Genomic DNA, 72089 nt, shown 5'->3' with positions numbered 1-72089 from the left:
GGCAACGCTAACTTGGCCATCGCTACCGAGCGCCGTAAGGCAGCGCTCCTTCGTATGGATCCTCAGCTGGCCGAATTAGGCTCTAAGGATTTAGGGGCTGCCGCTAATGGTCTCCTGTTCAGGGACGCTTTTGTCAAGGAACTGAACAGACATGTTGCACTTATGACCTCCTGGAACAAGGCAAAGTTGTCCATGCGCAAGGTCTTTCAGACAGGCCCTTGTTTTTCTGGCAGGGCTGACTGACCGCGGGGCCGGGTCTCCAGCCGTTCGTCCTTCCAAGGCTCCCGTGGCTTCCCTCAGGCCCAGATGTCCTTCAGGACCCCCTTCCAGCAATTCGCAGGCTGCTATGCTTCGCCTTCCCAGGTCCAAAATTGTCGCCATTCGGAAGGAGATTCGGGCCCTTCTCCGCCCGAATTCTTGCTCGCTCCATCTCCTGGCCCGGGTTGTGGGTCTCCTTTCGTCGTCCATCCAGGCGATCTTCCCGGGTCCGCTTCACTACCGTGCTCTGCAGCGCCTCAAGGCGCAGCATCTTCGCAGGGTCCTGTCGTACGACCAGCTCGTCCACCTCACCCCCGAGGTTCGCCAGGAACTGGGGTGGTGGCTCCAGCATATGGAGGCGTGGAACGGCCGGGCGATTTTCGGTTCCCAGCCGGACTTCGTTCTCGAATCCGACGCCAGCATGCTGGGCTGGGGTGCAGCCTCAGAGTCGGAGGCGACCGGGGGCCTCTGGTCCCTGGAGGAACGGTCCCTCCACGTCAATTGTCTGGAGTTGATCGCGGGGTCGTTTGCAATCAAGAGCCTGCTGGCCAAAGACCGTACGAATTGCTGTCTCCTTCTCCGGATGGACAATGTGTCAGCGATGCGCTATATCAACCGTTTAGGTGGTGCGCGCTCCAAGCGTCTCACGGAGGTGACCAAGGACATCTTCGAGTTTTGCCTGGCCCGCAATATCTCCCTGCAGGCAGAATATCTCCCGGGCTCAGAGAACCTCTTGGCGGATTGGTTCTCGAGACACTGGCGGGACGCCAGCGACTGGAGGCTCCATCCTCAGGTTTTTCTGACCCTCCGTCATTTTTAAATACTCTAGATCTAGATACTCTAGATGTTTCTGCTGTTTCGAAAGATTAGGATTTAATCTACATTCCCTCGTTATGGGATGTCATTTGTTTAGATGGGTTTCCCAAATGTTAGCATTGTGGTCAGACCAGACAATATCTTTAATTAAAACTTTTTTTAATATCTTCAAGCAAATACTTATTTCCTAATATAAGGTCTATTCGCACATATGAAGCATGTGGGGCAGAGAAATTAGTAAATTCCTTGGCAGAGGGATTAAAAATTCTCCAAATATCGAATAATTGATTTTTTTTAATGAAGTTTATCAGTGATTTAGCTTTTCTAGCTACTTTCTTATCTACCGATTTCCCTCTAACCAACTTTTTATCCATCGTTACATCAGGGATGCAGTTAAAATCTCCTGCCATTATAATTGCACCTTTTGCATATTTTTTCTATTTTAAGAAATAATTTGTGTAAAAATACCACTGGATTGCTATTCAGTGCATACAAGTTAACTAACGTAAAACATTCATTTTGTATTTTACAAATAATTATTATATACCTGGCCTCTGAATCCATCTCCTGGAATATAATGTCTACCATTATATTAGCTGTAACTCCTCTTTTTTTTATTTGCTAATGACGCAGAAAGAACTTAGTTATATATCTTCCTTTTATATAATCCCCTTTGTTTTTAAGCCACTGGGTTTCTTGGATAAAGCAAATGTCAATTTTTTCCCTTTTTATTAGTTTAAGTAATTATATATCTTATAAGGACTGTTTAAACCTTGTATATTTATTTATTTTTTGATTTAAAAGTTTTTATTCGTCGGAATCATGGTACAGAAAGAGAGTCACAGATCACAAATGACAGATAACAGCCGTCACGCAGGACGGGGTTGTATTCATGTGAGCAGCATAGTGAAAAGAAAGAAAAAAAAAAAAGAAAACCAAAAAAACAGGAAACAGAAAAGAACAAATCAGTGATGTATCATGTGGCAAGGCATCTAACATGGTGAGAATATGAGACATCCTGCGAACAGGAAATACAATAAAGCTCCTCTACGGTGCGGAGCATAGATCAACATAAGAGAAATATCGAAATACTGGTCGGGTGTGGTCGAGGTCCAGTGTAAGGTGTGTAGAAAAAAAAAGAAAAAAGAGAAGAATACCCCCTACAAAAAGAAAAAGGGCAATGCTCAGGGTCAACAATAATCAGAGAGAACCTGACTAGGGGTCCAGATTTTCGTGTATAAGTGTGTGGTGCTTGTAGAGTCGTGAGACATTTTCTCAAAAACCATGTGGAGAGGCGCCTTCCATCGTTTGGCAATACACAATTTAGTGGCTAAGAGGATGTGTATGAGGAGTTCACGTGTCGAGGGAGGTATGGGGTCGAGAAATACGTGGAGTAAGACAAATTCCGGGAGAAAATCAAAGGGACAGTGAAAAATGCTGCGTAACAAGGCGATAAACCTTGTATATTTAAAGCTAAAAAGCGTACCATTTCATTTTAAATTTCGGCAGCACTTGAACCCGGCTTTGGGATAAAAAAAAAATCATATAGCTCCACAAACAATTAAAAAAAAGAAATTACATAACAAATACATACATACTGGATATAGATATATAACCTATATCCTTCATCATGTTCCTCCCTAACATTGAGTCTGAGTGAAACACTAGGGTCCATCCCCTCTTCCTGGACCTTCCTACACTGAGCCACATAGAGAGAAATAACTATATGTGGTATACCATGAACTAAGGGTACACTGTTTACGAGCAACTACAAAAAAAAAAAGTATAATATGTATATATGTATATATCTGTCTTATATATTCCCCATCCTCCTTCTTCCACTACCTCAGAATAGAGAATTAGGAATTTATTAATCTATCGATAATATCCAAAGTAAATCATAAATCATATTTTATATTACTGACCTCGTACAGCCTACATGAAAATATCTAGCTCTGTACTTCATTTAGCATAGATATAAATAGAATATAGCTATAACGTAATGATGTGAGACGCTAAGTGGGCAGAGCGTCCGGAGTTTTGCGGGCAAACTAATGCAGCGGTAGTTTGGCCGATATGATTGCCACGGTAAATGGAGCACCCGGAAAACTACGAACAGCAGCTGTAGGATTAATTTAGGGGTTGCGATTTGTGTGGGACTCCTACTTTCTCTATATACTATACTATATACTATATACCAAGGTTAATTTGACTTCTTTTTGATTCACTACTTAGCTACACACTCTCTTCACTTTAACACATTTACTGCTATTTAATATTATATTCCACATATTCCCAGTGATTTCACATCTATACACAGCAGTGGCGTCGCTACAGGGGGGCAAGGGGGGGCAATTGCCCCCCCAGGATATTCCTTGCCCCCCCTGTTGCCCCCCCCGCCGAATTTGGAGCCACCCAGGACAGTCCCCTTGACTGCTAACGACGGCATGGTGCCGGCGCTAGCAGTCCCAGTCAGGTGCTAACGACTGCACCATGCCGTCGCTAGCACTATCTTACCTTGATGGAGGTCTGTGGACCCCCATCACCACCTACCCCGGCGATCTGCCCCTCACACTGAAGGGCATCACCGGGGCCACCCGATCCGGCCGGTGACGGCACGCGCAATGACGCGATGACGTCACCGCGCAACTTTATTAATAACTGACAATTGTCAGTTAAAGCGGTATGGGGGCATGCTGCTTAGATGCCTGTATCTCAGGCATCTAAGCAGCTACAGACCCCCAACATATACCGTTGGAAAGGTAATTATCTCACCTGTCCAACGGTATATAGCTTGTAAAAAAAGAATTAAAAAACTTACGTTAAAAAAAAATGTAAAAAAAATGATTTCAACATAAAGTAGTTAAACTTTAAAAAAAAAAAAAAGTTTAAGTATTCTAGCTAAATGATCACCGTGGTAGCCAATGTTACCACAGCGATCATATAGCTGTAAAAAGTCACATTCCCTTTTTAAAAATGGCCGATACTAATTTTTAATCCCATGATCCCTTTGATCATGGGGTTAAATTTAGCCAACGGTAGAGGGAGGCAATTTTTGAAATCCTGATGAACTGCAAATATTAATAAAATCAGCCATTTAGCCTGTGCGGTACGTGAGTAACCATCTCATCCCTGGAGCTCCTTGCATTTTTACTGCAAAACTTATTTTTGCTGTAAAAGTGATTTTTTTTTTTCTCCCTTTACCATCATTTCTTTGGGATTGTAACGGGAAAGAATGGTGTGTGCTTCTGTGAGTGAATGTATGGAAAGTATGGTGTGTGCTTCTGCGAGTGAATGGAGATATGAAAGGCGTGTGAATGGTCAGTAATTAGTGTTGAAGCCTTGACGTGGCATTACTGCTCATGTAGGAAGTTAAATTATGGCACAAAAAGTACATATTTGCAAGAACTACACCCCTTGGCGCATCAAATGAGGGACTGTATGTGTTTCTAGTACAAACCTGGAGTGCACTAGACACAAATGAACATGTCGCTATGGATAGAAAAAACATTTTCTAGCCAAAGCGACATATTCCATCATTATTTGTGCACTCAACTTTTGTCCTCGAAATACATGTAGCCCCTCATTTGAAGCTCCAACGGGCGTAGTTTCTTAAAATGGATGAATTGTCTGAGTGAGGGAGAGCATGAGTTAATGTGTTTGTGTGTATCATAGATGTATAATTGTGGAAGGGCAAAGATGGCACTAGCAGGATGTTTGAGCCTTGGGGACCAAGATGGCACAGGCCGGGTGTATATGGGACAAAGATGGCAAATCTTATGTGTGTTATCTGGGTACTGGCCAGGTTCTATGTGGGCAGTGTGGACGCCAGGGCTTGCTTTGGGGTGTGCAACCTGTGATCTATGCCTGTAATTTAGGGGGTTTTAAATATACTTTTAATGCCGTGTTTTTATGTGAATTCCAATTGATCTGTACCTGCAAAGCTGGGTTTCTGTGTTATTCTGTAGATCCATATCTGCTATGCTATGTTTCCATACATTATTTATGTATACCTGCAAATACAGTATGTATGTCTGATTCTGTTGATTTGATATATACCTTCAGTGCTGAGATCACAAGTGAATTTCAATTGATCTATACATGCAAAGCTGGGTTTGTGTGTTAATGTGTTGATCTATACCTGCTACCGGCAGCAGGGTCTAATATTTATATATATATATTTTTATACAAAACACTTTCAAAAAGATGGTCAGCACTCCAGGTCTTTAAATTGACAATTTAAATTTCATTTTATTCAAAGTCAAGTCGACGTCGACTTGACTTTGAATAAAATGAAATTGTCAATTTAAAGACCTGGAGTGCTGACCATCTTTTTGAAAGTGTTTTGTATGGAAACTGCTGGTTACTAGCATCGGGCTTGGAATATTTGGAATGGTGTGCAATGGACTCTGTGAGTAAATATATATTTTTATATATATATCGGTAGCAGGGACTAATATTAATATATATCGGCAACTGGGGCTAATATTAATATATATGGGCAGCAGGATCTAATATTAGGCCCTGAAATCATTTAGTGCAAAAGTTAAGGTATTGTGTTGTTTAAAGGATTGTGGCTTCAGGCTTCCCATGTTGAATGATCAAGTATTGTATTGTCCAATAACAAAAGTATCATTCCATAGCACATTACTTTTGGCTATATATATATATATATATATATATATATATATATATATATATATATATATACCGGTGTGTATATATATATATATATATATGTTTTTTCAGTGGTATGATTTAATGGTGGGAATTATTAATGCCCCCCCAGTTTGACTGTGGTATCTTGTGTGCCCCCCCTATATACTGTTTCTAGAGTCGCCACTGTCAGACAAACATACTCACTTTGGCGACACTGATATACAATTATTTTAGGTCATTATTTATTTATTTTTTCATTATTTACCCCATATTGGGTGACTAAATAACTAAGAATTTATACAATTCTATGGAGATATAAGTGTGGTTTAAATAGAATGTCTCTGCCTTTTTATGTAATAATAGATATTTACATGAAGTATGAAGAAAATATAAAAGTGGCAAGATTCTGATTAGGCTGCTTTTTTTTTCCCCCTCTTTTTTTCTTCTTCACAAATATGAGAAGGATGACCGAGACCCTAGACTTCACTTTAATACCGGTTATGAAATTTGGGGGTGGGTCTTGTAGTTTTAATATAGATTCTATAACATAAATGGATGTAAATAGTGAAATTACTAATACAATTACAGTATAATTGTGGGAATCCCTGAAATATGTTAGTATATTCCACTTATAAAACTCTATATGGGGAATTGGTGTAAATAGGGAATACAGAAAATGTACTAGCCATATTTGTATTATTTTTGTAGGGTGTGCTTTCCCCATTCTAGATATGCACAAAATGAAGTATGATTATGAATCTATGGGTTATTATTGATGTATGTGTTGGATATGACCTTGGAAGAAATGGTTTTCCTGACTGCTAGTGGTCACTTAGCATATCAAAATAATCCGCTATCTATGAGGGTATACAGGCAGATGGTAGATGTGAGGCACGGAGGCTACCTCCTACCTCGTCCCGGAGACCGACTCGCCCCTCCCGACCGCCGGTCTCTCCGCGGCACGGCCGCACTACCGCACTGCGGCTATCTGAACTTTCTGCGTTCGTTTCTACGCTCCATAACCCGGCCTGACAGTGGACATAGCAAGCAGACATAGAGGCACCTCCGCTGTAAGATTTCACACTTTGCAGAGGGCCCTGGTTGGAGTCCCAGCTTCAAAAGACAAATTTATCTTATAAGACCTTTTGGCACCACATAGCTATACAATTCAATTAACCCCTCTCATGCTGAAATTGGCCATACCATGTCTACCAGGTAGCAAGTCCATGTATGCACTACAGAAGTTGGCGTGACAACACTGATACCAAAACACATATCTATATAATTGAATTAACCCCTCTCATGCTAAAATTGGCCATACCATGTCTACCAGATAGCAAGTCCATATATGCACTACATAAGCTGGCGTGACAACACTGATACCCAAACACACACACCAGGACAGGATCTGCCACACCAACATCCAAACACACACACCAGGATGGGTTCAGTCACACTGACACCCCAACACACACACACCAGGACAGGCTCTGCCACACTAACACCCCAACACACATTCAAGACCCAGAAATCAGTGATCAGTGATCTGGAAAAGTAAAGGTTTTGTGTGGGTGTCAGTGTGGCATCCCTCCGTCGCCATGGAGGTAGGGGATAAGAAGGGGGCGTGGCGAGCACACGCGTCTCTTGCCCACCTCCTGGCGACAGAAGAGGGCCAGCACCAGAGGAGGGATCATCACGAGCACCCGCTACACAAGGACGTTCAGAGATGCCGGTAGCAGCTGGATCACATGAGTGCCGAGTACCAGCTAGACGCGGGTACTCGGTGAAGCGCTCCGATGTGGGGCATGACAGGGGCAGTGCTCATAAGTGCTTATTTTGAACTTTGTGTCCCAAAAACAATCCCCTTTAGGTCCCTATTTCGGAAGGTAACAGTTCTGACTGAAAGTTGGCTTTGCAGGGTAGTGGGGTTGTATGGTGACCGCCATAGCACATATGCTATGTGCTCTGGTGTGCAGTTTTGTGTATTTTAGTGCTTTTCGATGATCACCTCGTAAGCTTTTAAATCAGGCGTGTGTCGTCGTCAATTGTAGTGAAGGGATTCAATCTCTCTGGCATGTTTATCTTGGATTCTATGGCTGCGTCTAATTTTTCTTTATATTTAAAAAGTGCATCACTAGGTATGTTGTCTAGTTAGTTCCAGTTCCAGTTAAAAATCCTGAGACATCATCTTTGAAGAGTCTACTCCAAATGGGCAACATGAAAATGGAAGGCATTTTCCTTGATCATTTCCCCCTCCACTGATGCTGAAAGGCTCACAAAAGATACAGAGTCTGCTATAAGGTATTAGGAAGATGATGATTGTTTGTTATGGCATACAATAGTAGATCATTAGTTTACGTTTTTATATCATAAACTTGTCTCCTTTTACATTAAGTTAGTGAGAGCCACAAGGGGAAAAGGAGACATTTTGAATTGGCACAAATCCGATCCATACTTTTCTACCCTGCAAATTCACGATTTGGCTGGATTTCTTTGCCATAACACATAACTTGTGCAAAAAATGCTAAGCAGCACAAATGTGTTGGTAAACAAAGTGCAGGAAACTATTGCTATGGCTAAGTTTGACAGTAATTGGTGGCCAAACAGCTGCATGACAAGTGTCCAGAAGCTCCTAGTATCATACCTTGGGTTGTCTGCTTTATAACTGTATTGGGATATTTTGAATTAGGGGGTGCCAAACAGTCCCAAATGTGACAGAACAAAGCAACAATTCAGCGCATACCAAGCAATTGCTATTCAAACAACACATAAATATTGGGGACTGGCAATATATGGCAATATACTGCTTAGCCTGCCACTATGTCAAAGTCACAGAAGGCATTACATTGCTTGAGAGTCTCATCTGAGTTAAAATGCAAGTGCAGTCCCATTGATTCAGTTCTTTGGTAAGCACTATGGTCATGAAATACTAGATGTGACTCCCCAAACTTGGGGTACCTTGCAGTGGTGGCAAGCTAAGCAATGTACGGCAGGGTCACCAGATGTCCCAGGTTTCCAGGTACAGTCCCCAGATTGAGGACACTGTCCCCAGACAAATTATGTCCCCGGACACGTCCCCGGATGCAGGGCTTGACTGGCCCACAGGGAAACCCCGAAATTTCCCGGTAGGCTAACATTCAAAGCGGCCGTGGTACGGCTGCGAGGTTGAAAGCGGCCGTCGTGCGGCCGGGAGGTTCAAAGCAGCGGCCAGTGGCAGTGCCTCAGTGAAGCTCTTCATCCCGCCCTTTTCAAGACGTGAAACTCAAGAGGTCGGGCTCATAGAAGAGTTCCTTATGACAGAGAGAGGATTGTTACGTGGGAGGAGAGCAGTAAAATAGAGAAGCAAAGATGTAAGTATTTCCAAAAAAAAATAGTTAGGGGTTAGAGGAAAGGGAATCCATATTCAAGGGAGGGGGAAAGAGGAATTGCCTTGGGACATCATTAAAAATTGAATTATACAAAAGGGGTGTGTGACTGGGTTTTGACAAAATCAATATAAACAGTGGGGTGGGTGGTTGGGCATCACATATAGTATCTCATAAAAGTGAGTACACCCCTCACATTTTTGTAAATATTTTATTATATCTTTTCATGTGACACCACTGCAGAAATGACACTCTGCTACAATAGTTACATAGGCTGAAAAAAGACATGCGTCCATCAATTTCACCCTTTCCCATATCTTGCTTGTTGATTTCTTGAACCAAAAGAAGGCAAAAAACCCTTTCTTTTGCGATAGACTAAATCTCCTTTCTTCCAGTGTAAATGCGTGACCACGTGTCCTATGCATAGTCCTGTTTATGAATAGATTTCCACACAATGGTTTATATTGGCCCTGTGAGTGTACAGCCTGTATAACAGTGTAAATTTGCTGACCCCTCAAAATAACTCAACACATAGCCATTAATGTCTACTATTAATAGCAACAAAAGTGAGTACACCTCTAAGTGGAAATGTCCAAATTGGGCCCAATTAGCCATTTTCCCTCCCCGGTGTCATGTGACTCATTAGTGTTACAAGGTCTCAGGAGTGAACGGGGAGCAGGTGTGTTAAATTTGGTGTTATCGCTCTCACACTCTCTCATACTGGTCACTGGAAGTTCAACATAGCACCTCATGGCAAAGAACTCTCTGAGGAGTTGAAAAAAAGAATTGTTGCTCCACAAAAAGATGAACTAGGCTATAAGAAGATTGCCAAGACCCTGAAACTGAGCTACAGCATGTTGGGCAAGACCATACAGCGATTTCACAGGACAGGTCCCACTGAGAACAGTCCTCGCCAATGTCGACCAAAGAAGTTGAGTGCACGTGCTCAGCAACATATCCAGAGGTTGTCTTTGGGAAATAGATGTGCTGCCAGCATTGCTGCAGAGGTTGAAGGGGTGGGGGGTCAGCCTGTCAGTGCTCAGGCTATATGCCGCACACTAATCAAATTGGTCATCCCAGAAGGAAGCCTCTTCTAAAGATGATGCACAAGAAAGCCCGCAAACAGTTTGCAGAAGACAAGCAGACCAATGACACGGATTACTGGAACCATGTCCTGTGGTCCGATGAGACCAAGATAAACTTATTTGGTTCTAGGAGTAGTCCAAAACTCTTTCACACCTTAGCAGAGGCGTTGGCTTGGCTCCTGCTGAATTCTTCCTGTTGCCCCGTAGTTATTCATTACTTGGATGATTTCTTAACGGTTGAGGTGCCCAACGTATCCCCTTGATGTCTTCTGAAGTTGTTGGAATTATTTAAGGAGCTTTGTATCCCGGTAGCCCAACCTAGGTCCAGTTACCGTCGTAGAATTCTTGGGGATAGTTCTGGATTCGAATAAAATGGAAGCTAGCCTGCCTAGTGTTAAACTCCAGAGAATCCAGGATATCATCCAGATTTTCATGAGATCTGATACATTTTCAAAACTTCAATTGCAATCCCTTATAGGTCATCTTAATTTTGTGATGTGGATAATTCCTCAAGGCAGGTCGTTTATCTTCCATCTCCTGTCTCTGCTGTCGGCGTCCCATAGGTCTGAGGATCTAGTGATCATAGATCAGACAGCTAGGTCTGACCTCCGTATGTGGGCTAGGTTTCTTAGGACGTGGAATGGACGCTCCTTGTTTATTCCCCAACCCAGTCCTTCTTCCCCTAGAATTTTTACTGATGCCGCTCCCACCCTGGGGTTTTCGGCTATTTGCCAGGATCAGTGGATAGCCGAGAGTTGGCCTTCTCAAATGCTCAAGATTCCCTACTTTCATAACACCTCGGCCTTGTTCGCAAGTGGACAGGTGAAACAGTCACCTTCTTCACAGATAACATGGCCACAGCAGAGATTGTCAATAGAGGGAGGTCGTCCTCAGTTCACATTATGGGGTTTATGTATAAGCTTACTTGGTTGTCATTATATTACAAATTCTCTATTAGATGTTTGCACGTGCCGGGTACGCAGAACATAGTGGCTGATGTGTTATGTCGTTTCAATTTCCAGAAGTTTTTCGAAGTCCAAGGCAGCAGCACCGACAACTATGCCGGTCTTCGACGAGCTCAGTCTAGCATAGAACAGCATCTGCACACAGCTCGCCATACTATTACGAGCAGCATGCAAGGTACCAAGCAGAGCAAAATTAGCAGCAAGATTCAGAGGGGTTTTCCCAAACCAAAGCGATCTCATTCCTTCGTAGGGAAAACCACCACCACCTCTACCACCACTAGTGCTGCGCCTATTGTTCCCACCGGTACCGCCACGCCATGTCCTCCTAGCACCTCTAGCAAGCCACAAAGTCCTTACAATATTTTTGTAAAGACAGTTAGAGAGAAGGCTACACATAGTGGAACTCCACCTAGCGAGGTACCAGACAAGCCTGAGACTGAGAGACCAAGTTCTTCCTGCTCACACTACTAGTCATGATATCATGGAGGTCACAGGAGATAGTGGTTGCGCATAGTGGAGAAAAAAGTCACAGTAATATAATATGTGGCTGGCACCGTGTGGAAAAGAGTTAAGGAATGGGTACTCACATTTTTTGGGGACTTAAGCAATTATTCCCACAAAACTTGCATGGGCGATACAATCCTCGCCTGGGGATATCTTTAGCAGCAGTCCTGTGTATTTTTTTTTTTTTATTTTTTTTTTTGGGGTGCACATAAAAAGTTAAACAGAAATAGGCATAGTGCTTTCTGTATATATAAAATGAATAAAACAAATAAAAACAGTTCACTATATACTCACAATATAGTGAGCAATAAATGGATTGCTCACACCTTCTGGCGTAGGTGGAATGATCCCCACCAAGGATATAAACTTGCGTGTTTAAAACATTAAAAGGCTACCGGGAGCAGAAAAGAATGGTTTTAAAAAAAACTTATTTATTTTCAGCTTTCTGGTTAAAAACCTTTAAAAGGTCAATAAAAATAGCACATACTCGTTTCACCTACTAAATAGGCTTCCTCAGAGTGTCATGATATCAGTCTTAGCTCCAGCTTAGCAGGAATTCCATTTGATCTGGCTAATGAAGAACTTGACTATGAGCCAGAGGAAGTAGAGGAGACGAGTGGTCAGGAATCAGATTCCTCAGGGAGCAGTGTACAAAAGACTAGTGCACAGTTTTCCCCTGAGCCTCCACCTTCTCAGCTACGATCATCACCAGCAGCAAAACCTACCAAATCTGCTAGACTTAAAGCAATTAGCAGTCCCACTATGTCCAGTAATGGTACCACCAGTGCCACCACCACTAGTTCTGCCGCTGTTCATCCACCCCGAGCAGTAGAAGCAGCACCCAAGCCACAGTCTAAGGCTCTCCGCGCCCCAATTTGGGAGCACTATGAAAATGTCGAATATGGACGCTATGGAAAGTGCAAACATTGTGAGAAGCTAATAAGCAGAGGGAAAGTGTCTGGGCATTTTACCAGTGCTAGCATGAAGCATCACCTCAGCACTCAACACATTGCTGTGCTATTGGGGAAAGATGCACAAGAAAAACATAGTGCAGGCAGCATAGCTGGTGGCTGTGGTACTACAACAACTAGTACCATCTGCAGGGAGAGTGGAAAAACCCCAACAGCTGCTTCTGAGGCAATAGCAGCAACACCTAGTGCTGGCAGCCAAAGACCAAGGCAGGTTGTAGCACTGCATGTCCAGCCCACCCAGGAAGAATTTGGGGCATTCCACTCCAAGAGGTCAATGCCCAAACAGCAGGCCAATAAAGTAACCCGACTTATTGGTCAGTTCATTGCTGTTGGAGGGGCATCCTTCTCCATGATTGAAGGGGAGCCTTTCAAACAATTGATGGCGGCTGTGGCTCCACAATACACAGTTCCGTCACGTTCCACTTTCAGTAGGGACAGTATCCCCTCATTGTATCGGTCCTTTGTTTCAGCAGTGAAAGCGGAGCTTTCCAAGGCTGCTGGTCAGTGTGTTCATTTCACAACAGATTTGTGGAGTGCACCTAGCGGGCAGCATGCCTTTCTTTCTTTGACAGCACACTGGTGGCAGCCCGGTGTGTTAAGGAAGCTGCTGCTGCAGCAGGCTAGCGATCATTCCTTCTCCATGCAGAAGTGATGGATGAAAAGCACACTTCCGAAAATATTCTGCATGCAATGAGGAAAATGTTTAGCCTTTGGGTGGGAGCAGAGGCGGGCACCAATGTTGAAGAAATATCGCTGGGCACTTTCACCATAGAGTAAAGGCTAACCAACTTTTGAGGGAAGAGCAAGAGAGGGCACTGCCCGTACACTGCCTAAGACAGGATGTCAGTACGCAGTGGAACTCCACTTTAGAGATGCTAGAGAGGATTTTGGAGCAGCAGAGGGCAATCCATAATCTTGCCTCAGAGCATAATATTGGGATTACATCTCCATTGAATAGGGAGGATTGGACAGTGACCGCCCAGCTAGTGGCAGTCCTTAAACCATTCAGGGATGCCACAGATAATTTAAGCTCAAACACTGCCAGTCTGGCCCAGGTAATCCCAGCGTTCTCCCATCTAGGCAGCAAGATGGATGTGTTCCTTGAAAACCGTGAGGCTGTTCAAGGTGGCACTCTACATTCTGACGTAGCAGCCATATTCAGGAAGCTGAAGGATCTGCTAAAAGTACGCCTTCGCAAACGCATGGAAGAAAGTCCCGGAATGATGCTAGCGTGCCTTTCCGATCCAAGAATTAAGGGAAAGCTAGCATTGAAATTCAATGTTCTCAGTAGCTACCGGGAGCAATTGGTGCGTGACTGGTAGGGTAATGCTGTCCGAGGAGGGAGAGGTGCAGGAGGAGGAAGAGATGGTGTTGTCTGCTACTCCTAGCAGCAGCATCAGCAGCAGTACCACAAGCAGCACAACACAGCTGAGTGGAGCAGTTTTTTTCCCCCAGTTTTGGGAAGACGCACTTGGGAGTATAGTTGGACCATCTGACAGAGCCAGCAGCAGAACGGAGAGTAGTGCTGCTGAAATGGTCAAACTTTACCTCTGTGAAGTTCCTTCTGCGCCTAATGTTGATCCTAGTGTCTGAGTTCTGAAAGTCCGCTCCCAAACGTCTAGGACTGACAGTCTTTGGATGCTTTGCTCTGGGGTGAAACAGAAGAGCGGGTCGTCAATTGCCCACTCATTCGCCTTTCCCAATGCTGCTGCTGCTGCTGGTGGTGGTAGTGGTGCCAGCATCTTTTGCCAGTTCGCTTCCTGGCTGAAATCATGCCTCAAATGTTCAAAATGTTAAGGTGTTTGGATGCTTTGCCCTGGGGTGAAACAGGTGAGTGGGTCGCCAATTGCCCACTCATTCGCCTTTTCCATTTTTCAATGCTGCTGCTGGTGGTGGTGCCAGCGTCTCTTCTCTGCCAGTTCGCTTCCTGGCTAGAGTCATGCCCAAAATGTCCCTGATGGTAAGGATAGTTTCTCCCCCCCTTGCTGCGTCTGTTTGCGGTGTGGCAACGCCTGCTACCTTCGCCGGAGTAGCCTGCTTACGCTAGGGCCTAGTGTCTGAGCTCTGGAAGTCCGCTGCCAAATGTCAAGGACTGATAGTGTTTGGATGCTTTGCCCTGGGGTGAAACAGGTGAGTGGGTCGCCAATTGCCCACTCATTCGCCTTTTCCATTTTTCAATGCTGCTGGAGGTGGTGCCAGCGTCTCTTCTCTGCCACTTCGCTTCCTGGCTAGAGTCATGCCCAAAATGTCCCTAATGGTAATGGTTTCTCCCCAGTGGTGGGATTCAATTTTTTTAGTAACCACTTCCGCGATTTTGTACTAAAAAATGAAAACCTCACACACACACACACTAAGGCAGTCTCTCTCACACACAGACTCAGGCAGTCACACACACACAGAGACTCAGGCAGTCTCTCACACGTGCACACAGACTCAGGCAGTCTCTCTCTCGCACACATTCACACAGACTCAGGAAGTCTCTATCTCTCTCACACACAGACTCAGGCAGTCTCTCTCACACACAAAGAGACTCAGGCAGTCTCTCGTACACTCACACAGACAGTGTCTCTCTCACATACACACAGACTCAGGCAATCTCACACACACACACAGATTCAGGCAGTCTCTCTCTCACACACACGCACACAGTCTCTCTCTCACACACACATACAGAGACTCAGGCAGTCTCTCACACACGCACACAGATTCAGGCAGTCTCCCTCTCTCACACACGCACACAGAGACTCAGGCAGTCTCTCTCTCACACGCACACAGAGACTCAGGCAGTCTCTCTCTCACACACATACAGAGACTCAGGCAGTCTCTCTCTCTCACATGCACACAGAGACTCAGGCATTCTCTCTCTCTCTCACACACGCACACAGAGACTCAGGCAGTCTCTCTCGCACACAGAGACTCAGGCAGTCTCTCTTACACACACACATACAGAGACTCAGGCAGTCTCTCTCGCACACAGAGACTCAGGCAGTCTCTCTCACACACAGAGACTCAGGCAGTTCCTCTCACACACAGAGACTCAGGCAGTCTCTCTCTCTCACACACGCACACAGAGACTCAGGCAGTCTCTCTCTCTCACACGCACACAGAGACTCAGGCAGTCTCTCTGACACACACACATACAGAGACTCAGGCAGTCTCTCTCGCACACAGAGACTCAGGCAGTCTCTCTCACACACAGAGACTCAGGCAGTCTCTCTCACACACAGAGACTCAGACAGTCACTGTAAAAATCTACTGTAAAAAATGCACTTTGAACAATTTCAAGTTGTTTAGCAAATATATATATATATATATATATATATATATATATATATATATATATATATGAAAAGCAGTTAATCAAAGTGTTCAATAGAAGTCTGGAAAAAGTATGCACTGGTGCTTTTTAGATAATTGATAAGAGTCACTAAACATTTTTATAAATCTACTTCTTGAAAACAAGGTGAAAACTGCAAGAAACAATTTGACTCAAATTGGTATATGCCGTTTTCACCTTTTTTTCAAAAAGTATTTTTTTTTACAAATCCATGATGCCTCCTTTGATGTTTTATCAATTGCATTTGTCACATTAAAAAAATCTCAAGCAATCATCTAAAAAGCACCAGTGCATACTTTTAATTACCATTTATTAATCCCATTAATTAACTCTGTCCCCAGTTTCTCATAGGCATCTTTGTCACTAAATAGCTTCCCATAGTCCCATGTTTAGTGACAAAGATGCCTACGGGAAACTGGGGACAGAATTTGCCTTTGCCCCCAGTTTCCCATAGGCATCTTTGTTACTAAACATGGGACTATGGGAAGCTTTTTAGTGACAAAGATGCCTATAGGAAATTGGGGACAGAGTTTGCCTTTGCCCCCAGTCTCCCATAGGCATCTTTGTCACTAAAAATGGGACTATGGGAAGCTATTTAGTGACAACGATGCCTATAGGAAATTGGGGACAGAGTTTGCCTTTGCCCCCAGTCTCCCATAGGCATCTTTGTCCCAGCCTCCCACTGCCAAGCATGCCCCCAGTTACTTAAACTTACCTGACTGAAGACCCCGATGTGCACTCCGTTGGATTCCCGCTGTCAAACACCTGTGTGATGCAGACAACCACGCTGCTGCTGCCGGCGGCTCCACCCATCCTCCTCACTGAACGGGGCTGGCACCACCCACAAAGTTCATTCAGCAGCGCTGGTGCCGCCCACGAAAGTTATTGAGTGGCGCCAGCTGACTCACTTCTATTTCGAATCAACAGGGATGGCAATTTAAGAAGCCGTCCCCGTTGATCCGAAATAGAATTGAGTCAGCTGGCCAGCACGACTCAGTGACCTTCGTGGGCGGTGACAGCCCCGTTCAGTGAGGAGGGTGGGCGGAGCCGCCTTCAGCAGCGGGGTTGTCTGCATCGCACAGACATCCGCTGCTGCCAGAAAGGAGGATCCAAGTCCCCTGCAGCGCCGCGGGGGATCTGGATCCTAAACCCAGTTATAGGCTGCACAACCACTTTAAGTGGGGGGAAAGTGCGGCCTATAATAGGATAATTAAGAAACGGTTCGCGCGAACCGATCATTTTTTTAAGAAACGGTTCGCGCGAACCGGTGCGAACCGGCTGAATCCCACCACTGTTTCTCCCCCCTGGCTGCTGTTTGCGGTGTGGCAACGCCTGCTACCTTCGCCAGAGTAGCCAGCTTACACTAGGGCCTAGTGTCTGAGCTCTGGAAGTCCGCTGCCAAACGTCAAGGACTGACAGTGTTTGGATGCTTTGCCCTGGGGTGAAACAGGTGAGTGGGCCGCCAATTGCCCACTCATTCGCCTTTTCCATTTCCTTTTCCATTTCCATTTCATTTTTTTCCGTCTGAGACACAACCTACCAAACATAACACATAACACATATAACACAGTGACATAACACACACATGTACAATTCACAAATCACAAGGACCTTTACTCCTGTTATTTGCCCTGGCCTTCTACACTCACTAGCATTAACGCTATAACTCACACTTCACCCTATAACATTTTTCCATCCGCATACCTGCCAACAGACCCAACTTTTTCAGGGACAGTCCTGCTTTTTTCCAATCCTGTCCCATCAAATTTAGCTAAACTAGGTATGCAAATGCAGGTAGGTAGGTATAGCTAGGTAGGTAGCACTATAAAAATTACATAAATATAATAAAGTAAATAATAAATATAACTAATATAATAAACTTAATGACAAGCGCACCTGTACAGAAGCTCATGATGGGTGTTGATTCTTCTGTACATTTTATGTTTAATGTTTTTTTGGTGTTGTGTGCGCCGCAATGTATATTATGGGATTTGCTCCAGGGGATCCTCTATTTTTCCGTCTCTAATCTTTTATGGTTAGATGGATGACAGTAAATGCGCAGGGATTGAATACTATATATAAAAGAAATGCTCTGTCAAATATGTTGAAAAAAGAATGGATAGATGTTTGCCTAATCCAAGAGACCCATTGGACAGTAGTTGTTAAAAAAACAAAAATCCAATACTACAACTTAGTTCTAGAATCCTCTCTTCTAAAACAGAAGAAAAGAAGAGTTGCAATACTGATTTCTGAAAATTTAAGGTATGAACATATTCACAGTGAGACCGATCAGGAGGCAAGACTAATAATCCTTATATGTAAAATAAATGGACATCTCTATACGGTTATGAATTTATATGCTCCTAACAAATTTCCCCCAACTTTTGTCAGAAAATCAATTGAGAGGGCTGAACGTATTAAGCAAGTCTTATTTATCATTGGAGGAGATTTTAACATGGTGATGGTGATCCCAAAAGAGAATCAAAAATATCTAGAAAATATAACACAGTTATTCTTTGAAGAAAATAGGTCAACTGGTCAACTGGTATGCCTACAAAGGAGAGGAGATCACTAAATAAATCACTCCCAGAACTATATATGACCAACTAACTAAAAGCAATAAACATAATCCCACTCTGGGAGTATCCAAAAAAAATGTTGAAATAAAAGGCAAGATTAATATTTTACATATGTCAGAGGTTAAAGAAAACCTTACCAAATTAAGACAAACTTGGTGTTATAAAGGCAATAGAGCTGATAGGCTACTAACCAATAAATTAAAAAAGAAAACTGCCCAGCAGCGAATATTTAAAATAGTAGATAAAGGTGTCATGTACTATAGCCCTAAAGAAATTGGTTCCGCCTTTGGCAAATACTATGAAGATCTATACAACATTCCTAACTACCCTGGTGAAAATTCAATAAAGAGGTACTTAGGTAATATTAAACTTCCAACTCTAACAAATCATCAATTAGAAACGCTGAATTCTCCCTTTTCACTAGAAGAGATTTGGGCAGTTATTAAAAACCTAAGAAATAATGTTGCTCCGGGCCCAGACGGATTCACTAACATATTTTATAAAATCCTGATGTCAAAAATAGAGAACCATCTAGTAGAGCTCTTCAATTCAATAGACTCCAACCTAGACTTCCCAGAAGAGATGCTACAGGCTAATATTGTAACTATATTAAAAAAGGACAAAGACACGACAGCAATTAACAACTACAGACCTATTTCTCTTCTTAACCCCTTAAGGACAATGGGCGGTCCCAAAACCCATTGAAAACAATGCATTTTGAGCCTGTACATGTACGGGCTTTGTCATTAGGGGGTTAACGTTGACACCAAATGACCAGTCCAGCAGTTTATAAATGGTAGATAACCCAGCAACAATATCAGAAGACTTATACAAATATCAGATATATCTAAGAGACAGAAAATTCCCCTGTTGACCCGGTTTCTTGATGCCGAAAAGGCTTTCGACAGGGTCAACGGAGTGCAGAGTGGCAGCATATCTCGGGGGTGGGGGGGACAGAGTGGCAGCATATCTATTACAAAAATTTTTCTTTAAAGAAGCACCAAACTTTTAGGGTGCGGCCTATATTCGGGTGCGGCCTATATCGGAGCCAATACGGTATTTGGTTAGAGAAAAAACCTAGAATCAGTACTAGAATACTACATAAGAAGATAGGAGGAATTGGGCTCCCAGACATACGTAAATACCATGATGCCTATATGCTAAAACATCTAATCAAATGGTGTAATGATAAGTTTATTAACGAAAAATGGTATTGGATAAAGACCCTTATCTTTTTCTAGACTTTTGTGGAAGGAAAAAAATAATCTCTTATTCTAACTTAGTAATAGAGAGCGTTTTGGGCTTCTGGGCCTCTTTTAAGAGAATCAAAAAAATTGGTTTTATTCCTCTACCAAATGTTTCTTTAAAATGTCTGGAATCTAGCATTGATAACCTTTCACTAAAAAAATAGTCAGAAAAATGTCTGTTAAAATATAAACAATTAGCAAATGGCGACTCTCTCCTGATGAAATATTTACCTGTTTAAGAGTCGGGAGCTACATTATGGGAACCATAGGTGAGCCAAATTATACTCATAATGAAGTATTGATTAAGATGTTCACTGAGGACCCAAAAATTTGTCAGATATATCATAGTCATCTCTTCTAACTTAAAGATTTCTCCAAGTACAAATCAATTGTGAGAGAGAATTAAGCATAGAGTTTGATTTAGAGACCTGGAATAAAGTAAGAGTTAATTTAAAAAAAATATACACTGCCAAAATCTTATCGAACTTCAATATAAACTTTTATATAGATGGTATTTAGTTCCAGATAAATTAAACAAATGGTGTCCAAGTTTTTTCTGCAGTGGGCCACTTCATCAGAATTGTATACGTGCGAGGCCCGCACTCATTTTTCACTGTGAGAAAATATGGCCTTTAATAAAATATGCAGATTAAAATAAAGTAAATGACACAAAACCTTTACTTTTCCTCTCACTGATTTCTGGGCCTAGAAAGTTTTGTGACTGCAAATTCAGGATAATTAAAAATGAAATACTTCTATTTATTCTAGGGATGCACCAAAATGAAAATTCTGGGCCAAAACATTCACGGTTCACTTAGCCAAAACCGAAAATGACCCCCCACCTTTAAAAATAATAATAAAAACTCACATTTTTAATAAAAGTAGGTAGCACACCACAATTGGACAAAAAAATTAGCAATATGACTTGGCATGATGGGAGTGTGATTGCTAACAGGAATCACACTCCTATCATACCCAGGCAACCAGTAAATGCTGGAACCTAGGCATGATGGGACTGTGCTTACCTCCCCCGGGTCAGCCCCCCATATTAAGAATTTTTACAAAAGATCATTGCATTTGTTAGATCTTTGTTAGATCAGGTTTGATCAACTGTTTTTTTCGTTAGATCTACTCTAAAATAGGCAATATTAACAATCTTTTTCAGGGGGGGCTAACCCGTAGCCAGCCCCTCAACAAAAATTTCAACAAAATGTTACTGATTATGATAGCTCTGCGTTAGAACAGGTTTGATCAGACAAAATTTTTGTTAGATCTAGTCTAATTACTGAGATATTGCATATTTAATGAGGGGGGCTGGCCCCCCCTCAACTGAAATTTGGAATTTTTTTAATGGATTTTGGTAGATATTCGTTAGATCCGGTTAGATCAACAGTTTTTTTCATTAGATCTATCACGCAGGAGGCGGTATTCACAATCCTATTTTGTGTGCGGGGGATGGGTATACATACGAGTTGGCCCTCCCTCAACTGAAATTTGGATTTTTTTTTAATGGATTTTGGTAGATATCCGTTAGATCCGGTTAGATCAACTGTTTTTTTCATTAGATCTATCACGCAGGAGGCGGTATTCACAATCCTATTTTGTGTGCCATGGGTGGGTATACATATGGGCTGGCCCCCCCTCAACTGAAATTTGGACATTTTTTTATGGATTTTGGTAGATATTCGTTAGATCCGGTTAGATCAACTGTTTTTTTTCGTTAGATCTATCACGCAGGAGGCGGTATTCACAATCTTATTTTGTGTGCTGTGGGTGGGTATACATATGGGCTGGCGCCCCCTCAACTGAAATTTGGGAAAAAAAAATTGGAATTTGGTAGATATTCGGTAGATCCGGTTAGATCAACAGTTTTTTTCGTTAGATCTATCACGCAGGAGGCGGTATTCACAATCCTATTTTGTGTGCGGGGATGGGTATACATACGAGTTGGCCCCCCCTCAACTGAAATTTGGATTTTTTTTATGGATTTTGGTAGATATTCGTTAGATCCGGTTAGATCAACAGTTTTTTTCGTTAGATCTATCACGCAGGAGGCGGTATTCACAATCCTATTTTGTGTGCGGGGGATGGGTATACATACGAGTTGTCCCCCCCTCAACTGAAATTTGGATTTTTTTTATGGATTTTGGTAGATATTCGTTAGATCCGGTTAGATCAACAGTTTTTTTCGTTAGATCTATCATGCAGAAGGCGGTGGGTATACATATGGGCTTGCCCCCCCTCAACTGAAATTTGGAAAAAAAAATTGGATTTTGGTAGATATTCGTTAGATCCGGTTAGATCAACTGTTTTTTTCGTTAGATCTATCACGCAGGAGGCGGTATTCACAATCCTATTTTTTGTGCGGGGGATGGGTATACATACGAGTTGGCCCCCCCTCAACTGAAATTTGGAATTTTTTTATGGATTTTGGTAGATATTCGTTAGATCCGGTTAGATCAACTGTTTTTTTCGTTAGATCTATCACGCAGGAGGCGGTATTCACAATCCTATTTTGTGTGCGGGGGATGGGTATACATACGAGTTGTCCCCCCCTCAACTGAAATTTGGATTTTTTTTATGGATTTTGGTAGATATTCGTTAGATCCGGTTAGATCAACAGTTTTTTTCGTTAGATCTATCATGCAGAAGGCGGTATTCACAATCCTATTTTGTGTGCTGTGGGTGGGTATACATATGGGCTGGCCCCCCCTCAACTGAAATTTGGATTTTTTTTTATGGATTTTGGTAGATATTCGTTAGATCCGGTTAGATCAACAGTTTTTTTCGTTAGATCTATCATGCAGAAGGCGGTATTCACAATCCTATTTTGTGTGTGGGGGATAGGTATACATACGAGTTGGCCCTCCCTCAACTGAAATTTGGATTTTTTTTTAATGGATTTTGGTAGATATTCGTTAGATCCGGTTAAATCAACTGTTTTTTTCGTTAGATCTATCACGCAGGAGGCGGTATTCACAATCCTATTTTGTGTGCTGTGGGTGGGTATACATATTGGCTAGCCCCCCTCAACTGAAATTTGGAAAAAAATTTATGGATTTTGGTAGATATTCGTTAGATCCGGTTAAATCAACTGTTTTTTTCGTTAGATCTATCACGCAGGAGGCGGTATTCACAATCCTATTTTGTGTGCTGTGGGTGGGTATACATATGGGCTGGCCCCCCTCAACTGAAATTTGGAATTTTTTTATGGATTTTGGTAGATATTCGTTAGATCCGGTTAGATCAACTGTTTTTTTCGTTAGATCTATCACACAGGAGGCGGTATTCACAATCCTATTTTGTGTGCGGGGGAAGGGTATACATACGAGTTGGCCCCCCCTCAACTGAAATTTGGATTTTTTTTATGGATTTTGGTAGATATCCGGTTAGATCAACTGTTTTTTTTCGTTAGATCTATCACGCAGGAGGCGGTATTAACAATCCTATTTTGTGTGCGGGGGATGGGTATACATACGAGTTGGCCCCCCCTCAACTGAAATTTTGATTTTTTTTTAATGGATTTTGGTAGATATTCGTTAGATCCGGTTAGATCAACTGGTTTTTTCGTTAGATCTATCACGCAGGAGGCGGTATTCACAATCCTATTTTGTGTGCAGGGGATGGGTATACATACGAGTTGGCCCCCCCCTCAACTGAAATTTTGATATTTTTTTTATGGATTTTGGTAGATATTCGTTAGATCCGGTTAGATCAACTGTTTTTTTTCGTTAGATCTATCACGCAGGAGTCGGTATTCACAATCCTATTTTGTGTGCTGTGGGTGGGTATACATATGGGCTAGCCCCCCCTCAACTGAAATTTGGAAAAAAAATTATGGATTTTGGTAGATATTCGTTAGATCCGGTTAGATCAACTGGTTTTTTCGTTAGATCTATCACGCAGGAGGCGGTATTCACAATCCTATTTTGTGTGCTGTGGGTGGGTATACATATGGGCTGGCCCCCCTCAACTGAAATTTGGAAATTTTTTTATGGATATTGGTAGATATTCGTTAGATCCGGTTAGATCAACTGTTTTTTTCATTAGCTCTATCACGCAGGAGGCGGTATTCACAATCCTATTTTGTGTGCGGTGAGGATAGGTTTTATTTCCTAAATGCTTTATTTCCTATCTTTTAGCTTTGTATAGCGTTTCCAGGGCCGGCCTTAGGTGTTCAGGTGCCCTGTGCAGACTACCCCCGAATTCCACGGAACAGAGGTAGAGCTCAGCGGGACATAAATTCCAAATTTCAGTTGGAGGGGCAACCCATATGTATTGCTGTCCCCCGCACACAAAATAGGATTGTGAATACCGCCTCCTGTGTGATAGATCTAACGAAAAAAACAGTTGATCCAACCGGATCTAACAAATATCTACCAAAATCCATTAAAAAAAATCCAAATTTCAGTTGAGGGGGGCCAACTTGTATGTATACCCATCCCCCACACACAAAATAGGATTGTGAATACAGCCTCCTGCGTGATAGATCTAACGAAAAAAACAGTTGATCTAACCGGATCTAACGAATATCTACCAAAATCCATAAAAAAATTTCCAAATTTCAGTTGAGGGGGGGCCAGCCCATATGTATACCCACCCACAGCACACAAAATAGGATTGTGAAAACCGCCTCCTGCGTGATAGATCTAACGAAAAAAACAGTTGATCTAACCGGATCTAATGAATATCTACCAAAATCCATAAAAAAAATCCAAATTTCAGTTGAGGGGGGGCCAACTCGTATGTATACCCATCCCCCGCACACAAAATAGGATTGTGAATACCGCCTTCTGCATGATAGATCTAACGAAAAAAACAGTTGATCTAACCGGATCTAACGGATATCTACCAAAATCCATTAAAAAAAAATCCAAATTTCAGTTGAGGGGGGGCCAGCCCCCCTCATTAAATATGCAATATCTCAGTAATTAGACTAGATCTAACAAAAATTTTGTCTGATCAAACCTGATCTAACGCAGAGCTGTCAGGTGAGGGGTGCGGAGCGTGGCGCAGGCACCACTATACAGAGTCCAGGAGCGTAGCACAAAGAGGGGCAAATCCAGGAGAATAGTCGAGGTCACGGTCCAAAGGTCAAGGCAGGCAGCAGACAGCATAAATGGAATACGAAAGCCAAAAAAGGTCAGGATACCAAGGACACGAGTACTAGAGGTCGGGATAAGCAAGCACTTGAAGCTTAACAAAGAAGCACTGGTGTAGAGGTTTGGGGAGTTTATATAGGGGCAGGTAATTAGGCTCCCACCCCCTATCACCTGTACTCCTACCTCCCAAAGTGCCTGTCTCCCTCCCCCTTGCTACACCTGAGTGTAGGGAGACAGAGCTGGGTCTATCTCCTCCCCCTCCCTCTGGTGGCTGTGGGAGAGGGAGGTTGCATCAACGGGGTTAAGCCCCCCTCCTCTCCGGGTGCGCGGCTCGTGCTCGGCACTTCGTGCCCGCAGACCGGGAGTCCGGGAGCGCGGCCTGCCACGAGGCAGTGCCGCGCCGTGATCGGGAGGTCCGCGGGCAGGATTAGACCTCCTGCCCGACGTCTCCCGCGACGCCGGACCCGATACTCTGCGTGGCGCACGGTCCGGGGACCGTGCGGCCACGTCGCGAGGAGGTCTGCCGGTTGGGATCGCTCTCCGAGGCGGCGGCCCCCGCAGCGAGGTAGGTGCTCCCGGCCGGGCCTGACAAGAGCTATCTTAATCAGTAACATTTTGTTGAAATTTTTGTTGAGGGGGGGCTGGCTACAGGTTAGCCCCCCCTGAAAAAGATTGTTAATATTGCCTATTTTAGAGTAGATCTAACCAAAAAAACAGTTGATCAAACCTGATCTAACAAAGATCTAACAAATACAATGATCTTTTGTAAAAATTCTTAATATGGGGGGCTAACCCGGGGGAGGTCTGTGCTTGCTGTGATTGCTGTTAGCAATCACACTCCTATAATGCCAAGTCAGCCAGTACATGCTGGTACAGGGTGGCTGTAAGTGATGTGTAGACCCCATATTGCTGGCAGCATCAATACACAAGGGGGGCAGCTAGCTAGGTTTCAGCATGTACTGGCTGACTTGGCATGATAGGAGTGTGATTGCCAACAGCAATCAAAGTCCCATCATGCCTAGGTTCCAGCACTTACATATCCAACCAGTAAATGCTGGAACCTAGGCATGATGGGACTGTGATTGCTGGTAGCAATCACACTCCTATCATGCCAAGTCAGCCAGTACATGCTGGTACAGGGTGGCTGTAAGTGATGTGTAGACCCCATACTGCTGGCACCATCAATACACAAGGAGGCAGCTAGCTAGGTTTCAGCATGTACTGGCTGACTTGGCATGATAGGAGTGTGATTGCTAACAGCAATCACAGTCCCATCATGCCTAGGTTCCAGCACTTACACATCCATGCTATCACACACACACACTCATTCATTCATATACTCATTAATTCACAGATTCATTCCCTCAATCACGCATACTCATTCAAACACCCTCCCCACCCCCTTACCTGCACTGCAGCTCCTCGATGCCGCTCACAGACTTCAGCAGAGGGCGCGGCCTCCCTCTGCGTTCTCTGGTACTCCACAGAGAAAGCAGAACTGGAGCAGTCATGTGATGTCACGTGAACTCTGCTAGGTTCCGCTTCCTCTATGCAGTACAGAAGACCCTCCTACAGGTAAGTAGCAGGGCTCGAGGTGCGGCCCGCGTAAGATCGGTTGCCCTGGCTGCCGATCTTACACGGGCCGCACCTCGAGGTCTCGCGCATGTTGGACGCCCCTGTCCTAGCCTATGCCAATTTTGGACTATGGTTAATAGCATTTTAGTATATTTGGGGATAATTGATATGAGGCAGAATAGTGAAATATTTCTTCTCCATTTAAATTGGCCTAGATTGGATAATATAAAAACATACTTGCTTTCCCATGTCTTTCTTGCTAAAATAACTAAAGCTAGAAACTGGAAAAGTAAAAAAATTGCCCTTTGGTCTGAGCTTAAAGCTCAAACCGAATACCAACTATGGTAGAAAAGAGTCACACATTATTTGTGGGTGTATGCTACAAGCCACCCAACATTAGTAATGAGGGGGAAGATCAGCTGCTATTCCAAATTGAAAAGGCTGCATATAGGAATGAAGTTTTAATCATGGGAGATTTTAATTACCCAGATATGGATTGGAATAGTGGAACTTGTTCCACTAAGGGCAGCAAGTTTCTGAACCTGCTTAATGACCAATTTATGCCGCAATTAGTAGAGACCCCAACCAGAATGGATGCCTGTCTAGATCTGGTAATAACTAGACTTGGGCACCAGGGGGCTCTTCGTGTTCGTCTTCGTGCTCGTCTTCGGGGGGGAAAAAACCTTCGTATTCCGCGAATATTCGCCCGTTCCTGTCTTCTCTTCGGGCGAATATTCGCGGACATTCTTCGTGCTCGTTTAATCTTCGTTTCCTTCCCGGTTGCCTTGCAGGGGTTAATACGGGGTTAACAACACATCGGAGCAGCAGCAGCTGCCGTGAAGGAACGTGTGTGCAACTCTATTGGTCGTTTCGGCAGGGGGCTGGTCTGGCATCAACTAGTGAATTGCAGAACGCACTTCATTCGTTGATGGCAGGCCAGCCCCCTGCCGAAACGACCAATAGTGTTGCACACACGTACTGAGGTGTACTGTACACAAAATGACCTAGAGACAAATGCTCCAAGGAACTTGGCCTCCGTTTATCATACACAATCACACATCCATAGATGTTTAATAAAAGAATAGGGATTATTTTACATTTTTAAATTGATTTTGGACCACTTGTAATACATGCCTAACATTTGCTACCTATTTACAATGGCATACTTTGCAACAACCCAACTTTTACTGGACAGGACTGGAAAAAAGCAGGACTGTCCACCAAAATCTTGGGTGTGTTGGCAGGTATGCGGATGGAAAAATGTTGGACAAGAACTAAAAAATAGCTTAGGGTTAATGTACGGTTATGTTTAAGATTAGTAGCAGTGCACTGCTTTGGTTAAAGATGTATTATGTCTAAATAATAATTTAATTTTAATGGGTTTTAAAAAAAAATTAGGGGTTTATTTAAATGTATTTTAAAGTTAGATTTATTATTTATTACTTTATTATATTTATTTAATGTTTATACTAGTGCTACCTACCGAGCTATAACTACCAACGTGTATTTGCATACCTAGTTTAGCTAAATTAGATGGGACAGGACTGGAAAAAAGCAGGACTGTCCCTGAAAAAGTTGGGTCTGTTGGCAGGTATGTGGATGGAAAAATGTTATAGTATGAAGTGTGAGTTATAGCGTTAATGCTAGTGAGTGTAGAAATGAAGGCCAGGACAAATAACAAGAGGAAAGGTCCTTGTGATTTTTGCATTGTACGTGTATGTGTTATGTGTGTTATGTGTGTTGTCACTGTGTTATATGTGTTATGTGTGTTATGTGTTATGTCACTGTGTTATTTGTGTTATTGTGTGTGTTATGTTTGGTTGGTTGTGTATCAGAAGGAAAATAATGAAATGGAAATGGAAAAGGAAATGGGAAAGGCGAATGAGTGGGCAATTGGCGACCCACTCACCTGTTTCACCCCAGAGCAAAGCATCCAAACACTGTCAGTCCTAGACGTTTGGCAGCGGACTTCCAGAGCTCAGACACAAGGCCCTAGCGTAAGCTGGCCACTCCGGCGGAGGTAGCAGGCGTTGCCACACCGCAAACAGACGCAGCCAGGGGGGAGAAACTGCCCTTACCATTAGGGACATTTGAGGCATGACACTAGCCAGGAAGCGAACTGGCATCGAAGAGACGCTGGCATCACCACCAGCAGCAGCAGCAGAATTGGGAAAGGCGAATGAGTGGGCAATTGGCGACCCACTCACCTGTTTCACCCCAGGGCAAAGCACCCAAACACTGTCAGTCCTAGACGTTTGGCAGCGGACTTCCAGAGCTCAGACACAAGGCCCTAGCGTAAGCTGGCCACTCCGGCGGAGGTAGCAGGCGTTGCCACACCGCAAACAGACGCAGCCAGAGGGGAGAAACTGCCCTTACCACTAGGGACATTTTGGGCATGACTCTAGCCAGGAAGCGAACTGGCAGAGAAGAGATGCTGGCACCACCACCACCAGCAGCAGCATTGAAAAATGGGAAAGGCGAATGAGTGGGCAATTGGCGACCCACTCACCTGTTTCACCCCAGGACAAAGCACCCAAACACTGTCAGTCCTAGACGTTTGGCAGCGGACTTCCAGAGCTCAGACACAAGGCCCTAGCGTAAGCTGGCCACTCCGGCGGAGGTAGCAGGCGTTGCCACACCGCAAACAGACGCAGCCAGAGGGGAGAAACTGCCCTTACCACTAGGGACATTTTGGGCATGACTCTAGCCAGGAAGCGAACTGGCAGAGAAGAGATGCTGGCACCACCACCACCAGCAGCAGCATTGAAAAATGGGAAAGGCGAATGAGTGGGCAATTGGCGACCCACTCACCTGTTTCACCCCAGGGCAAAGCACCCAAACACTGTCAGTCCTAGACGTTTGGCAGCGGACTTCCAGAGCTCAGACACAAGGCCCTAGCGTAAGCTGGCCACTCCGGCGGAGGTAGCAGGCGTTGCCACACCGCAGACAGAGGCAGCCAGGGGGGAGAAACTGCCCTTACCATTAGGGACATTTGAGGCATGACACTAGCCAGGAAGCGAACTGGCATCGAAGAGACGCTGGCACCACCACCAGCAGCAGCAGCAGCAGCAGAATTGGGAAAGGCGAATGAGTGGGCAATTGGCGACCCACTCACCTGTTTCACCCCAGGGCAAAGCACCCAAACACTGTCAGTCCTAGACGTTTGGCAGCAGACTTCCAGAGCTCAGACACTAGGCCCTAGCGTAAGCTGGCCACTCCGGCGGAGGTAGCAGGCGTTGCCACACCGCAAACAGACGCAGCCAGGGGGGAGAAACTGCCCTTACCATTAGGGACATTTAAGGCATGACACTAGCCAGGAAGCGAACTGGCAGAGAAGAGACGCTGGCACCACCACCAGCAGCAGCAGCAGCAGAATTGGGTAAGGCGAATGAGTGGGCAATTGGCGACCCGCTCACCTGTTCCACCCCAGAGCAAAGCATCCAAACACTGTCAGTCCTAGACGTTTGGCAGCAGACTTCCAGAGCTCAGACACTAGGCCCTAGCGTAAGCTGGCTACATCGGCGGAGGTAGCAGGCGTTGCCACACCGCAGCAAGTGCAACCAGGGGGAGAGAAACTACCCTCTCCATTAGGGACATTTAAGGCATGACACTAGCCAGGAAGCGAACTGGCAGAGAAGAGACGCTGGCACCACCACCAGCAGCAGCAGCAGCAGCAGCATTGGAAAAGGCGAATGAGTGGGCAATTGACGACCCGCTCACCTGTTTCACCCCAGGGCAAAGCATCCAAAAACTGTCAGTCCTTGGCGTTTGGGAGCGGACTTCCAGAACTCAGACACAACGCCCTAGCGTAAGCTGGCTACATTGGCGGAGGTAGCAGGCGTTGCCACACCGCAGCAAGTGCAACCAGGGGGGGAGAAACTACCCTTTCCATTAGGGACATTTAAGGCATGACACTAGCCAGAAAGCGAACTGGCAGAGAAGAGACGCTGGCACCACCAGCAGCAGCAGCAGCAGCATTGGAAAAGGCGAATGAGTGGGCAATTGACGACCCGCTCACCTGTTTCACCCCAGGGCAAAGCATCCAAAGACTGTCAGTCCTTGGCGTTTGGGAGCAGACTTCCAGAACTCAGACACTAGGCCCTAGCGTAAATTGGCTACACCGGCGGAGGTAGCAGACGTTGCCACACCGCAAACACGTGCAACCAGGGGGAGAAACTACCTTAAACATTACAGATAAAAAAAATTATCTTTCCAAGCTAAGAGCTGGGTAACCCAACTTGGGCAGATTGAATTTAAGGAAGGCAATCTGCTCCATCAGATGAGGTGCCATGCGTGAGCGCTGTGGACTCAGTATGTTTCCAGTCATAGAAAACACGCGCTCACTTTGAACAGTGGTTGGCGGACATGATAGTAGCTGCTGCGCAACCCATGAGAGTGCAGGCCACACACTCTTCTTTTCATCCCAGTAGCTAAGAGGATCAACATTAGGCGCAGAAGGAACTTCACAGAGGTAAAGTTTGACCATTTCAGCAGCACTACTCTCCTTTCTGCTGCTAGCTCTGTCAGATGGTCCAACTATACTCCCAAGTGCCTCTTCCCAAAACGCAGCTGCTCCACTCAGCTGTGTTGTGCTGCTTGTGGCACTGCTGCTGATGCTGCTGCTAGGAGTAGCAGACCACATCATCTCTTCCTCCTCCTGCACCTCTCCCTCCTCGGACAGCATTCCCATTTTACGCTGCCAGTCACGCACCTTGTTGACCAATTGCTCCCGGTAGCTACTGAGAACATTAAATTTCAAAGCTAGCTTTCCCTTAATTCTTGGATCGCAAAGGCACGCTAGCATCATTTCGGGACTCTCTTCCATTCGTTTGCGAAGGTGTACTTTTAGCAGATCCTTCAGCTTCCTGACTATGGCTGCTATGTCAGGATGTAGAGTGCCACCTTGAACAGCCTCACGGTTTCCAAGGAACACATCCATCTTGCTGCCTAGATGGGAGAACACTGGGATTACCTGGGCCAGACTGGCAGTGTTTGAGCTTAAATTTTCTGTGGCATCCCTGAATGGTTTAAGGACTGCCACTAGCTGGGCGATCACTGTCCAATCCTCCCTATTCAATGGAGAGGTAATCCCAATATTGTGCTCTGAGGCAAGATTATGGATTGCCCTCTGCTGCTCCAAAATCCTCTCCAGCATGTCTAACGTGGAGTTCCACCGTGTACTGACATCCTGACGTAGGCAGTGTACGGGAAGACCTGACCTCTCTTGCTCTTCCCTCAAAAGTTGGCTAGCCTTAACACTATGGTGAAAGTGCCCAGCGATCTTTCTGCAGCGGGACAGAACTACTGCTGCCACATTAGTTCCTTCTGACATTGCTGCCTTCACTACAAGATGGATGATGTGGGCTGCACAGCGCACACCAACAATATGACCATCTCGCAGCGCTTTCACCATATTGGCACCTCCGTCAGTTACCACAAAACCAACTTCAACATTGGTGCCCGCCTCTGCTCCCACCCAAAGGCTAAACATTTTCCTCATCGCATGCAGAATGTTTTGGGAAGTGTGCTTTTCATCCATCACTTCTGCATGGAGAAGGAAAGATCGGTAGCCTGCTGCAGCAGCTTCCTTAGACACACCGGGCTGCCACCAGTGTGCTGTCAAAGAAAGAAAGGCATGCTGGCCGCTAGGTGCACTCCACAAATCTGTAGTGAAATGAACAGACTGACCAGCAGCCTTGGAAAGCTCCTCTTTCACTGCTGCAACACAGGACCGATACAATGAGGGGACAATGTTCCTGCTGAAAGTGGAACGTGACGGAACTGTATATTGTGGAGCCACAGCCGCCATCAATTGTTTGAAAGGCTCCCCTTCGATCATAGAGAAGGATGCCCCTCCAACAGCAATGAACTGACCAATCAGTCGCGTTACTTTATTGCTCCTTTTCGGTGTGGACATGGAAGATCCACTCAAAAATACATGCACGTTAATAATCTATACACTTGATTACACTTTTCTCTATTCCATCTTAATGGCACTTTAATTTTCTATATACTAGATTACACTCTTTTCTCCACTCTAATTTATTCCGTCTTCCCGATGGGTTCCCGTCTGTATCACTCTATATATATGTATATAGACACTTGAAATGGAACCACTAATAATTTTAAATTGTTTATTTTATCCCTTTATAAATGATTGACACATAAGGGGTCCTTCCGAACCTTTTTTAAACCCATTAACCAATGCTCATTTATGTTTATGTTTATTTTATTCCTCTATAAGTGATCATTACACAAGGGTTCCTCCTGAACCCTTTTAAACCCATTAACCAATGCTCACTGATATTGTCACATATCATATATATATTATTTCCACCAACCTATATTATCCCACACACGAATAATTCCCTTACATACCGCTTCCCCGAGACCCAAACAAAACAAACGCCGTAATATTCATGGTTTTAACCTTTATTTTGTTCCCGGGATACGTGATCCCTCATTTCACATAGAAATCACACACCCGATACATTATACGGGTTGGAAGGAACGAAGTACGAGGGACAACACGGAAACGAGATACACCGCACGCACGCACGCACACATACACGCGGCAGAATGAATACGCGATGACGTAACGGGAGCAGACACACAAGCAGACGGAACGAAAGAAACGCAGACGACGCATCCGGGGGAGCATAAAAGAATGAACACCATCCATTTGGTCATTATTATACCTCCTGAGGAAGCCTTTTTACCTGGCGAAACGCGTTGAGGATTGTTTTTTACTTTGAGGATTTTTTTACTTTGGACTTCATTTCGTCTTTCATATTGTTTTATTCTATTTACATTTTTTATATTATTTACATTACTTTTTATCCCGTTCGGACAACTTTGTATACACCTGTATGGTGTAGTTGCCGACCAGGGTTTAGTAAGGGCTTGGTCCCAGATTAAATTATTTATTTATTTATTCTACCTGGTATTTTTTGATCTATTTATGGCACACAATATCAGTTCATAAATTACTGAACATACACTATTTATATATAGCACTTGCACTTTATCAACACCCACACTGGATCTTTGAAGAAATCTTCTCGTGGAATCCAAACAAAGCCTCCCCAGGAACTTCATCAAGAGACCGGCTCCACTCCAGGACAACAAACCAGACGAGCTTGATATCTTCCAACTAAATGTGAGTGCATTACCTTATAGCGCACATACAAATTATAAAGGTATCACCCTATCAGATATCTCTTGTCTTACATACACGTGGAGCCAAGAAATCAACACATATACCGAGGAGTGGTTTTGATACACGCGCCAAAGATCCATTCACATTGTGAGTGTATTTATTGAAGCGTTGTGCCGGAGTTACATTTGTTACTGTATTACACTATTTTTTCTTTTTCCTTTTTTATCATTTTTTATATGAGTTATTCTGGATCGTGGGTTTGCAAGCGCCCCTAGACAGAAGTCAAATTTGTGTTCCTTTTTTCTACATTCCGTGGAGAGTGTATATAGGGCTGCAGCTAAAAACCCGATCTCAAGAAAGGAAAGTAATTCTTTTTCTTTCTTTCTTTATTCTCACTTTTTGACACTTGGTTTCACATTTCTCGCGTTACTTTATTGGCCTGCTGTTTGGGCATTGACCTTTTGGATTGGAATGCCACAAATTGTTCCAGGGTGGGCTGGACATGCAGTGCTCCAACCTGCCTTGGTCTCTGGCTGCCAGCACTAGTTGCTGCTGCTGCTGCTGCTGCTGCTGCTGCTATTGGCTCAGAAGAAGAAGCTGTTGGGGTTTTTCCATGGCCACCAGCTATGCTGCCTGCACTAAGTTTTCCCTCTGCATCTTTCCCCAATAGCACAGCGTTGTGTTGAGTGCTGAGGTGATGCTTCATGCTAGCACTGGTAAAATGGCCAGACACTTTCCCTCTGCTTATTAGCTTCCCACAATGTTTGCACTTTCCATAGCGCCCTTCTTCAACATTTTCAAAGTGCTCCCAAATTGGGGCGCGCATAGCCTTGGAGTGTGCCTTGGGTGCTGCTCCTACTGCTCGGGGTGGATGAACAGAGGCAGAACTAGTGGTGGTGGGACTGGTGGTAACAGTACTGGCCATAGTGGGACTGCTAATTGCTTTAGATTTGCTAGGTTTTGCTGCTGCTGCTGGTGGTGGTGGTGGTGGTGGTGGTGATGATCGTAGCGGAGAAGGTGGAGGCTCAGGGGAAAATTGTGCACTAGTCATTTGGACACTGCTCCCTGAGGAATCTGATTCCTGACCACTCATCTCCTCTACTTCCTCTGGCTCATAGTCTAGCTCTTCATTAGCCAGATCGAATGGAATTCCTGCTAGGCTGGAGCTAAGACTGATATCGCCGTGAGACTCGTGACTAGTAGTAGTGCGAGCAGGAAGAATAGACTCTGCACTTGGCCTCTCAGTCTCAGGCTCCTCTGCTACCTCGCTAGGTGGAGTTCCACTATGTGTAGCCCTCTCTCTAACTGTCTTTACAAAAATTTTGTAAGGACTTGGTGGCTTGCTAGAGGTACTAGGAGGACATGGCGTGGCGGTACCAGTGGGAACAGTAGGCACAGCACTAGTGGTGGTAGAGGCGGTAGAGGTGGGGGTGGTGGTGGTGGTGGTTTTCCCTACAAAGGAATGAGATCGCTTTGGTTTGGGACCCCTCTGAGTCTTTTGCTGCTAATTTGGCTCTGCTTGGTACCTTGCATGCTGCTGGTGGATGGGGAAGATGCTGCTTGGGGCAAAAGGCACTTCTTTTTAGTCACTGGGCTGGTACTACTTGTGCTACCCTTTAACTTTGAACGTGCTTCTGGTGCTTTAGGCTTTCCGTAAAAAACCATAGAGCTTGTGGGCCTAGCCGCACTACTACTGCCTGCTTTTGGTGCCTTTCCTTTACTTGATGATCCTTCAAGCAATGCTTCCCCAAATGATAAGCGAGAGCTTGGCCTACTTGGCCGACTAGACTGACGCAAAGGCTGCATCTTAGAACTGGTGGTGGTGCTGGTGGTGGTGCTGGTGGTGGCGGTGGTAGATGGAGCTTGTCCCTCCTTAGTCCCAAAAGGAGGATCCATTTCAAATTTTGTGTTGTGTGTGTAGTGTAGTGTAGTGTTTAAAAAACTTTAAAAAAAATAAAAAAAAATAAAAATAAAAAAAAGGAAAAACGAATTAAAGACAAAAAATTAGAGGAAGTTCTCTTCAGTGCTACTGCTTAAAAAGTAAAACTATGCACTACTGCACTGTGCTGTGTGCAATCTGCCAAAGTGCTAAAGTTATTTAAATTATTAACTCAAGATTAACTATTTAATAACTAGCAGTATTTTATTTTTAATTTGAATTTACACGGGCCTAAGAGTTTAGCCTACTACTATGCTAGCCTAAAGCTATATTTCCTTACTATAAGTCTACCTCTAGGCAGACGCTCTCAAACCCACTAAGCTAAAGTGAGGTTAAATCAGATTCAGTATATGATTTATTAATTAATATTAAGTTATATAATATTAATAGATTAGAAATAATTTACTTATATATTATGTATTATAGATAGAAGAATATAGATTATGAATTAGAATTTAGAATTAGAATTACTTATATTATAGATTATGAATTAGAATTTATATTGTTATATATTATTTATAATATATTATAGATTAAGATTAAAGAAGATTAGAATTATTTTAGTTCTACAGCTAGTAGCTTGAAGCTTTGCTTAGTACAGCTCGTCACAGTCAATTTTTCTTGAAAAGAATTAGAAATAAAATAAAATGTCACAGCAAAACAGTTAGCTTCACTGCTGGCTGCACTCACTAGCCCAACAAGTTCACTTCACTGATGGACTGAGGTGAGCAAAACACTAAGGGTACTTTTAATAAAATTGAAATAAAATGTAAAATAAATGAGAAAATCTTTGCAAAACAGTTAACGTCACTGCTTGCTGATCAAAAAAAAACACAGCACTTATGCGGCTGCACTCACTAGCCCAACAAGTTCACTTCACTGATGGACTGAGGTGAGCAAAACAAATGAAATAAAATGAAAGATTAATTAAGAAAAATTGACTTGGTCTCTTGCTGTTGCTAAAACAAAGCACAAACTATAGAGCTGCAGCACCAGTACTAATAAGATTAGCTGAACTATACGCTAGTAGTAATTATTTAATATTATTACTTTTATTTATAGCTAATTTAATTAACTATTAAGACAAGAAAGAATTATAGAATTATTGATATTACTGATTTTAGATTAGACACTAGTAGATGTCTTGAATGTCTACAGTACACTCTACACTAGTATACTATTACTAACTATAACTGACAAATATATATATAATTTTATAATGAATTCAATTATTAATTATATTAATTAATATTACTGATTTTAAATTAGACACTAGTAGATGAATGTCTACAGTACACTCTACACTAGTATACTATAGAATATATATATATATATGACTGACAAATATATAATAATGAACTATTAAATTATAGATTCTATTAAATTATTATTTATAAATTCTATTTAATTTATTTAAGCAGGACAGGCAATAGGCACTAGTGCCAGCCCAGGGCAAGGGCACCCCAGTGCCACTGAGGCACTGGGTGCACTGTCAACTCAACAGCACTTACACTACAGTTGATGACAAATTAAATAAAAAAAATTAAATTAATCAAATTATTATTATTAATTATATTAAGTAGCACTGAAGTGAGGATGAAGTACACTGTGAGAAATGGCAGGCTAAGGCTTACCAGTCTCACACAGAACAGAACAATCTCTCTCTGTAACGCTCGGATGCAGCACAGCAGTGTTGCCAAAGCAGTCACAGCGAAAAATGAATGGATCTCTCAGGCAAGCTCTGGTCTTATAAAGGCGCCTTCAGAATTCAAAAAACAGCAGCACAGGCATTGGACGAGACCCTTAGCGTGACGTCACAAGAGTGAGCTGATTGGACAGACGAGATCAGCTCACTCCTGTTTGAAATTTTGGCGGCTGCGCGGCAAAAACGAAGACGATCACGAAGAATCTTCGATTCTTCGTGGTTGTGAGTCTTCGTCTTCTCCTACGTTTTGCCGGCACTGTATTCTCTTCGGCGTGTCTTCGGAATGAACAAAAAAACGGCCTCTTCGTGCTCGTTTTCATGTTCGCCCGAAGACGAATGCGCAAGTCTAGTAATAACTAACAATCAGGGCCGGCCCGACACTTTGCAGCCCCAAGCCCTTTTTTTTTAAAGAGAGAGAGAGGGTGCCGAGTGGTTTTCACTTACCAAGTTGTCAGTACCCGCTCGGCGCCCCTCTCTCTCTCCTCTGCGGCGAGTCTCCCTGTTCGGTCTCGGTGCCGGCATGTAAACTATATATTGTTTTTTCAAGGCGAGATAGAGCTTTCTTTGGATACCATAGTTAGTAAAAGCTAGTGAAAATTTGAAAAAAACACCTAATTTTTTTTTACATTTTCCCTCTGAATCCTCACAAAATTAGGTAAAGTGATGGAAAATACCCTCCAAGTTTATCAATTCAGGTGTCCTGATTTCAGAAATACCTAATTTATATAGATTGTCCATACTTTCCCAGCACCAGGGAGCATACTATAAGGTGTACATTTTTTGTAGAATTTTTATGCTTATGGCTTAACGGGTTTGGGGATTGTGAACGGGGGCAGGAGGGTTATACTGGGTAGATGGGGCAATGCTAGGGCAATGGGATGTAAGGTTTTTTTTATTTTTTTATGATTATTATCTTTTTTATATATGTTTTTTAATTTTTTTATTTTATTTTTTTTATATATATATATATAGGGACCTCCTGAACATGCCAGTGATGTCACAATGACATCACTTAGCTCACATTATTATTTTTATTATTATTATTGATATTATTATTTTAATGATTTTTTTATTATTATTTTTTAAATGAATAATTTTTTTTTTCTCCTTCTCTGTTTCAGGACGGGAGGGGGGTGAGAGACATGGTTTCTCACTCCCCTCCCTGCGATCCCCCTGCACCAATCATACTGTGATCTCTATGCATGTCCTCAGAGACGTGCATAGAGATAGCAGCGTCTGTGCCTCATCGGAGGACAGAATATGCCTTGCAGGGGATATCCTGTCCTCCGATGAACTTCCGTGTTACGTCATCGCGCGATCGGGCAGTTTGAAATGTAACAGCTTTTCCAGCAAACATGGGATTGCTGCAACGGTTCCTTAAGATTAGCCAGCAGGGGCTCCGTCATTGGCTCTTCCTTAGTATAAACAGAAGAAAAAAAAGCATTTAACCCCTTCAATCCCCTATGGACGTACCGGTACGTCCAGCCCTTCTTGCAGCGTCAAGAAAACATCCCTGCCGCAGCACGGGAGATCAAGCTGTCCTTTGACAGCCTGGACTCTCCCCTGACAGCAGAAGCCGGCATCGCTGGCTTTCTGCTGTCTGATCTGATGTAACAGCTTCCCTATTCCCTATTCTTAATCATTGAACGTTCTTTTTTTTAATAAATGAGAACTCAATGCGTCAACTCTAAATATAAACAACTAAAAAAAAACATCAATTCTTGTAGGGATCCAGTATGGAAACAAATATCACCTACACAGGGATGCAAAAAAGGCTATTGTACACATTCCCATAAACATTTAACCCTTTAATGACCAATGACGCTACAGGCACGTCACGCAAAAATAGTCACTTAGCAACCAATGACATTAAACGCTTGCTTTGCTTAAACGGTGTTGCTGAATGCCTCGACATCAGCATCAGGGGCCATGTCTGGCTCCTCCCCAGGGTGCCCATTTTAAAAGAGTTTAGGAGGCGATCAATGATAGCGAGGCATTCAGAACATCCACCCCAGGACATGACCCAGCAGCGTGCCTAAAGGGGGGCGTGAGGTGGTGGTCCGCCCCAGGTGCCACTCATCAGGGGGGTGACCTGATGGTCGCCTAATGCGGGCCCGCAGCTTACTGCTGTGGCACCCGCGCACTGTATGAGGGAATTCTTTTCCCGCACTGGGGGAGCAGGAACGTGGGCGGGAATAGAGTTTTCTCATACAGTGCGTGGGCGGGCGTCGGGCCTCATAGATGACCCCCCCCCGGTGATGCATGGCTGGCCCCGGACCAGTGGAGTCTGTAAGAGAGGTAAGGGGGTTCGGGAGAGTGAACGGGTGAATGAATGTTAGCTAGTGGGTAATTAAATGAATGAATGAAGTTAGTAAATTGGTAGTGAGTAACAGGTAGGCTGCTAAAGGGGCAGTGGTGGCACAGTTAGACTGCTAAAGGGGCAGCGGTGGAACAGGCAGGCTGTTTTAGGGGCAGAAGCCTATCACGTCAATGTCTTGCTTCGTATATACTTATAGGGGTTATGCTGCACTACCATCAATGTCTGGCTCAGTGTATTGTGGTGGGAATTACGCTGTACTATATCTGTTCAGTAAATGTTATTTATTTAAATAATTTCATTCATATTTTATTTTTCCAGATTTCTAATTTTTTTCCAACTGACATACAGTTAAAAATGTGTGAAATAAATATTCCTGTCAACATTATTTTTGTGTGTGTGTGTGGGAAGTGCCACATACAGGATCCGCCCCGGGTGCCAAATACTCTAGGTATGCCCCTGCTGAGGAAGGGACCTAACAATCTTGAAAGCTTGCAATTAAACTCAGTTAGTTAATAAATGGTATAATTTTAACTATATGTTTCTTCTGTTTTTCCACAGCTAACATGGTATAAACATTTTGATCACTTCAATGCAGCAATTAAAATTCCATATAACAATTTGCTCACATAACCCCATTAACATGCTTGTTATTTTTAAGATATATAGGGAATCATTATCATTGGTGATACTGAAAACAGAGGATAATTTGCAATGGTACAAAACTATGAGTTAAAGGTGTTGTTCCACCTACTCATGTTTTTTTCTCAATGCATGCTAAATGATCTTACCCTTGTTTTACACTGATGTTTTTCTTTAATTTGTAGTGCAAAGCCTTTCTTAAATCTTTAATGAAACCAATCTTCCATGTGTGTTTTTGCTAACTCTGCCCATCACAGAAGCGTGCTTATGTTTGTGATTGCACTCAAGGACAGTAACATTACAAAAAATACACGGGCTCCTATGCGAGAACTTCTGTGCTCAGGCTACCTGGATCCTACCCTTGCGGGATGCGGCCTGGACTTCCCACTGTGACCAGTGGGTGGTCCCGATGACACGGGGGGCATTCTTGCTGACATGTTGGGCATTCCCGCTGATGTCAACAGGCGTTCCTGGAGTTGGCAGTGGGTGTTTCCGCTGACATGGTGGCGAAACACCCCCATTTAAAGGGGAAATGGGCTGGGAGTGGGGCATGTCAAGACCCCGCGACCCGGAGGATTCGAGTGTTGACCTGGAGAACTGGAGCATTGCCACTTCTGGAGTTCTCCGGGCCAAACCCGGAGCGTTCCCAGGTATGCCCATGTGAGACTTACGTTTGGGGACCCCAAGCTTTATCATACACACAGTAAAATGCTTACACTTACAAACAAATACTAACACACATAGCATAATTATGTAGTAAATTTTATTTTTTTTAAAGATTAGTGACCCTACAAAGACATTAAGGAATCAGCAAGCCCAGAGTATGATGATTCCTTCCTCACTCAGAGATCTTGTGATGTCGTCAGTTTTATTAACTCATTGTTAACAGCAAGCACATTATGCTACTGAGGCAAAGCCAACACGGCTATTTCCAAAGTCATAGATGGAATAATATTGCCTAAGAAATACATCTCCTAGAATCCACAAGGGGTCCCCATTCTGAGCAGGAAGACTAATGCTCAAGAAGTTGGCATAGCAATATCCATTTTCCTGCAAGACAAAATCCATGAAATATCACGTTAGTGAAAATCTTTGAAAATATTTAGAAAAGGTCCAAGCACATCTTTGCAGCCTAAATACACATTTATATACAGATATATTCTGTGTTCCTAAAGAAAATGGTGGACTTTATCTGTGTTCATGCATAAAATTATTTCAAGTGAAAAAAGTAAAAAAAATATATTCTAAATGTATTAATGTGCCTTTAATACCCGACTATTTATTTCTGCTGTCATGTAATAATAGGAAAAACGTGCCCCTATAGTGGGAAAACAGCAAGGCTTTGTGTGCTTAAGGAATTTACCCCCACACATGTCATCGCCTACACGTCTAAATTTCCTTTAATTTCTCCTGTATGGCATGCATCCTTGTTGACAGACAACACAGAGAATGGATTTAATACTGCACGTGTCAAAGCAGAGATTACATATACAGATTGAGCAGCTGCTTTGAGACTATTGGTCTAATGTAGGAGGAATCAGACACAGATTCTGCTTAAATCTATTATTATATCACTCTTTAATTGCCTTTTTGTCTCTTTAACCCCTTCATGATGATGGACTTAATAGTAGATCCCAGAATTCTGGCACTTGATGCCAGAGGACGTACGTAGGATATTCCCTGGTCAGTTCAGTTGGCTCTTCAGGGAACATAGGATGTAAGGCTGTTTACTAATATGTAGAATATATATATGTAAAATAAAGAAATGAAATAAAAAGGTCTTAAAAAATCAGCTATTCTGCCCCAAAACATGCCAAATCCATGCATCCCTTAATCATCGCTGTTCTTAGAGAATGTTGCAGACCACAAAGTGGTGTTTTTCAATGCAAGTTGAAATATGCTGGGCTAGAGACCCAAAGTGGCCTTACTAAGTTTGTTTGAAAAGTAGATTTTTCAACACTAATTTTAGAAAAGATATGGAAATGAATGTACAAAATATGTAAAAATTACTCAAAAAATATATGCACCTTCACCCTCTAGATTAACTGCATATAAACCATGTTTGCTAAGAATATGAGATACCTCTGATTGTTCCCTGTTCTAAAAGTCTGTGAGAAGGTTCCAAAGAGTCCAGTTTGAAATCAATCGAAATATATAAGAATGAGGATGTTTACTGCTTTGAAGTTATAGTTAAGTCACATATATCTGTCACATATGTGGGAGAACAGTGATTCCATTGTTATTATTAATGTATTTCACCAGCCTACCTTACATTTTATATACCTCTTCAGTCCATTTCCTCAAAATTGTGAAAAAGACTCCCCTCTTGCATTATGGCATCAGAAAACAGGCGTTTTCAACTTCCACAAATCTCACTTTTTGCACAGCTCTACATACCTGTATAATGTAAGCAGATGGAGGCAGAGGTAAGGACACTCCATTGATGGTAAAGCTGAGAGTTGGCATATTCTGGAGATTGTTGCAGTTGACATAATACTGAAAAAGAAAGTCAAAGTGATATATCATACATGTATTTATTATTATTACTACTAACACTTATCAGCATTATCTTCATAATAGTAATTTAGTGATCACTTAAACATCTGTAAGATATGTACAGGCATTCTTCATAGGTAAAGGGTCTAATGATACTGTGTATTGGCTATCATTTATAATATATATTTTTTTCTTGATGTTGTTAATTCCTTACTCCTCCATTTTGAGTTTGTTGGATGCCAAGGTATGGCAGCAGCTGCCCCATGTATGGTTGTGGGATGTTGAGCTGTGTGGTTCCAGTGTCTACGATGGCTTGACAGCCTTGGCTACACCAACCAGTAGCTTGTCCGTTAATGGAAAATCTGCAAATTAATGAAGATTTGGATGAGAAACACTCTGATCTAAATCGAACACTTTGTTTTCTACTCCACTGTTCAATGTTATTTTGCAGTCGCAAATTGTAAATATAATTATTTCTTGAAGAAAATAACATATTCCTTTATCTCTAACCAATACTAACATGTGATGGTAAAAGGATGTCTGGCATCAAATTGTCAACTAAGCTGCTTGAACGGATTGTGTACAACCGCCTCATTAACTTCCTCTCCTCTAATTCCCTCCTTGACCCTCTACAGTCTGGTTTCAAACCCCTTCACTCTACTGAAACAGCTCTAACAAAAGTCTCCAATGACTTGCTCTCTGCCAAAGCAAAAGGTCACTACTCTATTCTAATTCTACTGGATCTCTCTGCTGCTTTCGATACTGTTGATCACCACCTTCTTCTAGACTCACTTGCTTCTATAGGCATTCGAGATACAGCTCTCTCCTGGATCTCCTCATATCTGTCTAACCGTTCCTTCTCTGTCAACTTCTCTGGCAAGACATCATCGCCCCTTCCACTTTCGGTTGGTGTCCCCCAAGGTTCAGTCCTTGGCCCTCTGCTGTTCTCTCTTTATACTTCATCTCTTGGCAAACTAATCAACTCATTTGGCCTCCAGTATCACCTATATGCAGATGATACCCAAATCTACCTGTCTTCTCCTGATCTCTCTCCATCTCTCCTGTCCCGTATTACCAATTGCTTGTCTGTTATTTCTTCATGGATGTCACAACACTACCTGAAACTTAATCTTTCTAAAACTGAACTCATTATCTTCCCTCCCTCCATCTCCACTCCACTACCTGAATTCTCTATCACCATTAACAACACGACTATCTCTCCTACTAACCAGGCCCGATGCCTTGGGGTCATCCTTGACTCAAACCTCTCCTTCATCCCTCACATTCAGTCCCTCGCCAGATCCTGCCGCTTGCACCTAAAAAACATCTCTCGTATCCGCCCATTCCTCACCCAAGAATCCACAAAAACCCTGGTTCATTCCCTTATCATTTCCCGTCTTGACTACTGCAACACTCTTCTGGTTGGCACTCCACTGTCTCGACTCTCTCCTCTACAGTCTATCCTTAATGCGGCTGCTAGGCTCATCTTCCTTGCACGTCGCTCCTCTTCTGCTTCCCCCCTCTGTGAAACCCTCCACTGGCTCCCAATTACCTTTAGAATTAAATTTAAGATCCTGGTACTGACATATAAGGCCATCCATAATACTGCTCCTCCGTACATTTCTGACCTCATTAGCAAATACTCTCCTACTCGATCCCTACGTTCCTCCCATGGGCTAAGGCTCTCCTCCTCACTCATCACCTCTTCCTTTTCCCGTCTACAAGATTTCACTCGAGCTGCCCCATATCTCTGGAATCTTCTCCCAAGGAACCTTCAGCATTCTCCCTCCCTCCCAACATTCAAGAAACATCTAAAAACCCACTTCTTCAGAGAAGCATACCATCTTAGCTGCTAGAACTTCCTTGTCATCGATACAACCCCCACAATACCTCTCACCCTTTCTCTATGCCTTATGTTTGTCACCCCATTTCCCTCTAGATTGTAAGCTTGCAAGCAGGGCTCTCTCCACCAAATGTATCGGTTTGTCTTAGTATGTCAATTCTTGTCTTGTCATATCCCTTGAATTTATGTATTGTATTAAGCGCTGCGTAAACTGTTGGCGCTATATAAATAAAGGATAATAATAATAATAATAACAATGCTATACTTGATTGTAGTTATTATAGTTTTTTCTTGCAAAGTGAATCTGAGTATGCAATGCATTGTTAATCAATAGCAATATCACATGTTTGGTTAGTTAGTCTTATGTACAAAAATAAGATTTTGATACTAGCTAGAAAATAGCAGTACAATGTTTAGGATATATGATGACTTAATTAAATAATACTAAAAGTTCATTTGGAGTATGCAAAATGTTTTAGCGGTCTGAATATGTCTTCTGGATTCAATACTTAGCATGGCCTTACTCTTGGAGGGGAATCTGCCAATAGAGTTCTTGTGAGAGAGGAGCCCAGTAGATTTGTCCAGTGTACAGGTTGCTGTCTACCCCTCCAAAAATAACTTCACCTGATTGGCTGTTAAAAAAAATACATGGTGTATAAAGATGTTGTTCCAGATTTAATTTTTATCATCATTAAAACAGAAGAATATTCAGTTTATTAGGCCATAGCTTGAAGAAATAATAAGATTCACATTCATGCACAGACTGTGATGACACTGTATTAAGTACCATAGTTAAGACTATGAGGGTTAGAAGTGTTAAAGTAAGCAGACTACAAGGATAAAAATGAAAAACAATCTACTAACAGGATCCAAGAAAAACAAACAAGAGGAAAAATAATAATGTAATACCTTCCCAAGAAGACACTGAAAATAGGCTGATTCAACACATTCTCCTGCAACATTCCCTGCATAACAGTAGTAGCTCCTCCTACAGACAGGCCAGGATAAGCCAACCCCAATATTCCATCAAATGGAGAGTAGTAGAAATTGGAGCTAGGTTCAGTAATAGTCAAACCAAACTCTTGATTAGTAATAGAAATACCTTGAATCTAACAAAACAAACATAGTAAAATACATATTAATAGATATAGGTTAAAGTACATTTTATTCAATATTCTATTATATTCTACTTGGAATAATATTATCTTTGAATTCAGCTAACATTAATCATAGGTTACATAAATAAATGATGTAATCTATTGGAGTCATCTTCTTTTTATTATTAAACAGAATATTCCAATTACAAGGAGGGAAACATTTAAATTGAGCTATCACAATGTCTCCAATCCCAGTTCCTACACCTATATAACACATATTTACAATTATATTTTATTTTAGTTTACTTCCTTTACTTCCCTAGCTGCATGGGTAGGCTTTGTGTGGAAACTGTCATTTTTTTTTTAAATTGCTCTCTTACATTTTGATAATTGTGATAATATCATTGCCAACAAAAACAGCAACCAGAGGCTACAATGCAGTTGCTAAACCAATACAGGCAGCATGTTATAACTTTCTACATTGGCTAACAGCATGATTCCTATACAATCTCTAAGCTGTCATGTAATTAAAATTTGAATAAGAAGGCTGGCTGTATCTTTGTTTTTACTGATATATGTTTTTTTAGTAAATATGATGTTATTTCAAATGTGGTACTTTCTATTTCAGACGGATAAACATATTGTTAGAAGTGGAAATCCCTGCACTTGTGAATTTACATTCTTTTGCGTTGTTTCAGATAGGAAAGGGGATAGATCAGGCTCACATAGATTAAAATATGCTTCCAGAACCTGTGATGTAAAAAATATGGGGGGTTGATGTCAAGTTCTCTGAACAGATGGGTTTTCAGAAAATGTTTAAAGGAAAAAAAAGTTGGTATATGTACGGCATTGACAGGGGAAAAGAGTTTTCAGAACAGTATTTTGAGCAAACATATAAGTATATGATGTTATTCAAGGCTCAGTAAGTTAATCAGAACTAGACTTTTTGATTGGTATAGATATTTAGGTATTAGGGTGTAGTAGAGGGACTATGTCCACATGGCAATATGTTTTCCCCTTCTTCATTCCCAACTTACAGTCACAGTGTCATAGCCAAACACACCAGTGACACTACTGGCAACATTTCCACCTCCATATCCCATAGTAAAGCGCTGGCCATTGGAAGAGTAGGTGGAGGACTGGCTTGGATTAAACACATGATGGTTTGCTAGAATAGATAAGGTAGACATAAGTTAGACTTAATATGTGTCACCAGCAAGACCAATAGATACATAAAAATAAGGTAGATAAAAGTAAGATTGTAGTAGTCATTTCCTCAAGTGTCTCATAATTAAAACTGCAAGACGAGTTCACAAGCCCACATCAGAGTGACTTGAAACATATACTGGTGCAAAACATAATGTATAAAAAATGTCGACAATTTAACATACTGATGCCTCCGGGAGCCAGAGTGGGCCTTGACTGGGATGCTAAGTAGGACTAGGCCTGGCAGCGTTTTTTGAGGTTTGGGGTGGAGCTAAAGGGAGGTTAAGTTAGGGTGTCATTAGGTTAGGGCCCATTCTTTGTGTCACCCTACTCCGTGTAGTTTGTCCCACCCTCCCTCTTTGTTTGTAGTGTTTAGGTGGGTCGTTAAAATTTGTCACAGTTAGGGGTGGAAGCATTTGGCAGTATTCTGGTGGAAGGTTTCGGCGTGGTGGAGCTTGGAACCTCGGGGTTGGGCATTCGGCATGTCCTTGCCTGTGTTGGTGGGATCTGGATAGCTTGGTAAGCTTACGGGAGTTTTTCTGTCATTGTTATTTATTCATGCTAATTATTTGTTATTTTTGTTATTTATTGGAGTTTAGTTTTTGGTAGTCATTGCCCTGTTAATGTACCTTGTTTTGGTTTAGGTTGAGTGGCAGTGACTAGGTTAAATAAATAAGTAGATCGTCTATTATAAGTTATAAGTAGATCGTCATTATTGAGTAGTCAACTTGAGTTGGAGGCCTGGCCCAGACATCGAGGATACATCAGTCAAGAAAAAACACATTTTCTGGAACTATTCTTGAATAAACATAAACCCAGTTAATAGTCAGGTCGGTTCTTGGTCATCTTTAAGTCAATATCATAAGCATAGAAACAGAATTTGACAGCCGATTAAAACCAATCTGCTCTTCTAATGTGCCTATTTTTTCTTGCTCTAAAATCTCAAACCATAATCAGGCCCTGGTCTCATCTTAGATTCAGGATAGCAACATGCTTATATCAAACATTTTTAAATCCCTACACTTTTTAAAATGTACAACATATGTAGTATTTCATCTGATGACTGGTAGACATTGGTGTCTACCAATCACAGGTTGACAGGTACCTATCACAGGTACTTACTACAAGCTGTGCTTTGGCAGTAGGTTGAGGGAACCCAAAGGTTGGAAGAGCCAGTGTCAAATAAGACCAGAAAGTTCTGTGGTGGGGTTCCAATGCTGATTTGTCCATAGTAGTAAGTCTAAATATGGGAAAGGCTGTACTTATTATAAGGTAAAATGAAAAATACCTCACATTCAAAATAGTCCATGCATTGTATTATTGTTAACATTTTCAAATCATGTATTGGGAGGAAAAGAAGGTTGTGAGAATAAGTAGCAAATGATAAAAAGTGTTAGAAGAGTATGCACTGATTGATGCTTTATTTGTAAGACAATAATATTCTGAATACATACATCAAAATACATTGATTCGGAAGCGACAGCATATCCTGTAAATCGGTCAGACAGATCAATCTTGTGTGTCTGCATGTACTTGTTCAGAACTCCAGCTTCACGCATATTTTGCCGGATAGACTTGCCTTTAGTTAGAGGAACTCTGTAAAAAAATTATTGTACAATATTTTTTTGTAGCCATTACTTTATAAACCAATGTTCTGATGCCATGGACCAAAATTATTCTTGATTACTAATGGTACACGCAAAGCTTTGGAAAACTTCACATTGTACTTATAATAAAGTGAAGAAAAGGAAAGCATTGCCTTTTATTCCTTCAGTAGTACACATGGATTCTAAATGAAGCTCAGAGCAAAATCAACAGAGCAGCAGGTAATCAGTTTGTACCAAGTACAGGGCCCCTAATATCTCACTTTAAGATGTGGCAATAAATCTCATTGAGCCCCATCTATGATCCTCTTTTAATTAGGGCTTAATTTATAACCAGTACAAGATGAATTTGTCTTTTATAATTGCCGTGTTTCCCTGAAAATGACTCTCCATTTTTAGACAAATTTCAGGATTTGCTAATATTTGTCTTTAAAGCCCACAGAGTATGGGAAGCTGTTCAGAGACTTCTAGGACCATTCAATCCCTCCAATTTTTACATATCTGTAATTTGTTATTATCATGCGGTGGATACTCACCTTATGAGCGACTCTGAGAGCTGCAGACATACAAGCAAGATTAAAATCTTCATGATTGCAGCTTTCTACAGACCTCTTAGCAGAATCTGAAATATATTATATAAATGATCTCGGTTTATATACCCAAAGAAACTCTGTTTATTTATAAGCTCACACCATCCTGCAATCACACCACACTTTTTGCTTCCCCAGTGTCAACAATGTTCTTTCTGGTATTTCTATCATAGTTTTTTTATGTCAAATAAACTTGGCAGTCTGTTCACAGAAGCTTTGATTGTATGTAAGAGATAAGAGCCTTGTAAGGTTAAAGTAGCAATTAGGACAATCAACCCAAGAAAATGTTAAAAAGGAAGCATTTTTTTTTGCTTTATATGAAAGCCTGGGGTTAGTTGTTAAAGTGAAACACAACTAGATCAATTTGCCTTTGTTTGCAATTGTGTAATTTTCAAGTTATTTGGTTAAAAATTCAATAAAGCAAAAATACATGTGGCAAGGTAAGGTTTAAAATACTTATATAAAGATTGTAACTGATGGTGGTAACTGTTTTAGGTAATTATTGAGACTCTCTAAAGGGTCAGTCTAACTTGGACCAGCCCACTGGCGGTAAAGTAGAAGGGGTCATGTAATGCAATGTTACATGACCCCATGATGAAAGCATGGCTGCTCATCCACAATTTGTGATTGTAGGTTCACCTAGAAAGGTAAGTAGAGTGTCTTTAAAGCTTTCAGGCAATAGGTTTTCAATAAATATCTAACTTATCTATGTTATTTATGTGTTCAGTAGTAGTTTTAACCCTAAAATCATGAAGTGCTCCTTTCTCTGTGAATCCATCTTCATTATTTTGGCCACTTGAATTACTTATGTAAAACAGCAGAGCCACAGCCTGCACCATAGGCCTCTCCCCATTCCACCAATTGGGGGTGAGGTCATCTCCATAGATTGCTCCAAGGCCCTGCTCTGTTACAGAAGCAGTTCAGGAGGCCAGGTTAATGGTGAGATTAGTGTAGAGAAGTAAATCAAGAAAAAAAAAGGAAAAACAAGAATACAGAAAAGCAAACAGGGACATGGAAGGGCTCAGAGGAGAAGGTAGGGAGACACTGACACGATGCGTGAGTTTGCGTGAGAGAGAGACCGTGAGTAACAGTGAGAGTGGAAAATGCCTACAAAATGCAAATTGAAATTCAGAACCCTCTGCTTCATTTTCATTCATTTTGTTAAAATTTAAATTCATCCAAATCTGAATGCACAAGTCTAGTGTTGAAAATGTCCTCCTACACAGAAAATCTGTCCAGACAACTGGTACTTTAAAGGTTTAAAGGTATCTATTAAACTTGATGATGCAATGCCTGTGGTTAGTGAATTCAATTTAATATTATTATTATTATTATTTAAAGAACCCTTTTCTCTGCTTTAAGTGAAAAACTTTACTGAATGGATGACCTCGAGCTTTGAACATTTCTTTTCATAAACAAGTCACCAGAGAGCAGCTGATAATTGTCCCTGTAAATATTTGTATAATGATATCATATCCCCTCTGAAATGTCTTTTTTCCCAATGTCAGCAAGTTCAACCTTAGCTCAATTGAGCTAAATAAAACTAAGGTGTTCCATTCCTCTTATTAACTTTGTACCATGTCTCAGCACTAAATAATGCCCTTTTTTTAAGAACAGCTTGTGGAGGTAACGCTACCTCCACAAGCTGTTCCTAAAAAAGGCCACCTAAGAGAGCGAGATAGCATATTTATATTAAAAAATATATATTACAGTAATTTTAGGTGTAAAAGGAGTTAAAGTGATCTGACCTAACTAAACAACATTTGGCCAGTTGATTTATCATGCTCACAGAAATGGCATGCAGAGACTTTTATTTAAATACAAATGTAGTCTCCTTAAGCCATCCATACATACATCCATTCATACAAACACACATATATATATATATACATCCCAGCTAACCAGCTAATTGCTAAAAACAAGGAGTGTGTTGACTTTACACTCAATAGTTATTGGTTATTACATAATAGTATATTCATACAGTAATTGTTATTCAATAATTACAGTAACATTCATAAAATACGGACTACTTTATAACAAGCTGTACCACTCTCAGTTTCTGGATTGCTATACACTATATGGTATAGTATACTCCCCTTTTAAAAGAGTTTAGGAGGCGATCAACAATCGAACAATGGTGTCGCTGACCATCCTATCCACCACTGCAAAAGATTTTGCCGCTCACAAGATGGTGGCGTCCTTAAAAAAATAAATAAAACAAGTGTCCAAGAGGGTCTCTGCAGACTGTCCTGACAACTCTGGCTTCCATTGCAGGTTGAATACAGGTACTGCATTCAACCATGCAAGTCAATTAAGCCCAGCTTTCTAATCACAATGTGATTAGTAAAATATTTTAAATATTTTAAAAAAATATATGGAAAAAATAAAAATAGCTAAAAAAAAATGTAAACATTTAAAAATAATTATGCAGGGGAAACATCCAGTTCCAGCAAAAAAAATCCAAATAATAGAAATAATAAATGAAAAAGTTTATTATTAAGATTAAGTGCTAAAATAAGCACTGTATCTTCCCAAAAATCCTGAAAGAGTTAAAATACTAGCAGGTATCTTCATTAGCTTTTATAAATGAGTAAAAGATTTTTCAAATAAAAGGGAGAAAAAGTGTTTTTTTTTTATTTTTCATCATATTTCATTTAGTTTTATATAGGAAATTAGATGATATGATCAAAACAATAATATCCAAAGAAATTCCTTCTTGTCCTGAAAAAAACAGTATATAACTTGTGTGGGTTCCCTAAATGGGAGAGGAGAAGATCACCGCTAAACATGAGCACCGCAAAAGTGTTAAAACAGCCTTAGTCACAAAGGGTACAAAATAAACAACAGGCTTTTAAAACGGGCGTCCGGGGACACTCCAGGAAGGGAGCAGACATGGCCCCTGATGCCGACCTCGGTGTTGCTGAATGCCTCGACATCAAAGTATTACAGCAACACCGTTTAAGCAAAGAAAGTGATTGTAGATCACTTGCTAAGCTTGTTTAATGCCATGATGTGCCAGTCACATCATTGGTTATTAACTGACTGTTTTTGCATGACGTGCCTGGCCTGTCATTGGTCGTTAAAGGGTTAAGATCCCACTGCTCCCATAATGTAGCATGGTACAGGTAATATTTGAGAAAATATTAACTTGGAGGTTCTTGCTTATGTCAAGGGATAGGCATTTGGCTACCCAGAATTTATCACAAAACCAAGGACGCATTAAGATAATAAAAATTAGACAGACTAGAAATTACATTTTATGTTTCTTATTCTATGTTCTATTGTATGAGTTTCCATTATAATAACATTAGTCAAATAGAAGCTCTCATTTGGAGACCTTCTGGCTGGAAAGGAATATAGATTAAATAGCCTGGAAAGGGGACAAATTAGTTATTCTTTTCACTACAAAATTATATCTGGAAGAGATTGCTGATAAGACAAGGTCATTCAGGACTCAGTACACATATAATTCATGGAAAAACATATATTGATTTTATTAAGTACAAATAGTTTTCTCCATTCATTTCCAGTAGAGTTTATCAAATCAAAAAACTAAAAAGGTAATGTTTAGATTCTCTAGTTCAGTCTTGCAATCAGTTTCCAGAGGAGCTGGTCTACATTGTCATGAAGAACATAAAAAAAAAGAAAATGATATATTTATATATATAGTGACACTGTAAACCCCAGGGAGATGCTTAGTTTGGCATTTTGGTACAGGTGCTATCCAGATCATAAATATGGGTCCCTGGGGTGGAGCAATTAGAGAGCAGGGTGGGCCAATGCTCCGTTCCCCCATTCTGTGGAAAATCCATGCCGGCTTTTCCAGGAGGCTAGAAGTCTGCAGGATCCGGTACGGGATTCCTATGGGGCCTGCATCAGGCACAGGTGCTGGGCATTAAAAAAAACCCTGGAGCCTGATAATCAGGGAGACTGTTGGGGGAAAAGGAAGTTTCCCTGTGCACCCGGGGCAATGAGAGTCCCTGAAGAACACCATCCCTGAGCCAATTGAGGCATTACCTATCTGGACCTTTTGTGTTCTGTCTGGGGGAGGTTTTCCAGAGCCTGGCTTAGCTGGGTCTGTCTGGGAGGTCAAGTTAGTGGGTGATTAGGCTGGTCAGTCTGGGCAAGTATAGTTTAGTTAGAGAGGGCTCCAATTGGGAGCTATGTTTTTCTTTTTATGATTTTGTTTTTGGGGTTTGGCATTTGAACAGTTAAAATAAAGCGCTGTTTTTGCTACAAGCTGACTCTGATTGCCCTAGATGACTGTGCTTATATTAACTGTGACATTTATGGCCCTGCAATTGCGGCAATGCAGGTATTTGACAGCAGCAGGCTTTGTCACGAATGCATTGCGGGCCAAGGTCGGAGGGTCAGGAACAATGTCGCGGAAAGAGGATGCTGCTCAGGTGGATGACACACTGGGCTTCATAAGCTCTCATGGTGGATGTGCCCCAGTGGCGAAGAGTTCATCGGGACCCTCACAGAGCCTTAAGTAGGCATGCAGAAGGCTAGGGGTTGGCACACTGCACCAGGACAGAGCCTGATGCAGTTCTGGTTTCCAGGGCTGCAGGAAGGCTACAAAGTGGTGGAGGTGCATCCTCTGGTACCCTGGGGGGTACCTGGACCAAGCCAGTTGCATCAAGTATTCAGACCTTGGGGTGGCCAAGCTGGTGTGACACAATCATTATGTGGGGAACTTATTTTTAATTGTCCTCCTAGGGTTCTGCCATGGCCAATGCTTTATTGGCAATGGGCTTTTTTTTCTTTGGGGCCTTGGGACTGCCATAACTAGTGGTTTGTCTCAGGGGGTCCTCTTTGCCGCCTGTGTCAAATGTTGTATCTAGTCTGAGACAGTGAGGACCTAGGCAGTCACCAGTGGAGTTAGCACCTCAGCTTCTAGAAGTACCACAGGGATTCGAGTGGTAGATGATGCGGCAAAAAAGGGGATGTTTATGTTTGTTTTGAAGGCCCCTTGGATGCTCGCCAAAAGGCAGAGAGGCAGAGAGAAAAAATATGGTAAGGCGAATATGTGGATATTTTTCCCCTGCTCCTGCTTTAATCTAGATAGGCGTAAGAGTGGTGAAGAAAGAGCAGGAGGAGAAGCATAATTATTGTTGCATACCTAAGACCTTTTCCAATTGGTTACAGCGTTTGCTATCATTGCTATCCCATTCGTTTTTGCATTACTTGGACAATTTTCTTTGTGTTGATCCTCCTAGGTCCAATGTTTGTTCTGTGTTCCATGCCATGCTTCAGGCTAGTTCGGGGGATTGGTGTATCCCCCTTGCCTTGGAGAAGACTGAAGGTATGTGTACTGTCCTAAAGTTTTTGAGCATTGAAATTTACACCATGAAAATGGTTTTCAGGCTACAAATTTCAGGATTTATTGGAACATATAGTTGCAGTCTGGGGTGCAAAGAAGGTTGCTTTGAGGCAACTGCGATCTTTGTTGGGTAAATTAAATTTTGCCTGCAGAGTGATGTCCATGGAGGTAATTGTCAGGTGATAATGGGAAGGCCCCTCATTTTGTGCGTGTGACCAGGTGTCATAGGGATGATTTGGTGGTTTGGGAAACCTTTCTGAAATCATACAATGGCCGGTCTCTGTGGTTGGGTACTTTGGAGTTTAGTGCCGATTTAGACTTATTTACGGATGCTGCGGGGGGTTCTGGCTTTGGGGCCTTTTCTGGGAATTGGTGTGTGGCTCCGTGGCTAGCACATTGGTATATATCTGAGTTGACAAAGAATGTAACATTGTTAGAATTGTTTCCTATTGCAGTGGCAGTTGAGTTGTGGGATAAGTGTTAGGAACAATTGTTCATTGGAACAATATGTCTGTGGTACAGGCCATTACTCGCCTTTCTTCTTCTTCTCCTCCTGTTATCACCCTCTTATGGCATATTGTGCTGTGTTGCTAACAACTTAATATTTGCTTACCAGCACGGCATGTTTCTGGCATGGTGAATGAATTGGGTGATGTTTTGTCTTGGTTTAATTGGGAGCGCTTCAGGACGTTGGCTCCAGCGGCCAAGGCTCAGGGGATGCCTTTCCCACCCTGGATGTGAGATTTGGTGCTCTGTGGATGAATTACTTAAATGTTCAGTGGCTCCAAGTGTACGAGTCGGTGTAGAGGGACTGGGAGAGGTGAAAGGTATGGCACTTTGTGTTGGTTTGGAAGATATGTTGCTGTTTTACATTTGTAAGGCATTCATAGAGGGTTTCTCTACGGCCTCCATTACTAGACGGATGGCTGAATAAGCTTTTTGGTTTAAATATCGTAATTTATATACTTTCACTAAAATGTTCAAGGTCAAACAGGCATTAAAGGGTAATAGGAGGCTTGATAGTCCGACCGACTACCTCCACTGACTTGTGCTCCCTTAGCCTGGGACAACACACTCTTTCTCCAGTTTCCATTCACTAGCTGTCATGCTGTCGGGTCCCCGAAGCACCTCCGCGGTCCCCAACCTGTCGGCTCCCCGTCGAGAACCAAAATGGCAGTCACGTGTATCACATAGCCTCCACTATGCCCTAAACCAAGATGGCTACCACATGTGTAACAGGAGACCTATACCGCCTTACTGCCTACAACTCCCTGAAAACCTCACTCAATAAGAACAGTGTCAGATAGCACTATTGGTCCACTAGCACTAAGGAGGCATGGCCTACATCTGGAGTATCCTCTGATGCCTGTGGAGGATTGTAGGAGAGTCTGTAGCAACACCATAGCAACACACACCTGAAGGTATATTCTCTCTGTCTGTGATTATCAGCTGCCTATTTAAACCTGCTTGCTGCAGTACTAATTGCTTGTTCAATCTGGAAGCTTCTCTTATGAGTTTATCCTGTTGCAGTACTTCTCTATTATTGCTATATGCTATTCCTATGTATCAGACCTGTGCTTGTGACCCCATTTATGATCCAGAACCGACTGCCTCTGACCCATGTCTGTGACCTTGTTTCTGATCCTCTGTTGCCAGCCCTGACCTCTGCTTGTGACCGGTACCTCATGTCTGGACAATTATTGCCCACTGACACAAGTCGCACCCCCTCATTTGTGGTTATATCATCATTCCACTGAGGCGGTGTATATATTTGCACGAGTGAGATGTTTACCTTCCGGGATAGAGTCCATATGCAGGAAGATAAGCGAACTCCGGCATTAGACTAGCCGGGACTCAGTGTAGGGTATAAACAAAACGAAGACTGGATATAGCAGCAAAGCACACATTAATATAAATCAAGATATTGGGATACAATGAGTACACAACTGCCCCCTTAATCTGCCTCCCAGATAGGGTCAGTAAAGGGATTAACAATACAATGGGGTCCCCACCTCCACTATCTATTACTGGCCGAAATCAGTTCCAGGGAAAAGAATGGTTTGGCCGGGGTAAATGTCTGTAGTGGTGGGACTGGGGGCTGACTTATACAACATATTAGTACACCATGGGGTGGGGGAGTAGAGTCTGACATTAAACTGATACAATGGCGGTCACTCCTTGGTTGCATATCCTGGGGGTGGACACAGAAGTCTTTACCAAGCCAGGGCCCTCCGGTAGGGAGGAGGCTGGCTCTCAGGCCTCTCCAGTAGCCCCAGTGATGGAGGGTTCCATCACAGGAGGGGTCACGTGGTGACTGACAGACATTGCCCAGTGTCTTTGTCATGTTTCAGTTAGTAGACGTGCTGGTTAATATTTGTTCCTTGCATTTTTCATTTAGCGTTTTCATGTGCATTTTTAAGGGCTTTCGGGGTGGGGGAATTAGCCAAGTAAGAAGGCATCTGGGGGCCTATGGTTGAGGGATGTGAATGAGGTTTCTTCTGGAGTGGCATTTTAGAATGGTGGAGGACAGTCTAATGTTTCTTTGGGGCCATTGGATAATAATGTTACCTGTCCATTTCTGGCGTATAAGAATTATGTGCCTGGTCGCCCCAGTACCGTTGGGTCCGTATTCTTTTTTTTATTTATTTTTTTTGTAGCACCAGGACGGCTCTTCCCTTTCTCGTTTTCAAATTGTATTTCATAAATGTCTTTAGGTACATCAACTAGGCGTTTTAGTTCCCATTCAATTAGAATTGGGGTTGCAACAGAGGCTTCACGTCTTCCTGATGCGGTAATGAAGAATATTAGGAGATGGGAGTCCTGTCATCTTAAATCTTATGTCAGGACTTCACTTGTTGCAGTAGTGTTGTTTTGATCGAAGTTTTTTGTTTTGTTGCAGGTGGAGGTGGTGTTAGCGTCTGGATCCTGGGACATTCTTCTATCTACTGGGCAGTGGGAAGAGCAGGTGCTCCATGCTAATGATATACAGTCTAGGGCCACTATCTGGTGGGTAGGTGTTTTGGTATGATGAGAAGCAAAGTCCTGTCTGAGATGGTCAACAGATCCCATTTTGAAGAATATCCAAGGATCCTGCTTGTTCATGCGGGTGGGAATGACTTAGTTGTAGTTCTCATTCTTGTTTAATTAAAGACATTAAGTAATATTTGCTCAGGTTATGGGCACGCTTTGAAGGTTTGCTTATTGTATGGTTCAAGATTGTCCCTCGGCAGGTGTGGCGTATGGCCAGGTCCATAAAAGAATTCATGGTACATAAAAGAGAAATAAAACAGACACCATAGTGTTTTCCATATAATATAAATCTATATCGCTGTCCCCAAGTATCGCACTCACTTTTAGTATAGCAGTATGTGCGTGCATGTAATCCTGATGGGCTTCTTAAGATTCTTCTGATATATATCCGAAGAATCTTAAGAAGCCCATCAGTCCCAAAAGGGATTTAAGCCACTTTGGTGATATACCAAAGCTGAATATGTTGCACTTCACCAGATGCTTCCACAGCAGCTCAAATCAAACTGGATCCAGCTTCACCATAAGAGCATCCCTCTAGACCAGGGGCATCCAACATGCGGCCCGCGGACCAAATGCCTGACCTTGAGGTGCGGCCCGCGTGAGATCTGCAGCCAGGGCAACCAGGATCGCAAGGGCCCTGCTGCTTACCTGTGGAAGGGTCTTTTGTACTGGGAATCAGAACCCAGCAGAGTCACGTGAATTTATGTCACATCACATGACTTTGCTCCATTCCTGCTTTCTCTGTGCAGTACAAGAGAAGTTGCTCGCACAGAATACGCAGAGGGAGGCTGTGGCACCTAGAGAGCTGCAGTGCAGGTAAGGGGGTGGGGGAGGGTGCATGAATGAGTATGCATGATTGAGGGACTTAATCCGTGAATTAATGAGTACCGTATTTGCTCGATTATAAGACGACCCTGATTATAAGACGACCCCCAAAAATCTGAATATTAACTTAGGAAAAAAAGCCTGAATATAAGACGACCCTAAAGGAAAAAAGTTTTACCAGTAAATGTTAATTCATCTAAACTATTTTTTTAAATAAAAGCTATGATTGAGTTACGCACATCTGCCCCCAGGCTTGCCACACCAATATGGCACTGTGGCCCATGATATGCCTTTTAACCCTCTATATGCCACTGTGCCCCATGGCATGCCTTTTGACCCCCTATGTGCCACTCTGCCTCCAGAAATGCCTTATACCCCTATATCCCATTCTGGCATTTAGGGGGTTAAAATGCATATTATGGGGCAGAGTGGCATATAGGGAGGTATAAGGCATTCCAGGAGGCAGAGTGGCATTAAGGGAGTTAAAAGGCATTGTATAGAGCACTCTGCCTCCAGAAATGCCTTATACCCCTATATGCCACTCTGGCATTTAGGGGGTTAAAAGGCATATTATGGGGCAGAGTGGCATATAGGGAGGTATAAGGCATTTCAGGAGGCAGAGTGCTCTATTAAATGCCCCCTTAACGCCACTCTGCCTCCTGAAATGCTTTATACCTCCCTATATGCCACTCTGCCCCATAATATGCATTTTAACCCCCTAAGTGCCAGAGTGGCATATAGGGGTATAAGGCATTCCAGAAACGCCCTATGCCCCCATTTAACACACACACACACTTACCGGTGCTTCCAATTTCCTGCTGTATTGCCGGGGCAGCGGGTTGACGTCTCCTTCCGCTGCAGCCGGAAGGAGGTGGAGTTGGCAGCGGGGGTTTGTCTGCGTCCGTCGCGCATACCTTCCCCGGCTGTCAGAGATCAGAGTTCCCCGCACCGGTGCCGCACTCTGATCTCTGACACTCGGAACTCTGATCTCTGACAGTCGAGGAAGGTATGGGCGACGGACGCAGACAACCCCCGCTGCTAGCCACACCTCCTTCCGGCTGCAGCGGAGGTCTGATTAGAAGACGACCCCGATTAGAAGACGAGGGGTATTTTTCAGAGCATTTGCTCTGAAAAAACCTCGTCTTATAATCGAGCAAATACGGTATATGAAATGGTGTGTGTGAGTGTGATAGCATGGATGCGTAAGTAGGGGGGCATGGTACAGGGTGGCTGTAAGTGATGTGCAGACCCCATACTGCTGGCAGCATCAATACACAAGGGGGGCAGCTAGCCAGGTTTCAGCATGTACTGGCTGACTTGGCATATGATAGGAGTGTGATTGCTGTTGTGTTGAATTTTTTGTCCAATTTTGATGTGTTAACCACACTTTTATTAAAAGTAACACACTAAAATTGGACAAATACAATAACAATATTAATTTATATATGATTGTAAACAGCAGTCACACTCCTATCATGCCCATGGTTGCCTACCAGTACATGCAGGAATCTGGGTATGCCTGAGATTGCTGTTAACAATCAATCATATATATATATATATATATATATATATATATATATATATATATATATATATATATATATATATATATCATATAACATTTGTACAATTTGGTGTGTTACTTTTAAGAAAAGTGTGGTTATTTGTTTTATTTTAAAAGGTGTGTGTGGGGGTCATTTACGGTTTCGGCTAAGTGAACCCTGAATTTTCAGTTTCGGTCCAGAATTTTCATTTCGGTGCATCCCTAGAATAAATAGAACTATTTAATTTTTACTTATCCTGAATGTGTAGTCACTTCAGAGGATAAAACTTTATAGGCCCAGAAATCAGTCAGAGGACAAGTAAAGGTTTTGTGTATTTTACTTTATTTCAATCTGCATATCTTATTAAAGACCATATTTTCTCTCAGTGAAAAATGAGTGCGGCCCATGCAGGTATACAATTCTGATGAAGTGGGCCCACTGCAGAAAAAACTTGGACACCCCTGCTCTAGACAGTGTCTGTGTTGTGTGCATCTATGCAGTGTCACAGGGTGAAAGATGGTGTCTATGTAAGCAGGAGATTGGAAAGAGCAGTTTTTTCCCAGTGACTAATGGGTTAACTGCTGGTCCTACTAACACAGGTGCCCCAGGTATAACTCTGCACTGTGAGATAAATGCAGGGTGGAGGAAACATCCTCTCTCTCTGACTGAGAACAGCCCACTGTATTTTGTCTACATCTTGGAAGGAACAGGAGGTGTACCTGAGTTCCAGTGTGCTACAAGTTTGGCTGCACTGGAAGTGTCCTGGCATGTACTGTACTACAGCAGCTTCCCCGTGTCCTCTGACGTCTACCCGTTTCACAAAACTGCTTCCTCAGGGACGCTCTTATGGTGAAGCTATAACAGCAACAGCCACAAAGACACCTCATTTTAAGGCATTACACGTAAGAATAGTTATTTTTATTTATGATTAAAGTTTTTCATATTGTAAGGGGCTCTCCTACTATATATTTTTTTCTTTACGTATTACCCTATGTTTAATTTTCTTCTTTTTTTTTTATTTTTTTTTATATATGATGATATTGGGACTCCAAGTCTAGTATTAACCCCTGCTATACTACGGAAGACTGGCAGAAAATTAAGAGAAAAACGAATACAAAGAACGGATATGAATATTCACCCGAAACAAACACGGGAACAAGCGAATAGTCTATCTACTTCTTCTTCTCTACCTACATCTCTCAACCTTTGGGCCCTAGATCTGTTTATCACCCAAAAATGCTTTGTTGCATCCTGCATACGGGAAACCCCCCCAAAATACTACTAGAAGGTATAGGATACCTGCAGACTTTCATATAATCTTTCCTGAAATCTCCTAACTACTTTCCTTATGATGTTCCATGCGTCATTATAGGTTTTTGGAACACTTTTTTTCATGATAGCATGGAACGTCATGTGGAACGGCTATCTGTAGAGGCAGAGAATTTTATCCTTTGATACCATAGTACAATTCAAGTAACTCTGCAAAAAAAGATGGTCAGCTCCTTAGGAGCAATTTCCAAAAAACTTTAGGTACTATGATCAACCGTAGAAACAATTATATGCAAATAAAAAGCATGGAACCCCACCGAAACTGCATTGTTCCAGAAGAAGACACAAATTAACTCCAGAGTTGAACACACTTTAGTCCAGGAGGTTCAACTGAACCCAAAGACATCCACTGGAGCTGGTTAGAGAAATCAGGTAACATCATCAAGTGTTCATCATTAAGACAGCCCTATATCGCTATGGCCTGAAAGGCTGTCACGCTAGGAAGAAGCCTCTACTTGAAGACCAGCATTGTAACACAATGACCATAAAAAAGCGCTACCAAGTGAAAGCGCTAGTGTGGCATAGAAAATTTGTAGACTGAACTGAAAAAGCATGTCTGAGCAAGACTGCCCACAAACCTGGCTGATTTACACCTGTTCTGTCAATGGGATGGGCAAAAATTCCAGTATTGGGAGAAGCTTGTTGAAGGCTACCCCAAGCATTTGATTTTGAAGTTAAGACAATTAAAAGGCAATGTCACAAAATACTAACAAAGTGAGTTTTTACCCTCTGGAATTCTGAAAGAATTATGTCTGAAATCGATTTGAAATCACCCCTGTTGTGAATAGTGTAGATGACTTAATTGACTTACCAAAATAGATGCGTGGTAACATGAAATGTGTGAAGTTGTGGAATCTTGATCTATGTAAGAGTTCTGACTCAACTCTAAGTGGTGTTTGGGAGATTTTCTGGTAGTCCATCCCTTGGGTAGGCGTCCTGCTTCTGGTGCTTAAAGACGGCAACTTTTTTGTTTCAGTATCAGTTTGTTCCAGGAGTGTTTACAACGTTTGCGTATGAGTAGCAAATAATTTGCTTCTCATTTCTATTGAATAGGGGAGGCCACTGAGGCAGCAAGATGTAGCCTGCAAGTATCTATCATTAAGAAGATTGGGTGATGGGAATATGAAAGGTTTTGTTCATAGATTCAGTTGGGTTGTAGTTATTAAGTTGGATTGTACAAGGTTACATGGCAGACAGATAATGTAACCCCTTAAGGACAATGAGCGGTACCTAAACCCATTGAAAACAATGCATTTTGAGCCCGTACATGTACAGGCTTTGTGAATAATGAAATGTTTCAGTTGTAAACTTAGACTACTAGTAAAGCCTCTTTATGTTGGACAACACAAAATAATAACTCTGAAAATATTGATGAGGTGACATGGCCAGGCACTGAGAGACAGTGGCGTCGGCAGGGGGGGGCCAGAGGGGGCCATGGCCCCCCTAAATCATGCTGTGCCCCCCGGTGTGCCCCCCCAATTGAAACGCCGTCTTTTTTTTTTTTTTTTTTTAATAGATCCGGAGGAGAGAGAGAGAGGCGCCGAGCGGTCGCTGAGGAATAAGTTCGGCGCCTCTGACTCTTTTCCGCGACCGCGAGGCCTCTGCCTTGGTCGCAGTGCCGGCATTTCAAGCCGAGCGCCGGTATATGATGTCATATCCGGCGCTCAGCAATGAAGCCGCGCACACTGCGGCAGAACCAGGAAGACAGAGACCTCGCGATCCCGCCGCTGGACTTCTACAAGCCCAAGGTAAGTGAACTTCAAAGGGGGGGAGGAGGGTAGAAAGTTAGGAGGGGGTTAGAGAGTGAAAAGAGGTAGATAGGAAGTGAGAAGAGGTAGATAGGGATACATTGGGAGGGAGAGAGGGGGTAGATAGGATAGATTGGGAGGGAGAGGGGGTAGTTAGGATAGATTGGGAGGGAGAGGGGGTAGTTAGGATAGATTGGGAGGGAGAGGGGGTAGTTGGGATAGTTTGGGAGGGAGAGGGAGATATTAACATATATTGGCAGCAGGGGCTAATATTAATATTAATTGGCAGCAGGGTCTAGTATTTATATTCATATTGGCAGCAGGGTCTAGTATTTATATATATTGGCAGCAGGGGCTAATATTAATATATATTGGCTGCAGGGGCTAAGTTTATATATATATTGGCTGCAGGGACTAATAATATATATTGGCAGTAGGGGCTAATATTAATATATACTGATAGCAGGGTCAAATATTAATATATATCGGCAGCAGGGTATAATTTTTATGTATATCGGCAGCAGGGTATAATATAAGTATATATCCGCAGCAGGGGCTAATATCAATATATATCCGCAGCAGGGGTTAATATTAATATATATCAGAAGCAGGGTGTAATATTTCTATATATTGTCATCAGCAGGGGCTAATATTAAAGAATGAGAAATAACTGCCTAACGTGTGTGTGTATATGTGTATATATACCGTATTTTTCGCTCCATAAGACGCAGTTTTTTTCCTCCCAAAGTAGGATGAAAAATCAGCCGCGTCTTATGGAGCGAAGATGCATGCAGGCAGGCAGGCAGGCAGGCAGGCAGGGAGGCAGGCAGGGAGGGAGGGAGGGGGGGCAACGATATACCGTATTTATCGGCGTATAACACGCACTTTTTTAACTAAAATCCGGAGCTTAAACCCTACCTGCGTGTTATACGCCGATAAATCCGGGGTCGCAACTGAGGCAGGCGGCGGCGGCCGCCAGCAGAGGAGTCCTGGATTTCTGCCAGTCAGGGGGGCCCAAGGGGTGCCGAGCGGTTGCTGAAGACAACCGCTCGGCAACTCTCGGGCCCCTCTGCCTGACAGATATACAGGAATCCTTTGCTGGCGGCAGCCGCCGCCACCGCTACCGCCGCCTGCCTCAGCGCTTCAACTCCTGTGTTGGAAGCGTTTGTCTCGGGTGCCGGCGCTTTACGCTGGGCGCCGGCATATGACGTCAGACGCCGGCGCTCAGCAGTGAAGCGCCGGCACCCGAGACAAACGCCTCACGCTTCCAACACAGGAGTTTAAGGTAAGTGACCGGGGTGGGGGAGATCCTGAGAAGGGGGGGTTAGGGAGTTAGAGGGGAGATCCTGAGAAGGGGGGTTAGGGAGTTAGAGGGGAGATACTGAGAAGGGGGGTTAGGGAGGGAGGTCTTACTGTGTGTGTCTTACTGTGTTTGTGTGTGTGTGTCGTGTCTTACTGTGTGTGTCGTGTCTTACTGTGTGTGTGTGTGTGTGTGTGTGTGTGTGTCTCACTGTGTCTGTGTGTGTCTTACTGTGTCTGTGTGTGTCTTACTGTGTGTGTCTTACTGTGTTCATAGCTTATTCAGTTATTGTAATAAATATTTTAGCCCATTTTTTAGCTCAAAATATTTTTTCCTTTTTTTTCTCCTCTAAAATCTAGGTGCGTCTTATCAGCAGGTGCGTCTTATAGAGCGAAAAATACGGTATATATATATATAGTGTATATGTACCGTTTTATAATTGGCCCCCATACTTTGGTTCCTGGCCCCCCATGTGCCCCCCCTAAATATGAAAGCTGGAGACGCCACTGCTGAGAGAAGATGGCAGCAAAGAGTTGTCCTGAATAAACAAACACTACTGATTAATCTAAAAAGGACTCATGTACTCGACCCCCAAAAGTTTTGGGGGAGTGTGAGGTGCTGTGTTTTTTATGGTTTTCAAGGAGAGAGAGAGAGAGAGAGATACTATGGCCTGAACCTTTTTTAATTTTCTTGCTATTTTGTTTCATTCCATTGTATATGCCTCCCACATATGCCACTGTGCCTGATATGCCTTATACCCCCTGATACACCTCTCCATCCTCCCCAGACATACCACACTGCCTCCCAGACATGCCACGCTGCCCTCCCCACATATGCCTTATATACGGTATTTGCCTTATACCCCCAGATATGTCACTCCGTCCTCCCCAGATATGCCTTATACCCCCCAGATATCTCATAGTCCCCTCAGAGTCACAGACCTGTTCACAGCACACTGACACCATACTTTCATAAATAAGTACTGGGTTAATCTTCACTGCCCCCAGGATTTAGATTCCCCTTAGTCTACCCACCTTTACCTCTAACTGTGCCTTAAGTTAACTTTATTAAATTAACCCTCAGTCCTCATCATTAAATTAACCCTAAACACCCCATTAACCATAACTACCCCTAAATTAACTCTAAATACCCCATCAAACACAACTACCCTAAATTAACCCTAAACACCCCATTAACCACAGCATCCCCTAAATTAACCCTAAAGACCCCCATCAACAGCCCCTAAATTAACCCTAAACACCCCATTAACCACAACTGCCTCAAATTAACCCCAAACACCCCATTAACCACAGCTGCTCCTATATTAACCCTAAACACCCCATTAACCATAGCTGCCCCTAAATTAACCCTAAACACCCCATTAACCATAGCTGCCCCTAAATTAACCCTAAACACCCCATTAACCATAACTGCCCTTAAATTAACCCCCACCTCCCCTAACTTTCAGCAGCCCAAATATTAATTTTATACTTACAGTTAGATGAGTATCACAGCCATGTGGTTCTGGCCTTCTGGGAGAAGGAAGGGGCGGGGCCAGTTGTCAGTGATTACAGGGAGGGACTGGTAAGTAGGAGCTGCTGCTGTGAGTCAGACTAAACGGATTATATAATGAGGGGTATTTTTCAGAGCGTTTGCTCTGAAAAACCCCTAATTTTATAATCGATAAAAATCGATTCAACTAATCGATAATGAAATTCGTTGGCAACGATTTTCATTATCGATTAGTTGTTGCAGCCCTACATTTGGGTTTGAATTAATCCAGATACGCTTCTCAACTACAGCTTCCTGACTGATCATAAAGAACTCCGCAGGCAGGATGTCCAGGGAACCCATCCATTGTTCTCGGTCTGTGGCCGCTCACAAGCTTGGCTGCACAGCACCAATCCCTGTATCTACCATGTCCACTCATAAATCACACTCCTTGGAGTAAATATGCTCCTCCGGGAAAACACTATAAATTCTCAAACACCCTGTACTAGATGGTGCATAAGGTGCCCTCTGTAAGGAGAGGTATGTGTAGAAATAGCAGGAGGGCTTCTTATACTTAATGGTTTAGAACGTGGAGTCCAGTCTCTTTTCAGCTTTTTCAGTGCAGAGGCAATGCGGTATGGAGTGGAAGGTCTCGTAAGTTAGACGTTAAGTGTAAGTTCCATGCTGTGATCATCTTTTCTACTTCTTGTGGAGTGGTAAAGATGAAGGAGTCGTCTTTGTGTTTAACTATTAGGTGCACTGGAAAGCCCCAGCGATAGGTCATTTGGTGTGTTCTCAGAATCGTTGTGATGTTTGCAAAAGTCTTCCTTTTTTTCAGTGTTAACTGGCAGAGATCTGTCAATAAGATAATTTGCTAGAAGTGGGAGGGCAATTCCGGGCGAACTCTATTTTGTCTTTGATATCATAATAGTGAATTCTAGAGGGGCTGTGGTGGGGGGACAGGAGTTGTGGTGTCTGGGTAACTGGGGCTGAGATGGTGCATAGGGGCTGTGGTGGGGGACAGGGGTTGTGGTGTGGGGGTAACGAGCTGAGATGGTACATAGGGGCTGTGGTGGGGAGTAGGGGACAGGGACTGTGTTGGGGCAGTGACTGTGATGGTGGACAGGGGCTGTGGTGGGGTAACTGGGGCTGTAATGGGGGTAATAGGGGATTTGGTGGGGTAACAGGGGCTGTGTACTAATGGGGGACAGAGGCAATAGGGACAGCAGAGCAGATATATATATATATATATATATATACACACACATAATTAATACACTAAAAAAATATATACTTACCTCAGAAAAGATGAGGAGCAGACAGCGACCGAAAAGCAATCAAGCAACTTGCTTTGCGGTCGGGGGTTAATACTAAAGTACATGCCGGACCGGAGGCTGCCTGATGGCCCTGAATTTTGCGGACGCAGTCCTGATAACCTGCGGCTCGTGGATTGCCACTAGAATGTGTAAGGCAGCCCCAGGAAAGTGAAATTTTCGTGTATTCCTGCAGTCCGGCCCTGACCCTCCGCGACCCACTGAAGACAGGGTTGCGACCCACTTTTGGGTCACGACCCATGAGTTGAGAACCACTGACCTAGATAATAAAAAGAGTGACACGCTACTTGTGGGTGTATGCTACAAGCCACCCAACATTAGTAATAAGGGGGAAGATCAGCTGCTATTTCAAATTGAGAAGGCTGCAAATAGGAATGAAGTTTTAATCATGGGAGATTTTAATTACCCAGATATAGATTGGAATAGTGGAACTAAGGGAAGCAAGTTTCTGAACCTGCCTAATGACCAATTTATGTCGCAATTAGTAGAGACCCCAACCAGAATGGATGCCTGTCTGGATCTGGTAGTAACTAACAATGTGGAACTTATCGCAAACATTAAAGTAAGAGAACATTTGGGATACAGTGACCGTAACATGGTTTCATTTGAGATTAATTCCAAAAAGCAAATGGGTAACTGCTCTACCAAAACACTTAATTTCAGAAGGGCAAACTTTGACGGGCTAAGGTCAACCATGGAATGTATAGATTGGGATGGATTGTTCCCCGGGTTAAACACAGAGGACAAATGGAATACCTTTAAGCACACATTGCAAAGTTACACATCCCAATATATACCTATGGGAAACAAATACAAAATAAACAAATCAAAACCAATGTGGCTTACCTAGAAAGTAAAACAGGAAATAAGGAATAAACAATTGGCATTTAAGCATTATAAAAGCAAGGGGTCGGTAGTATCATTTATGGCATACAAAGATGCCAACAAAGCCTGCAAAAAGGAGATTAAAATGGCTAAACTAGAAAATGAGAAATTTATTGCCAAGGAAAGTAAAACCAATGCCAAAAAATGTTTTAAGTGTCACGTACAAGTAGTTTGGAGACACCATGGTCAGGTAGGACTCCAGGACAGAGCAGTTCAGACAAGCCAAGGTCAGGATTCCGGAGAACGGGATAGCCGGTATACGTAGCCGAGGTCAGGATTAAGGAGATCAGGATAAACGATAAACAAGCCGAGGTCAGGATACAGAATAACAACGTAGTCAGACAAGCCAAAGTCAAACACAGGAATCAAGAAGGTAACCGCTATCTGGGTGCTAGCACAAGGCATAGACAACCATCAGAAGGCAAGGTGAAACTGGTCTGAGGGGTTTAAATGGAACACCGCAGAGGAAGTCTGAATCTCCCATCAGCCCCTCATGACATCACTTCCGGTGTCAGTGAATCGCGGCCATCTTGTGGATGGCGTAATCTCCCTTCCCGCTGTATGCGAGTTCCCCACTAGAGGGTGCGCGCGCGCGCAGCAGCAGGACGCCGTGTACCAGGAGGTCTGCCTCTCCTGTGCGGCACTTCAGAGGAAGGTAGTGGAAGCGGCCTTGCGGTGGAGGGAGGTCTCCCTCTCCCTCGTGGTTGTGCGGTGGAGGGGGGTCTCCCTCTCCTGCGTGGAGGCTGCTGCGGCAACATGGGAGCCGAGGGCAGGTGAGTAACATTAAGTATGTGAATGGAAAGAAGTTAAAGGTAGAGAATGTTGGTCCTTTATTATCTGAAACTGGAAATTTGGTTAGTGAGGACAGAGAGAAAGCCGACATCTTAAATGCTTTTTTTTCTTCTGTTTATACCAAGGAAGAACCAATGACAGAGCCCCTGCTGGCTAATTTTAAGGAACCATTGCAGCAAACATGGGATTGGCTGACACAAGAAAAAGTGCTCAAGAAATTAAATACTGTTAAGGTAGACAAGGCCCCTGGACCGGATGGTATACACCCAAGGGTACTGAAGAAGTTAAGCCTAATTCTGGCCCAACCATTATTACTAATCTTTAGGGATTCTTTCAGCTCAGGCATAGTTCCATTAGATTGGCGCAAGGCAGATGTTGTGCCCATATTTAAAAAGGGATCAAAATCTCAACCGGGCAATTACAGGCCAGTGAACTTAACATCGGTTGCGGGGAAATTATTTGAAGGGTTGCTAAAGGTATACATTCAAGATCAAATCTTGATCCATAATCCAATTAGTAGAAGTCAACATGGATTTGTGAAAGACCGGTCTTGTCAAACCAACCTATTAGCATTCTATGAAGAAGTTAGTAAAAACATAGACCTGGGTGTGGCTGTAAATGTGATTTATCTGGACTTTGCTAAGGCATTTGATACGGTTCCACATAAAAGGATACTCTACAAATTAACAGAAATAGGCTTAGGGGCAAATGTCTGTATGTGGATCAGAAATTGGCTAAACGATAGAATGCAGATGGTTGTTGTCAATGGATGTTTCTCAGCCTGTGCGCAGGTATTAAGTGGGGTGCCTCAGGGGTCTGTCCTCGGTCCTCTTCTTTTTAATTTATGTATAAATTATCTCCTAAGCTGCATTGAGAGCCATGTCGCAGTTTTTGCTGATGTGTCATGACCCTTGCACTGCCCATACCCAGGAGGTTCCCCATTTCTCAAACCCGAAATAAGAGACAGACACCAGCAGGATTGGATTTAGAAAAGGCCGAGACATTTATTTAACAAATGTCTCGACATAACTTTATTTAACAACATATAAATTATTATAAAACACTTTAATAATAACTTCTGTATAAATACTATACAGTCTTCTGTACACCTGTGTACAAACAGCTGAGGGTTCCCAACCTAAACACCAAACAATGGCTTCACACTACCCCTTCCGCCGGATACCACAATCGCCCAAGCGACCGCGGGTCGGATAGGGGAGCTCCACCTTAACGCTTTGTTTAATCCTGTACAGGGAGGGCATTAACTCTAACCTCTAACCAAAACCATCAACTTGCCACTCCCATTATCATTCAAACTTCTCCAGGGAACTCCTCCGCCACAGCAAAGAAAACGGATCCTGCAAAAAGAAAGAGGGAAAGGGGGAAAGAAAAAACACACAAAGCCAACACAAAAAACACAAAGCAAAAGACAAAAAGAGGGAGGGCGGGCGGGAAACTGCTCCTGTGGTGTTCAGTAATTGCCCCTTGCACGTGTGCTTAGAGGGGCTTTATAGCCCTGTCCCCTTCCCCCTACAGTCACGTTCCTTGTGACTTCCCCCACGTTCCCTGTGCATTCTCACCTCGTGCTAACCCTTGCTGAGTTAACCCTTTCCTGCCCTAATACCATGTGCACCGTCCTGTAGTGCTGGCAGGGTCATGTTCCCCTTACGCCTATGACTCCAGGGTTTCTTGACCCTGGTAAGCAGGTCGGGTAGGAGCCCAGTTGCAGGGGATACAAGGGGTTCTGTGTGTACCCCACGATGCATGACAGCTAGAGGGATGGTACAGACAGGCACAATAAAACACAGCACAGGCAGAATACTTTGTAAGGTACTGTATTAACGAAGGTGACAGGAACAATAAGTACAGGCAGTAAGTCTCTAGGCAGGAAGCCCACTGGCAGGGCGGACGGCTAGGAGGCCCACTGGCGGGGCGGACGGCTAGGAGGCCCACTGGCGGGGCGGACGGCTAGGAGGCCCACTGGCGGGGCGGACGGCTAGGAGGCCCACTGGCGGGGAGGACGGCTAGGAGGCCCACTGGCGGGGAGGACGGCTAGGAGGCCCACTGGCGGGGAGGACGGCTAGGAGGCCCACTGGCGGGGAGGACGGCTAGGAGGCCCACTGGCGGGGCGGACGGCTAGGAGGCCCACTGGCGGGGCGGACGGCTAGGAGGCCCACTGGCGGGGCGGACGGCTAGGAGGCCCACTGGCAGGGCGGACGGGAACAGAGGCCCACTGGCAGGGCGGATGGGAACGGAGGCCCACTGGCAGGGCGGACGGGAACGGAGGCCCACTGGCAGGGCGGACGGGAACGGAGGCCTATTGGCAGGGCGGACGGGAACGGAGGCCCACTGGCAGGAACAACACAGGGTCAGGTACAGGGCCAAAGCAGAGCGGTCCAAACACGTTAATGCAAATGCCCTGACTGAAGGGCAGGGCAGGTTTATATTGGCCAGGTTCCACTCAGGTAATCAGACTCAGCTGTCCCAAGCAATTAATAACTGGTGCTCCAGAGAAGGAAGAGCGGCCATTAGTGAGTGCAGACACACACGACAGCAAAATAAATATGCATGGTCCGAGCTGGTAGGGTGGAATCCTGACATGATGACACAAAATTAGGCCGGGTAATTCAGACTAATCTTGATGTTTCTTCTTTGCAGGAAGATTTAGACAGAGTGCAAGTGGCGTGCAAGTGACAGATGAGGTTCAATATAGAGAAATGCAAAGTTATGCATTATGGTAAAAATAATAAAAATGCAACCTATTCTTTAAATGGAATATGCTTGGGGGAAACTACCAATGAGAAGGACTAGCTTAATTAATATTAATTAATATAAGAAATCCCTAACAATTAATTACTTAGTTAATAATTTTGTTAATACATTTTAATTTTAAAGTTAAGCTAATCTTACTAGTACTGGTGCTGCAGTGCTTTAGATTGTGCTTTGTGTTAGCAACAGCAATATTTCTTCATAATATTATTAATTATTTTATTATTTTAACTATTTTGAATTTCATTTGTTTTGCTCGCCTCAGTCCATCAGTGAAGTGAACTTGTTGGGCTAGTGAGTGCAGCCACATAAGTGCTGTGTGTTTTTTGTTCAGCAAGCAGTGACGGTAACTGTTTTGCTGTTAAATTTTATTTTGTAATTTTTTTTTCAAGAAAGATTGGCTGTGTGAAGACTACTGTAGTAAGCAAAGCTTCAAGGTAGCTGTAGCACATTTTTGTAGGTTTAGCAGAAGGAGTTCAACTATATCTGTCTGCTTCTGTATCTGATTTAGAATAAAAGTTGTTTAACCCCATAATAAAATAATTATAATTTATAATCTATTAATATTATATAAATTAATAATATTAACTAATAATTAATATAATATACTGATATAACCTCCCTTTAACTTAGTGGTGTCACATACCTGGCTGCCGGT

General features: G+C 43.0%; 1 protein-coding gene across 1 annotated transcript; it reads right to left on the bottom strand.

The window, feature by feature from the left end:
• Positions 1–41122: 41122 nt before the first annotated feature.
• On the bottom strand, positions 41123–49060 carry LOC149280823 (gastricsin-like). Its single transcript, XM_089500067.1, has 9 exons — positions 49008–49060; positions 48322–48463; positions 47990–48107; positions 46699–46829; positions 45474–45673; positions 45089–45196; positions 42936–43083; positions 42623–42721; positions 41123–41275 (listed from the first exon to the last, which is right to left on the bottom strand). Exons 1-9 carry the CDS (start codon positions 49058–49060, stop codon positions 41123–41125), a joined length of 1152 nt encoding a protein of 383 aa, XP_089356193.1.
• Between the last annotated feature and the right edge of the window lie 23029 nt (positions 49061–72089).

The sequence above is a fragment of the Sceloporus occidentalis genome, unplaced genomic scaffold (genome assembly GCF_023333645.1).
Source record: "Sceloporus occidentalis isolate IW3139 unplaced genomic scaffold, rSceOcc1.0.p SCAF_146, whole genome shotgun sequence".
NCBI lineage: Eukaryota > Metazoa > Chordata > Lepidosauria > Squamata > Phrynosomatidae > Sceloporus > Sceloporus occidentalis.
Note: the sequence above shows the minus strand (reverse complement) of the source record. Positions and strands in the feature narration are given on the sequence as shown.

Excerpts from the sequence above, each read along its gene's own strand:
- LOC149280823 (XM_089500067.1), bottom strand. The coding sequence starts at position 49,060 with ATGAAGATTTTAATCTTGCTTGTATGTCTGCAGCTCTCAGAGTCGCTC. Across the intron at positions 48,108-48,321 it reads CCGAATCAATGTATTTTGAT|ACTTACTACTATGGACAAAT; the intron begins GTATGTATTCAG and ends TCCCATATTTAG. Across the intron at positions 45,674-46,698 it reads TTGGCTATGACACTGTGACT|ATTCAAGGTATTTCTATTAC; the intron begins GTAAGTTGGGAA and ends TTGTTTTGTTAG.